Raw genomic sequence first — 72,089 nt, forward strand, 5'->3', positions numbered from 1 at the left:
CTCAGTATCAGATGCTAAAATCTGCGGAACCTCAAGTCTGCATTGTCCCCAATGGTGGCATGTGCATGTGGCCTCACTGCCATTAGGGAAAGACCCCATTGTCTTGTGGCAGCATGTACAAGTGGCCATGATGCCATTGAGGACAACGGAACTTAATGATGGTGTGGCCGCATGCACGCACTGCCATTGGGGATGATGCAGGCTTGCTGTTCCTGGAGGCTTGGAGCCGGGGATGGTGTGCCTATGGATACCAAGAGCCGACTGAACGTTTTAGTTTACAATGCAGTGTGTGTGTGCTGTGTACCTTCAAGTCATTCTGATTTATGGCAACTCTATCACAGGGTTTTCTTGGCAAGATTTGTCCAGAGGGAAGTTGCCTCTGGCTTCCTCTGAAGCTGAGAGTGTGTGACTTACCCAAGATCACCCAGTGGGTTTCCATGCCAAGCAATAACAACAACAACAACAACAACAACAACAACAACAACAACATATTTATATTCTACCTCTCTGTCCATGACAGTCGAGGTGGCTTACAGATTAAAAGATACATACAACCCTCATATCCCAATAATTCCCACCCTCCCCTAAAACACCAAATTAAACAACTGTTAAAAGATACATTAAAATAAACAACACCATCATATTCAAAGGACAAGGATTTGAACCCTTATCTTCAGAATCCTAGTCCAACACTCAAACCACTACCCCACTCTAGCTTTCACAATGTGTTTTACGATGGATTTATTGGAATTTGGTGATAAGAATTAGTGGGTTTTGTTCTTTCTGTGGTCTTCCCCCCCTTCTTCAATACAGTTCATTGTAAGAAGGGTAACTTCAATTAAATTACATAAATTTAAAATTCTGATTTTAAGCAGCCCAAGATTTATAAAGTTTTTTTAGATCATCCTGTTTTACATTAAATAGTAGTGAAGCTCTTTAACCCTCTTCTTTGAAGTACCTAGGACTGTTTTCCAGTAATCAAGTGTGTGGTATTGTCAATTACAATCTAGTTAGTTGATAAAAACACTTACTGGATTATTCTTTTTCTATCCACAGAAGGTCCTACCAGTAGGCACAGAGAGATTTTCAAGAAGGAGAATGTGTGGGTCTTTAAATGGCAGAAGCTAGTTTGTAATGTTTTATTATAGTATTTATTTTTCTGACAGGTAGGTGGAATTACTTGTGGGGTTTTCTGCTTCAAGTACCAAAATAACTTGGTTGGGCATGACCATGAGTTTGGGGGAAAGAGGTATTTCTTGCAACCTTGCTTCAGGCAGCAAAATCTCTTTGTCAGGCCATGCTTCTGATATGCAAAAGTTTAAGCAATTTTAGAATGATATCATGGCCACAATTACACTATGGGGATAACACTGAATAATTTAGATCCATTGGAAAAGGCCGAGAATATATTTGTAGATCCCTTTCTGTGCTATCTCCTACTAAATAGATTATCCATGCTGTTAGTAAAGTCCTAGACCCTTAAATGAGCCTTGCTTTGTTATTGTTTTCAAAGACTGCATCTCAGTTTTCTCGGGCAATAGCTGAGGAGATGGAACAAATTTATTGGCAGCAAAATTTCTTCTTGCTTATTTTGAATATGGGTTTATGTATATCTTTAAAAACTATTTCTATGTTATGTCATAGCTGAGGAATACTGAGATTCTATTTGAGATGGCTGAGACTATACATTGCACAGCCAATAAGCTGTATGTCTAGTCAATTTCTGTTCTAAAGTACTTGCTTGTTTTACCAAATACCACATAGAGAATATTATTTGCATGGCAGACTGGTAAGTATGTCCAATGTGGAAGACTGAGTTTGTTCTGTGAAATCTCTGTGCATAGACACTGTACAGTGCACCCACGCCATACGCAGGCGCACTATATACGGCTTCAAGCTTATGCTGATATCTTCTATTGTGTGACAATTGAACATATGGCAAGCACATGCCCTATTGTTTTCAATGGGGTGCAAGCATTAGTGGAATTTCCCTTATGTGGGCGGATCTAGAACGGATCCCGCGTGTAAGGGATGGGCCCGCTGTTATTCAAGACAAATTGGATGACATCCTCTATATACTATTTTGTTGTTGTTGTTGTTGTTGTTGTTGTAATATTTTGGTGTTTGTAACTATGTAACAATGAGAAAACCTCAATTCCTTCTGCCATACCTGCAGTTGCCTATAAGGGCAAAAGAGACAAATGTGAATCAACGTTTAAAAAACTTCTTAGGGGCTTATCACATAGAGGCTTACCGTGCTCAGTGACGTAGGCAAGAGGCTGCACTGGAATACAATGAATGGAGTGTGCCTGTGGCATGTGCACAGTGCCGTCCCCAAGCCACCCCTTCCCAAAATCCTGGCTATGTCCCTGCCATGCTTAAATCACTGGCAAAAAGCTCCAGAAGTGCGAAGGTGTGATAGCTGGTCACGCTTCTGAAGAGTCACTGAAGTGTCCCCTCACCTTTCCTGTCAGCAAAGCATTTGTGGAGCAACCATTTTGTCATAACGGAAGTTCCCGTTATTGAAGAAATGGCTGTTCTGCAAAAAACAGCAAAAGCTTTGACAATGGGAGAGGTGAGGGGACATTTCAATGATGCTTCAGAAGCATGACTGGCTATCACACCTCCTCACTTCTGGAGCATTTTGCTAGCAGTTTAACCATGATAAGCCTCGGGTGTGATGATCCCTTTAGACTACCTCTCTAGAGACCATTTACGTACTTAAGGAAGATGGATCAAACAGCATTCTCATAGAATCATAGAGTTGGAAGAGACCACAAGGGCCATCCAGTCCAACCTCCTGCCATGCAGGAACACACAATCAAAGCATCCCCAAGAGATGGCCATCCAGCCTCTGTTTGAAGACCTCTAAGGAAGGAGACTCCACTACAATCCAAGGGAGTATGTTCCACTGTCAAACAGCCCTTACTGTCAAGACGTTCCTCCTAATGTTGAGGTGGAATCTCTTTTCCTGTAGCTTGCATCCATTGTTCCGTGTTCTAGTCTCTGGAGTAGCAGAAAACAAGCTTGTTCCATCTTCAATGTGACACACCTTCAAATACTTAAACAGGGCTGTCATATCGCCTCTTAATTGTATCTTCTCCAGGCTAAACATAACCAGCTCACTAAGTCTCCTCATAAGGCATGGTTTCCAGACCCTTCACCATTTTGGTTGTCCTCCTCTTGACACGCTCCAAATTGTCAACATCCTTTTTGAATTGTGGTGCCCAGAACTGGACACAGTATTCCAGGTGAGGCCTGACCAGAGCAGAATAGAGTGGCACTATTAATTCCCTCAATCTAGACACTATACTTCTGTTGACGCAGCCTAAAATTGCATTGGGCTTTTTAGCTACCACATCACACTGTTGACTCATGTTCAACTTATGGTCTACTAGGACTCCAAGACCCCTTTCATGTGTAGTCTCATTAAACCAGGTGTCCCTCATCCTATATCTATGCATTTTGTTTTTTTCCTATTGAAATGCAGTACCTTACATTTCTCACTGCTGAAATTCATTTTGTTAGTTTTGGCCCACCTTTCTAATCTATTAAGGTTATTTTGAATTTTGATCCTGTCTTCTGGCGTATTAGCTACTCCTTCTAATTTATTTATTTATTTTATTTATCAATGGTAATTATGCCCCACCCTTCAGCCCTAAAGGCTATCAGAACAGCTTACAATTATTATTTTTAATTAGACGGTTTTGATGTTATCTGCAAATTTGATAAGCATGCCCTCTTTTATCCAAGTCATTGATAAAGATGTTGAATAGAACTGGGCCCAGGACAGAGCCCTGTGGCATCGCACTTGTCACTTCTTTCCAGTATGAAGAGGAGCTAATGTTGAGCATCCTTTGGGTTCAGCTGGTCAACCAATTACAAATCCGCGTAACAGTTATATAACATTTTACTAGCTTGTTTGCAAGAATATCATGAGGGAACTTGTCAAAGGCCTTACTGAAATAAAGATATGCTATATCTACAGCACTCCCTTCGTCTATCAAAAAAGGGGATTTTTTTTAAAAAAATGAAAAAGGAGATCAGATTAGTCTGGCATGACTTGTTTCTTTGAAACACATGTTGACTTTTTGTGACTATGGCATTCCCTTCTAAATGTTCACAGATTCTGTGTTTACTGATTTGCTCTAGAATCTTTCCTGGTATTGGTGTCAGACTAACTTGGCGATAATTGTTGAGATCCTCTTTTTTCCCTTTTTGAAGATGGGGACGACGTTTGCCCTCCTCCAGTGTGCTGGGACTACTCCTGTCTTCCAGGAATTCTCAAAGATTATACCCAATGGCTGTGACATTACATTTGCCAGTTCTTTTAATACCCTTGGATGTAGTTCATCTGGTCCCAGAGACAGGCCTGTTACAGACTGCCAAAATAAAGCTGCTTCGGGTCTCTTTGGAGGTATGCTATTTAAATGATGCATGAGTCTTAAGAGTCCGGAGGTCGCGCCAAAGCCACACTCCGTTCCTAAGCACTGGAGTGCAGCTTTGGTGCAGCTTCCGGATTCTTAGTACCCATGTATCATTTAAATAGCATACCTCCAAAGAGACCCGAAGCAGCTTTATTTTGGCAGTCTGTAACAGGCCTTAAATTCATTTAGGTTAGCCAGGTATTCCAGTACTTCCTCTTTACTTATTCTGTATTACATTTCTCCTGTTGTGTCCTGTGCTCCATTTTCCTCATTGAAAACCCTTTTCCTTTTGTGAGAAGACTGAGGCAAAGAAGGTGTTGAGTAGTTCTGCCTTTTCTCTGTCCCCAGTTAGCATTTTGCTCTCTTCTCCAAGCAGTGGCCTTACCATTTCCTTCTTCTTCCTTTTGCTACAGACATATCCAAAAAAGCCCTTTTTATTGTTCTTAACCTTAACCTCCTATTATAAAACCTTGAATAATCAGGCTATAAAATAAAAACAATCTGTCCAACCACATGAAATTTTAGTACATACAGTTTATCTGAGTACACTGATGGAAAGTTCTACTGCCAAAAAGGTAAATCAGTGGGTCCAAGAGCAAATTAAGCCTGAACTCTCTCTAGAAGCCAAAATGACTATACTGAGGACTTTGTTACACATAAGAAATTGGGGGTTTAAGTAGTGATTATCCCATGAAAATCACGCAATGATGATTAACATTTTCACACAATGTTGTGATTAAAGTGCCATTATCCCAGGAAAAAAACAGGCAATAGACAGCAACAAATAATTCATGGGGAAATCTCATGAATGATTTATTGCTGTTTCTTGCCTGTTTATTCCTGGGACAATAGCTCTTTAATTGCAATGTGTGTGAAAAGATTAATCACAATTGTACAATTTTCAAGAGATAATCGCTGTTTAAACCCCTGATTCTCCATGTGTGATAAAGTGCTATTGTGTTTTGGACACATCATGAGACAACATGACTTGGAAAAGATGATAACTTCAGTATAGTGGAAGGCAGCAGGAAAGAAGATAATTTTACAGACGGACTGATTCAGCCCTGAGTTTACAAGTACTGAGCAGGGCTGTTGAGGACCAGGGCTCTTAGTGATTTCATTCATAGATTCACCATAAATTGAAGCCAGCTTGATGGCAAATAACAACACTCAAGAAATTAACTGAATTCCTTTTTCAAAAATAAGAAAAATTTGGATTGTTTTAGAAAAACTGATTCTGTTTAAGAGAATGTTGGCAATACTAAGAAAAAAAACAAAAACAAAACCCCAAGGAAATGGTAAATTAAGGATGTAAGTAGTAAACCATTTCTGCAGTATCCTTTACTAACTTTGTTCTCAGTCACAGTGCCTGCCTGTATTTAAGCCATCCTTGGGGATGATAGGAGTTGCATTCAAATACCACCACCTTAGGGAAGACTGCTTTACAATCTCATATGGTGCTCACTTACAACATGACTTTATTTAGCTACATACTTTGGCCTTTCAGCCCCCATTCTCTTTCTCTGTAGATTGGGAAAACTTTTTTTTCTCCATCTTCAGTGCAGAGCATGCAATAACCCCTCCTTGAACCAATATGCAGACTGTTGTTACTTGTACATGCCACTCCCCATAGCCCACATGAAAGCTTTTAGGGAAAGACGTGCAGCTGCATTTGTACTGGCCTGAGAGTGTCCTGAGTTTTAGCGTTCCTTCCAATCCTACAGAGGAAGAATACTGGGACAGAAGACCAAATGGAAAAAAATGGGGAGGATATGAGAAAGTATGCATGCACACAGAAGCTAAACCAGCACAGTATCATGGTGGGATCATGCAGCCATTGTACTCCAACTACAGTCTTCCTTCCCATTGTCTGTGCTGACTCAGGTGCAGGTATTTGCATCTGGGGGAGTAAGTGATTAGCACCTAACTTACAGAGGGAGGCTGTAGAATAGAGGCTTGGCGACTTATTAGGAACTTCCCCCATAACTGTTGGTTTTAGTGATTGTGATATGGCTTAGATTTTATGAAACTGTGAATTTGTAACTAGTGAGGTATTTTACTGTTCTGTACTGTGACATGTGTCACATACCCACTATATTGTAAACCGCTTTGATCTATAGGAAAGGTGGTATATAAATAAAGTTGTTATTTATTTATTTTTATTATGTGCCCTTGCATATGTTGGACTCTGCAGCTCCCCTCCAACTTAAACAGCTCAGTCAAAGTTGAGAGATTGTAGGAAAGGTATAGTCCAGCCTCACTGTACAATCTGTATCTTACTATTTACATGGGACAGAAATTTAGGTTTGGTGTGGATATTTGCTTACAGTTTCCAAGCCTTTTAAGAGACCAAGTGAAATTGTAAGCTCATTAAAGTCTATCTGAAAGATAGTTTAAAAACCAAATTCCCTACAGTGCTATATAGAGAAACCAACTATCTCACAGTGGGTTGGGGGTCAGCAAGGGGGCCTGCCAGGGTTGTGAGGTGAGTCAGCCAGAGGGAGGTTGTGTCAAGGTTCTGGAACAGAATGGTGGCTTGGAACTCTCTTGAATGCTTTTGCACAGACAGCACTGCTGTGTCAAATTCCTCCCAAGAACTTTGAAATTCTTCTCTGGAAGATAGTTTCTCCTTTCTATTAGCTCTATTCATTTGAGCTTTCCGAAAAGAACCCCTCTGCCTCTTTCCCTGCAGCTACAACTAAGCAAAGATTGTTCTTTTTTATAAGAGGCCTAAGCAGGCAGGTTCAGCTCTTGCTATCCTGACCAGGGTTCTGACCCAAGTGAGTCCCTGGACCACTGTGCAATGGACCCACTATTGCTGCACACCCTGTATCTGCCTCTGCTGTAATATCTGCTCAGAATACCCCTGTTGCAGCCTGTAAAGACAGAAATGGGGCACCTGGCTATACCCATGTGGCCAGATGCCCCCATCCGATGTCACAGGCTGTGCCAGGAGTCTACTGTGAAGATGCAACAGCAGAGACAGGTACAGGGCACATGGGGCATACGGTATGTTGGCGGTCACTACAGAGTTTCAAGGAAATGCTATAGCAATCAGTGGGTCTATATGCCCAGACTAATGTCCCTTTGGACCAGGATTGGTCCAGAACTGCCAGATTAGTATCCCGACAAGCCGATCCCAGCCTGGGCTAATGGCCTGGGCCACTAGTACAGGACAACACAAGACTGGGGGGAGCACAGGCCTTTTGGCTCATATGTAGAGGGCCAAAATTAGTTTTTCCCTGGTAAGAAAAAGTAAAGATGAAATAAATGTCTGGAATACTTCTAAAATTTTATGAATTATGCAGCTAAATTGCATATTATAAGCCTTCTCTGAAAGCATGCATCGTTTGAGAGAATTTGATCTTTTACCGAAAGGGAAACTATGCAGAAAGAGAAACTGGGTGATAATCTGTAATTTTATAGGGTTAATGAAACCCCATTGGTCTTTTTCATAGAGAAAGTTTACAACGTAAAAAGTTTAATGGGGGGAAGTATCTAGCAACACCTTTAAGACTAACTGATTTTGCTTCTGTTTTCTCCCCAAAAGAGAACTGTGTGCTTCCACTCAGCAGCAGAGACTTTGGCAAGGGATCTGGATTGCAAATCAAGATTGTTAGTCACAAATCACCTAGGTAACCTAAATGAGTTCAGATCTGCAGAGCCAGATGAACTGTAACCCGGAGTACTGAAAGAACTTGCTGATGTCGAACCATATTGCATGAGAAAAGAAAGCCGAAAAGAAGCAGGAGAGCAGCGGCTTTCTCCATGCCTCTCTGCATGACACTCTGCACTTTCATGCTTTTTCCCAAGGGAGATGGTCTTTTGTTAGATAAATCTGTTGAACAAAAGGCACACTTTCATGACTGTTTCCCTCGCAAAGAAAGCCACAGTGTGGAGAGTCACAGAGAAAGACACTACTCTCCCACTCCATTTCAACTTTCTTTTCCCATGTGTATTTTCTGAACTACTTGCCGTTATTTTCGAGAAATCTCACAGAACAGGTGGGGTGGCAGGGCAGGGACATAGCCAGGATTTTAGGAAGGGGGGGTCCAGACTAAGTGCCACCATTATAATGGGGCTTGGGCGCAGCGGCGCAGCAACACGCACTATTCATTTTTCTAATGGAAGGGGGGGATCCGGACCCCAAGAACCCCTCCCCCTTGGCTACGTCCCTGGGCAGGGGATGGAGGTGGGCCAGCATTGTCCCTCTCTTCAAAAAAAGAAGATCCAGAAATGACAGACTAGTCAGCCTGACTTCAAAACCAATAATATACGTACATACATACATACATACATACATACATTCAGAACCCTATATTAGAACGGATAATATAGAAGTCTCTCTGCATGTATCTTGATGACAATGCAGTGATCAGTAGGAGCTAGCATGGGTTTGTCAAGAAAAAATCCTACCAAATTACTCTTTTATATTTTTTTAAAAATCAAGTCATTAATTTAGTAGATGGTCAGAATCCCATTAATTGAAATGGATAGTAAAATGGTGTCCCTTATATCAAATGGCAAAGTCGAGGTTTGTTTTTTGGAATTTATATATTTTTGGAATATTTCCAAACCATGGATGCTTGAATCTGTGATTATGGAGGGCTGACTATATATTTAGATGTCCCATCAAGTTAAACAAGACTTAACCCCAGGCAAGTACATATAGGATTGCAGTACTGATATATTTTCACAATCACATTTTATGACTTATTTGAGAAGTTTTTTTAATAAATAAAGAACCAGCTATGAGATCAGTGTGCAGCTGTGTGCCTAACACATTTTTTGTCATCGGTCTTAGAGGGAGGAACTGAATATCTGAGGGCATAAGTCATATAATTAGTGTACTTCTGAAATACTAGTTCACTACAGATGTTAGTGTCAGATGAAGTGGACATATCAGTGTCTGGAAAAAAGCAAGATGAATTCACCAACAGGCTAGCCTGAACTACTCATCTTTAATGAAACGGGAAATGCCCAAAATAAGTTCTGTTCTGTTCTATTTGTCTTGTTCAGCTGCAAATCTGCATGCATATGGATTGTTGCCTTCTTGTTCCTCCCAGGATAATTAAACATACCATACTACTGAGCATCGTAAAAGAATATTCCACAAAGGATGTAGTTCCCAAGAACACAGTTTCATAGGGAAAAAAATGTTTTCAAAAATAGTGCCATGGAAGATCTACAAGAATTCACCCTAGACAACAAGAAAATTGAAATATTCAAAGAGTTCCCATACCTTGATCAAATATTGACCAGAATGGAGACTGCAGTCAGGAAATCAGAAGACTGGGACTGGGAAGGACAGCTGTGAAAGAACTAGACAAGATCCTAAAGGGAAAACTCTGAACATTAAAATGAGGATAGTCCAAGTCATTGTATTCCCCATCACTATGTAGGGATGTGAGAACGGGACACGAAGAAAACTGATAGAAAGAAAAACAAATAATTTGAGATGTGGTGTTGGAGAAGAGTGCCGAGGATACCATGGATGGCCAAGAAGAAAAACAAATAGGCTTTAGGATAGATCAAGCCTAGAAATCTAGAACCCAAAGTAAAAAGTTGGCCGATTTTTTCCACTTTCTGTGTGGGGTAATGTCAGATTAATGGTCAATGCCCCCAATATGTCTGAAAACAATCCTACTTTCTTGGGATTTGTCCAGGATTTAAATCCCGTTTCTGTACAGGATTTGGGCACTAAGCCTCCTGTATGATAAACTCCTGCGACTGTTGTACTTTGGCCACATCATGAGAAGGTGTGATTTATTAGAAAAGACAATGATTCTAACAAAGATGAAAGGCAGTAGAAAGAGAGGAAGACCAGACACCAGATGATTAGACTCAAGGCCATGGACCTAAGTCTACAGGATCTGAGCAAGGACAGGGGCTCTTGGAGATGTCTCAGCCACAGGATCACCATACGTCTAGGTTGACTCAAGGATAGTTAACAACAACAAAGTGGTTGCTGCCGCCCTTTTTGAGAAGCTGAGCGGAACTGCTGCCTTCTACTTTTCCCAGCATCATTGCCTTTCCTAGTGAGTCTTTCCTTCTCATGGTGTGTCCAATGTATGACAACCTCAGTTTAGTCAACTTGGCTTCCAGAGAGAGTTCAGGCTTGATCTATTCTAGGACTCATTTGTTGATCTCTTTTGCTGTCCATGGTAACCTCAGCGTCTTCTCCAGCACCGCAACTCATATTAGTTGATTCTCTTTCTGTCTGCCTTCTTCACTGTTCAGCTCTCACATCCATACATGGTGATGAAGAATACAATGGCTTGAACGATCCTAACTTTAGTATTCAGTGTTAAGTCTTTGTGCTTTAGGATCTTGTCTAGTTCTTTCATAGCTGCCCTTCCCAGTCCTAGTCTTCTTCTGATCAATGTTTGATTTCCGGTATGGAAATTTTTTGACTATTTGTATTTTATCATTTTAAATTTTAAATAACTGATTTAATGCAGCCAGTAAGTACCCTATTTTGCAGATAAAAAACACTGTATCTGGGAAATAAGCAATTAGCACAGTATTAGCCATGACAGAAGCTCCTCACTCATGTTTTTGTTAAAGTCATAAGCCCTTCAAAATTGCTGCAAATCTATCATGAATCCCAGTATGAATTGTGATTACCTTTTAATTATACAGCACGCCTCACCATGCACAAACGCATTTTATACGGAAGCCACATGATGATAACAACAATGTTCTGTGCTGCCACATGCAGACACCCCATTATTTCCTATGGGGCCCTTACGCAAGAGGACCTAAAACAAATCCTCCGCGTAAAAAGAGAGCCCACTGTAATGAGTTAGTCTGAGTGGAGGTGAGGAATAAACACAAAAGCAGAAAGAGAAAAGTGAGAGGGTGAGGTGTGTGGATTAAAGGTTTGAGCAGGAAGGAATCGGTTGTAAATAGAATAGCATCCATTTGTGGCTTGATTTATTTCAGTAATAATTCACAAGTTCTCTGACAGCTACTGAACAGTTTGTGTAATTTTAAGGAATGCCTTTATATTCCTATCTGGTGTCCCATCTCACATTAAACTTGTAGGCGGCAAAATGTGGGTGACATCATGAATCTAATGCTTATAGTTTATCCCACCCCAAGGAAGCAATGTTAAAATGATAGATACTTAATAGCCAAGCCAAGCCTAAGTGATTATAGCTGCAAATTTTCACATTTACTCAGGAGTAGGTTCCATGGGACACAGTGAGACTTCCAAGTAAGCATGCCTATGATTTTGCTACACTCCCATGCTGAGAAGGCCCTCCCTTTGCCAGAAGGTGGTGGCTGCTTCAAGTAAAGCTGATTTCACTCATTAATTTATTACTGTATTTTGCTTGCCAGGAAAGTGGGAGAGGTATCACAAGCCAAAATAATGTGGCTGGCTTTCAGTAGCATGGACGTTGAATGGGGTGGGGGCATAATTTTCTGCTCTGCTCCAGGCACCAAAAGGATATGATGAAAATATGAAAACAGTGTAACTATCTGAAGCATAGCCTGAAGGTAGACAGCTTTGCTCATGTCTGCTGAATTGAGCTCCCCAAATTCTTCCTATCCTTCCTTTGTGCTTGTTTGGAGGTTCTAGCAGGGGAGTGCAGCTATCGTATACCCTTGACCGAAGAACAGTATACTCCTTCTATCTGGGATGGTCGTCCTCTTCCACCGAACCCGCAGCTTCGGGAGGGATGCACATGGAGCGGTGAGGAAGGGGACACCCGCCTAGCCAGCCAGATCAGTCGAATCAACCCTGGCGATCAATGGGGTGACAGATGTCACAGCCAGATCGCCCTCACATCCATCCTATCCTTCCTTTGTACCATACCTCTTATCTTCTTATCCAGCTAGCTATTTCCACAGGATATCACAAAGGTCCAAAACACACTGCAGAAATCATCCAGTTTGAGACAGCTTTAACTGCCCTGGGAATTCTGGGAACTGTAGTTTTGTGAGACGTTTAGTCTTCTCTGTCAGAGAGCTCTAATGCCACAATAATCTACAATTCCCAGGACTCCCTAGCACTGAGCCAGGGCAGTTAAAGTGGTCTTAAACTAGATTATTTCTGCAGTGTATTCTGTTTAGTCAAACTGCTTTAAATTGCATTCTGATTGTGCAAACCCAGCACATTAATTACTGCATTCTTTTCCTCTGCTGTGTTTCAGCCAGTTTTTACAATTACAACTGATGTGAGAGAATCAGACAGATTAATGTTTTAAAGTGCTGGATTTGGAGTAGGAGGCCAAAAATTCTGCTCGGTCATGGAAATTACTATGTGCCTTGGGCTTTGTACTGGAATGATTGTGCATAATTCTATTGCATAAATGCTCTGAATCATCTTTCAGCCTCAGTAATCCCCAACTGCAAAATAGAAGACATGTCTCCTAATGGGTATAAATGCTTCACTTCTTAATGGAACAGAGGATGTATTTATCTCTTCTTAAATCTATTTTCAAGGTGCTGGTTTGATTTTAAGTTGTCATCAAAATTTAATGTTCCTTTAAAATATATTTAATCTTCTAAAATAAATGCAAAATAGACTGGGGAGCATTGTAAAATGCTTTTAATATAAACTAGTTGTTCTCTAAAATGTGCTGAAGTCTGGCAAGGAGAAGGCATCTGAATGCTGCTTAAAACAAAGTCATTTCTTAAATGAAATGGTTGTGAAGTCAATCATTTAAACCAATATTGTGTGGTTTAAAGTGAAATATACTGCCTGACTTTTCTTATATTTTAAATGTCTGGTGGTAGTGTGGTAGCTGTGCTCTGATTCAGGTAGTAGCGTCTGGGGTAATAGTTTCTGTATTCCTAATATTTCTGTTTAACAGAATGAACTGGCAAACTTTAGAACAGCCTTGCATACAATGGCCCATCTCAAAGACATACAGCGCCCTCGTGTGGGTGCAAATCTTATGCTACCTCTGATTAGTTAAATGTCGACAATACACATTTTGGGGCCGTTCACACTACGTTATAAACCGGTTTGCAAACCGATTTAAAAGGGTATCATTCACACTTGCACCAGTTTATCCTGGCCCAAATTCAAGGTATAGAACAGTTTGCATATATAAGACAGTTTGCATAGATCAGTATTTTGCAATGTTAAAGGGAAAAACATTGCAGGGAAACAAACTTTGTTCTGTTGGAGTTTGATATGACTTGTAACTTGAAAAGTAGAAGAAACATTGCTCTGTCGTAGAATTTGGTAATTGTGTTGGGAGTGCAACAGGCTAGTACAAATGAGCTTATAACAGAAACAGGCATAATTACTCTGCTCTATTAAAGAAAGAGAAACACACACTTTGTCTTAGATAATCCATCCAAGGATAGGAAAGTAGATAAGCCAATAATTACGTCATGCTCAGAAGAGTTTCCAAATCTGGCTCTTTGTGTATGGAAGTAAGCTACTAAATATAGTTGGGTTTGCGCACTACATGGCTGCCTCCTTTTCAAACAAAGGGAACAGAGAAACAGGCTATTTTTCCTGAAGAAGGAGGGGGGATGACCTCAACAGGTAGGAAGCAGGCAAATGGCTTAAGTAGACAGAAGGAAGAAAAAAGCAGAGGGGAACCAGGGACTAGCTATCTGTCTTTTGCCCCCATCACTGATAATTTCATCACAAGTTGATGTCCTTTTTGTCTTTAACAGTTAGAACAGTGTGTCTCTAACAGGTAGAACTGCAGCATCTATGAATAACAGGGTTGTCTGATGGGGTGGAGGAGGAATCACCCACCATTTTTTCCCCATGGGGTAGAGAATATGGCAACTTGATATCAACCATAACAATATGGTAGCTAGATACTGCTACAATATAATCCATTGTTAATACTGTAGGAAAGAGGTAAATCTGTGTCTGGATTTTGGATGCTCCACCCCCCATGTCCATGTAAGCTGCCATATATTGATCAAGGTGACAGCAAAGGACAGTCTATGAAATAACACTTTCTGACCTCTTTCCAGGCCAAATCCAGTGCACACAGAAGCTTCATGCATCATGGTACTGCCTTCAGATTGGTTGTATTTTCATTTTTTCCTTAAAGGTTAAAAGAGTTAATTACAGAATTAAAGCAGGGCCTCCTGCATGTGGTACTAAATGCTTGTTCAGCCTCACAGGCTCAAATAACCAGGAACACACTGGCCATTTATAAGCAAATATCTCCTAAGCAAGACCTGGACTGTTCCTATTCCTTTGAAACAGAATGAAAGAACATTTTCAGCTTTAATTCATCAGCATATTTATTCAGTCAATTCCTGTTTTTAACTATCTTCAAATTTTTAAACAATTAATTCCATAATCTATTTGAAAGATGAAGCCTGGTGCTCAATCAGTTCTTTCCTATCCTTCTGATCTCATGTCACTGGAACTCATGTGGCTTCCTGTTTGGATATGTGAACAGAATCATGGTTCTTTATTACTGTGAAGCATGAGTAGAACACCTGGGACTTGAATATCACATACACCATGTACCATTTCTTATAATACAGAAAGACTTATTGCAGTTGGTTAAAACAGAAGCAAATCTCCCCAGATCAGATGCCCTGGTGCAATTTTTACACGACCTTTCTTGCAGAGGCCCATGTTGCTTGCATATATTGATCAGGGGATAGATTTATTCTGCGAATATTAAGTTCTGTTGCAAAGGTTCTCGCCTTCTGATAGAAGAAGAGGGACATCTCCCGGTCCACTAGGAAGTTGTGGAAAATTATTGCAAGCCTGGTGTAGATCTTCAGTTGTGCTTTTTTGTTGCCTAAATCCATGGCAGCGGCAAGGGCTAAATTATAGTACCCAGCAGCATCAAATGGGTCCTGAAACAATGAAGAAAGATATAAGTGACCCCAAAAATATTTGTCTATGTATATCTACCTGTATTTTCCGGCATATAAGATGACTGGACATATAAGATGACCCCCCAATTTTTCCAGTTAAAATATAGAGTTTGGGATATACTCTCTGTATAAGACTACCCCTCTTCCAACGCACACCAAATAATTTTTTTTAAAAAAACATCAGATTTGATTTCAATATGGTAATTTTAATTCAAGTGCTTATGACATGCAGGTTCTTAGCAGGAAAACTTGTTGTATACAAAGCCTGCTTGGATTGGTCTGCCTGCCTAGCCCTCCCTGTCTCCAAGACTATCAGAGCGGTAATGCAAATACGGCTTTTTTCCATACCCCAGGTGTCCCAGACGCCTGCAGCTTGCTCTGGCCTTCATTTACACCTTCCCGGTGAGGCACCCCATCACCTCGTCATCAGGACCATGTTAAGTCACTTATTTCCATGAATCCTGGTGAGTGGATTTTCTTCTACCGTACTTATACTGTGCCGCCCTTGCTGCTTTCATACGGTTGTTGCATATGGTGGGGATTCGGCCGCAGCCATTTTTTAGCTCCCCCCACCATATGCGGCGACCACAGATTCTCCAATCCAGCTTGCAAGTTTCAGCCCCTGCCCTATAAGATGACACCCGGCGTATAAGACGACCCCCAACTTTTGAGAAGATTTTCCTGGGTTAAAAAGTAGTCTTATACACCAGAAAATACAGTAAATAGTTAAAGAACAAGACTGTTAAAGGTTAAAAGGTGAGTCAAGAGATCAAATAGATTTCAACATGGAACCTCAAAATAACTAAAATTCTATTTTAGTGACTGTTTTTTATTTATTTCTCCCACATCCTTCTCCCAATATACTGCTTATACTGTAGGTTAAAACAAAATACAGCTATAACAATTTGTTCCACACTAAGTACTACATTTAAACATTAAAGGAAGAATCATATTTAAAAACTTAACTTAAAACAGCTTAAAAACATTTAAAACACAATGATGATGAAAATTCAGCACTCTATTGCAAGACCTTTCTGCAACACCCAATTAACAGCCAAAGCCTTGTTTAAATAAAAAAAAGTTTTAGCTACTGGGGCCAACCCAGTCTCTTGTGGGAGGGAATTTCATATTCTGGGAGCAGCCACTGAAATGGCCATCTATCATTTCCTTACCAAACATATTTGTGAGGGAGGTGAGACTGAGAGCCTTATCACATGAGAAAACAAAGTGGAAATCAAGCCAGAGAGTAGCAGCTTTCTATGTGCTTTACCAATGTCATAGCATTTCTGTTCTCTTCCCGCAGGAGACAGTGGTAAAAGCATGTCTTTTTTTCCTAGCTGGAAAAATCAATTCAACAAAAGGTATGTTTTTACCACTGTTTCCTGTGGGAAGAGAATGAAAGTGCTATGACATCATTTCGTAAAGTACAGAGGAAGCCACTACTCTCCGGTGCTGTTTCTACTTTGTTTTCTCATGCAATATCATTCTGAGACAAAGACTTTCCATGAGGACCTAAAATTCAGACAGACTCATATAACAGTCTTTCATATAATCTCGGGCCAAGCTGTACAGAGTTTTACAGATCATAACCAGTCTTTTGAATTGTGTTTGGGAACGGACCAGTAGCCAATGAAGCTTTTGCTTCATTGTTTCATATGTTGCCTGTAAGCAGCCTTGGTCAGCAGTTTAGTTGCAGCATTTTGGACCCTCTGGTTTCTGAAAAGTTTCCAAAGGTAATCCAACACTGATCGCATTGCAGTGATTTAATCAGGATGCAATAAGGCATGAGTTGCCTTGGCCATATATGACATCTTTAGGAATGGGTGCAGCTGGGGCACTAGTTTTAACTATGAAAATACATTACCAAACATAATCAAAACCTAGGTACCACACTCAGGCCTAAATCTTGGAGTATTTTGATTGGTTAATCATTGTTTAAACTATCGATTTCCTCCTGTGTCATAAACTCCCTAGTGTGTGTGTAAGTTGTAAGCCCATCAAGCACAGGCTGAAATCCCTGGGTGGAATTTCAACTGACCAGGATAATTTCTATCTTGTTGGAATAAACTTGAATTTGTACGCCCTCATCCAGTCTCTTACTGACCACAGGCACTGGTTTAATACCAAAACAGCTTCTTTGGAGTTTGACAGAAAGGAGAGAAAGAGCTAGGTGTCATCAGAATAATGTTAGTATTGGCTTTCATATATACTTGTATATTAGTTGGCCTCATGTATAAGTCAAGGGCACATTCTGGAGCCAAAAGTACAGATTGTTATATAACTTGTGGATAAGTCAAGAGTAAAACTTAGGGGCATATAACAAGGGATATAAAGGATGAAGCAAAGAAAACTATACAAAAGAATGCCACTAGTTTCCTGCCCAGGTATTATAAGGTTAGAGGTGGTGCCACAGCGGAGCAAGTGAGTGCTGCTTTTAGCTCCTCTCAGGATGGACTAAGCTCTTACCATTCATCACTCTACACAGAGATGGGGATGGTTCCTATTTTGATAAGAGTTAAGGTATAGTACTTACACTCACCTGTGGATAAGTCAACTCAGGTTCTTGGGGCTGATTTTTTGTTTAAAATTTCTAGACTTACACATTAGTATATATACTATGTCTTTCTAACCTTCATAACTCCTGTTTGCAAGTTTCTCATTACTGCTACTATATATTCTATTATATATTCTACTATTATATTCTATCCTTGACAGCATAAAACAAGCAGAAAAATAATGTCCAGATAGGAAAAGGCTTTCAGATGCTTTAAATTTTATATGTTTCTAAAAAAGTGAAAACTTATCTGATTTGGATTATTCAGACAAGCAAGCCATTCTTAAGGCAGAGCTTGTAAGACACTTATTTGAGTATCGTGCTTATAAATCTGTATTCCCCTTTTGACATACACACTCCCAATCCAGCTGAAACAAAAAATGATTCCCACATTCAGAAACCAGTTCCAGTTTTACCTTTAGATCACTGAATGTGATATCTCCAAGAACAAGGTACACTTTTACATAGTATATGGCTTCTTCATCAAATTGAAGCGGTGAGGGGCACAGTGACAAGGCTTTTAAAAAGAAGTGTTCAGTAAGTTCACATTGTCCTAGATGATGGTGGATAACAGCCAGCCGATGATATGCTAATCTTTCATTTAAATGATTTCCTAATGAGATAAGCAAAAGAATCACCACAGAAATTCAAGAATGTAAAGCTTAAATCATAGTACTCTTCAATAAGAACTTATATAGACTTAGGCCAGATTCACACTTAGATGTTCATAATTTCAGTGTGTGAATCCCTATCACAGATATATCACAAACAGAACTGTAAGACATTCTTAACACACAATAAACCTATTATTTGCATATTCAGATGATATATGTTTAAATAAAATTTCTCTACTTAAATTAACAAAATAAGGTGAGCACTAAATAGTATTCCAGGGTCCCCCTAAGGATCGCTCAGTTTGTCTGACAAGACATACAGTTCTTTAACTTAAGGCATCCTTCCTCACTCTACAAAAGAATTATTTGAGGAAATTAAGTTTGTGTTTAAATTTTGGAATTATGAGTGGGAAGGGAGGGAAGATGTACACTGACATCCTTCTTCAGTTGTAGAAAAGCATATCCCCTAAGGTCAGAGTTGTTGTCCTGCTTCTGGAGCAAAAACAAGGACACCGTGGATTCACTGGTAAGGTGAACAGGTCTACTGATGGCCAGCCCTAGCCTCTGAATAGGGCAAGGGTTGCTGAATGCTTGAGGCACCACTCATGGATAAGGAGGTGGATTGATGGAGAAAGCCCCTGGTAGGTGGGTGGTTGTTGGCCATATATGCCCCAGGGAATGCAGCAGTCACAGAGCTGGGTGCACAGATAAAATAGCTGGAAGAATTGTAATGGACAGCTGCTGAGTTGTCATGAAACAGTAAGTCTCCAACTGTGGCTCTAAACTCTGAGGTCAGGCCTGAGGAAAGTTGTCAGTGCTAGGAAATTGCTCCTGATATTTTCCACTATCTGCTAGATGTCATATGGTGGTGATCTGTTGGTTGGCCTGGTTGTGGGACTCTACACAGAGTGCAAAAGCTGTCTTTGGTGGTTTACAGGCCACCTCTTTGGGCTGGCCTGTACCCACCCCTTTCCCTGACGGATCGGGGCCTCAGCTGCCACAGCGGGAGCCCTGAGGTCCCGATCCACCACTTTTCCAGGCCGCAGGGAAGCGGCTTCAAGCCCCAAGGACACCCCGACACAGCGGGGAAAGGGAGAAAGGGGCCGCTTGGCCCATTTCTCCTTTGTGTTGCTGGCGCAGCCATGTAAAGGCTGTGCCAGTGACACAAAACCCAGAAGGAGCTCCAAAATGGAGCTCCTTCCAGTGCCGCAGAAAGGGCGCCACAGGCCAGGACATCACGTCCATGCCACTCCGTTTGGAGGCGGCATGGCCGTGATATCCTAATGGTGGCACCCATGTAGAATGGGCATTGCCATTTTGTACGTACCCTGTAGGTACTAGGGTTGGGAGCGTCTGAAAGAGACGCCCCTGGGCAACTCTAGTACGTAAGTACGTACGGAGTACCTGTTTATAAAGGGCCTTTCTCTTTTCTTTGAGTATTTGGCAGAAAGAAAGGAACTATTCTCTCCTACAGTCATTGATATGCAAATATTCATGCATGGCAGTATGCCATCCTGAGGGAAAGGGTGGCTATTGAATAAAACATAAGACCCAGTTCATGCAGATTCCAGCCCTTCTTATCCAAGGAAGTTTCTTGTGGCTTGTCTCTATGCTTGCTTTGGGCCAACTCAACAATGACTGAGGCATGGATAGGAAATTGCATTCTTCATCCTGCACCTTTTATAAATTCTCAATTTGTCGTGATGTAGGTGAAATTGCAGATGGGTTCTCTCAGAATTATCTAGAAACATGGTGTAGGGATGGTAGAATGGGTAGAGCTAATGGTGGAACTGACTGCTTTTCAACATGTTTTTGAAACTGAAGGGAACCACTGCTTTAACCTGAAGGTCTAGCAACATCTAGCAACATCACCATGTGGAGGAGCTGGCCTGCCTAAGAGTGCATGCCCCTGGATGGAGATGGGAGGATCTAGCCACACTGTAATGTCTCTGGAGAGGCCCGAGATGCTTCCAGTAGGGAAGATAATGAATATGAGTTGTATGTTCTGAGTCCAAGGCTTGGACGAACCAATGCAGAGTCAGGGAACAATATTGAGGAGGGTCTTTAGGACCCATGGCTACCATGAGAGCTGGTGTTGTGGTAGGGATCGATGAGAATATGAGGTTTTGTCAGTGAAGAAGCAGAGTTGAAATCAGAGTTTCAAGGTGCTGGTGGAAACAAGAATCAGGGATTTGGGGACACTCACGAATGAGAATTCCAAGCTGCTGCAAGAAGTGGATGTGTTGGGTAGCCATAGAAGGTTGCCCATGGGTTTGATAGTACTGTAGATTGGGGGACCAATGAAATAAAAGGTGGGGAGCATTCTCTGGGGGTGAGATGCCAAAGGAGGAAATAGGCACCCACGAGCTAGTATTCCCATGACTGGCAAAGAAGCTGCTTCAGGCCAATATGTAGGCTAACTACTTAGATAAGGTTTGCATATCCCTCCCCCCTTTGTATTGTGATCCTTGTCCAAAACTGAGTGTAGGTGCTTAGAAATGTGTGAGTGAGTCAAGGGCATCAAATCCGAGCAGGTCTCATTGCCCATTGATGAGTGTAAGGCTGTAACCCAGGCCTGAATTGGCAGTGCCGATATCAATGAAGTCGACTCAGATATACTGTCAAGTATCTGTGCTGTAGCCATTGTAGGAAGAGTAACCAATGTTAGGAAAGAAGATCCTATGGTCTTTTCCAGTACATTGGCTCTACGTTAGGCCACATGATTATAAAGAACCTGTTTAATAAAGGCCTGGCAATTGACAATATGCATGACATGGGCCTCACCCCCACAAAAAAGAGGCAACAAGACATCAGTGACCAGGATTGTAGACCGACCTAGACCCCACTTTTGAAGAGGGCACCAAAGGCTATTAAGTGACCATAGAATCAAGAGATAGAGAGTAGATAACAAAATGACAAAGACAAGTAGAAGGGTCAGAGGGACAGGAATTCTAAAATTACTCTTTCCACCGTCGAAACAATAGAGAGAATTTTAAGTCAATTGCTGAGGGCAGTGAAAAGGAAGAAAAGTTGAAGCACATACATTCCCTAAACTCTTTGAGGACACCTGTTGTTGTGTGCCTTCAAGTCATTTCTGACTTATTGTTACCCTAAGGTCACCCAGAGGGTTTCCATGGCTGAGCAAGAATCAGAACGCTGGTCTCCAAAGTCATAGTCCAATGCTCAAACCACTACCCCCCACTGGCCAGGGACGTAGCCAAGGGAGTGGGGGGGTCTGTGGAGTCATTAGATACAATGAATGAGTGCGGCAGCGTGCCGAAGCCCCATTATAATGGTGGCACTTAGTCTGGATCCCCCTCCCCCTTCCTAAAGTCCTGGCTACATCCCTGCACTGGCTCTGTGATAGTAAGGAAGGTCTAGGTGTGGTGTTGACATACACACTGGGGAAAATAGGGGGAGGGCATTTGCCAAGTAAACTTGAACAGCTATAGTAGGTTTCATTAACTGCTGTGTGCACACACACACATTATCCCCATGGGTTATGAAGCTGGCTATGATTAGTCACAGTCCAGAATTCTAGCATAATGATAAACATCAATTAATCAAAATCTATGTGAAATTTTCTATATCATGTCTATATTCCAGGAGAAGAAACAGGTGCACAGGAAACAAGGCTTCTTTCTGTCACTATAAATTAAGTTTACTGGGATATCAAAATGCAGCAATTCAGCTGACATCAATTTTTAAGACATGAGAAATAAAATGATGTGTGTGTGTGTGTGTGTGTGTGTGTGTGTGTCTGAACAGTTCTCAAGTAATTTTTAGGTTTCTGCTAAACAGCTTTTCTTATATTTTCTTTACCTAAATGGACACTGAGCATTAATGATGCTTGAGCATATTCCAGACATTCCTCATATGCCTGTAGATTTAAGAGCAATTCCACCAATTTGTTGACTAGTCGAAGCTCAGCAGTACTGTTCTTTGTCTTAATAGCCAGTGGTAAAGCCTTGTCCTAAAAGGAGTCCAAGTAAAAAGACCAGTTTAATAGTTATTGCAAAAAGTATTTTTACAATGGAAGATTATATATCATTACCCCACATATTAAATGGAGTTGAATTTCATTCTGTATGGCTAGCAACTCCAGTGTCATTGGAATCAATGTGATTGGAAGATGTTGAGGATGAACAGTTAGGAAAAACAGAAAGAAAATACAAACCCTGTAGAAAGGCACTGCTTTTTCCCTTTCCCAGTCTCCATTAAAAAATATGTCTCCTGAAGCTTCAAATAATTGCATTTCTAAATTAGGATCCTGAGTACATATAGCAGCATTTTGGGCGGCCTAGAAAAAGAGATATATTTTGTAATATTGGTCAAGAAAAATAAAAACAGTGATCCTCTGAAATAGAAACATGACAACAACCATTTTTTATTTTATCTTCCTGTTGGGATATAGACTGCATTTCCATTAATATACCTTATAGACTTAGAGGTGTTCTTAGAAACTATGACCTTTACATTCATCCTGGTTCCCAAAATCACATAGGCACAAATTCTGTTATATTCACCTAACACTTTCTGGCTTATATTCAGCTGCATTCAGAGCTTATTGCTGTTGTGTACCCTCAAGTTGTTTTCAACTTACGGCAGCCCTAAGGCAAATCTATCACAGGTTTTCTTGGTAAGATTTGTTCAGAGGGGATTTACATTTGGCTTCCTCTGAGTCAGAGGGAGTGTGACTTGCCCAAGTTCACCCAGTAGATTTCCATGGCTGAGCAGAGATTTGAACCTTGGTTTCCAGAGTCATAGTGCAACACTCAAATCAATATACCACACTGCATTTGGAGCTACCCCCAATGAATTCAAAACGCCTTCTTGAAAAATTAATACAGGTAGGAGTCTGTGCACAGGTAACAAATACTCTGTATTTGGCAACACTGAATTGTGATCTTATAACCCAATAAAATTCTTTGAGTGCTTCACGGGTGGTAAAGTTTCTAATTCATTTGATCTGTTACAGCAAGAATTAATTTATCTGTTATAGAAGGAAAGGTAACTCCCAGCCAGCAGGAATAATCTGGCCTTTGGACAATCCCAAACTGGCCATAGGAGAAAGTGAGGATATCCTTTCTGCTCCCCAGAGCTTCACCTCCTGGAGTAAGGAATTCTTCATTTGAATAAGGCAGCAAAAGGAATAGCAAGGTACTTTTTCTTTGCAGAGTGTAGCAGAGAACTCTGTGTCTTTCCATGCATGATGAAAGTGAAAATAGTTGGTGAGAATGTGACCAAAGCTTCCTTCAGCTTCCCAATTCTGGTCTACACATAAATGTATTAGGCAAATTGTTGCAGATTTTTGGACATTCATCTCAACACTTGTTTTCACTTTCCAGTGCAAATTTGCATCTATTTGCCCTTCTTCTATCAAAAATGTGCAGCCAAGCAAATCCATTGAAGAGGGTGGACAGCCACATATTTGGTAATGCTCATCCTCATATACTCCAGTAAAAAAGTTTTTGAAGTTTTTCATGCCCCTCTCACAAAATTCCTGCAAATTGTGTGTGGCCAGATTGCAGTCTATTCGATTGGAATGAGGAGTATTTTAATCTTGTAGACATCCCCCCCCCCAACTCATCCCAGGTGGCAGTCTACCTCTCAGGACCAAAACAATACCTCACCAAAGCTAAATGACTTTTCCAAGAGGCACTGTACTACTGACAGTAATACACATCAGTCTGACTGGCTGTGGCAGTCAGTACGTTTTGGTCTGTGTACCTGTAGCAAAGTGAATTTGGCATTAGTGTATGTGATGATCAATGGATAATTTTTATTTTTCCATACAGAGTGCTTTCAATGCAGGACATCTCTAGGAATATCTATGAATTACACTAAATTCCCTTCTGAACAGTAACAGAATTTCTATGGCAAGCATTTTATAAAATTATCTAGTAATAAGTATTATTATCAATTCAGAAAATCCTATGAACCTGTAATGGAATTTGTTATTCTACAAAGTCACATTCTATCTAGAATGCAAAGTTCCTTACTGCCAAGGATGTGGACAGGGGGCAGCTGGCAGATGTTTGGGGTTGAGATCCAAGGGGTAAGCCAGGGTGTTTTGGGTTGAGTTCAAGCCACATTCCTGTATCAGCTGCCTACCAGTCAGTAGAAGTCTCCACATGGCTGAACACAGAGGGAAGAGGTTCATCTATCCACTTGAGCACTGTGGTTATAGCATTTCCTCCTCCTGTGCTTTCTTGCAAATCAAAGTGGGAACAGGTGGGAGCACAAAGCAGTAAATCAACTGCTGCATCCAAAGCTCTGCCAGCTCATTTTGGCCAGAACAGAAGGATGCATGCTTTTTTTCTACCTGGTGTCATTTACCTCTTTCCGTTCTATCTACTATAATGAACATTTCTATGTCAGCTCCACACTGGAGGAGGCCTGGCCCTATGTTCCTTCAGAAGAATGGAAGGGATTCAGATCTGGTAGGGAAGTAATAGTGCCATTCTATTCCGCTTTGGTCAGGCCCTACTTGGAATACTGTGTCCAGTTCTGGGCACCACAGTACAAAAAGGACATTGAGAAACTGGAGCGTGTCCAAAGGAGGATGACTAAAATGGTGAAGGGTCTGAAAAGCATGTCCTATGAGGAACGACTTAGGGAACTTGGGATGTTTAGCCTGGAGAAGAGAAGGTTAAGAGGTGATATGATATCCCTGTTTAAATATTTGAAAGGATGTCATATTGAAGAGGGAGCAAGCTTGTTTTCTGCTGCTCCAGAGACTAGGAACCAGAGCAATGGATGCAAGCTCCAGGAAAAGCGATTCCACCTCAATATTAGGAGGAACTTGACATTAAGGGCTGTTCGACAGTGGAACACACTTCCTCGGAGTGTAGTGTAGTCTCCTTCCTTAGAGGTCTTCAAACAGAGGCTGGATGGCCATCTGTCGGGGATGCTTTGATTGTGATTTCCTGCACGGCAGGGGGTTGGACTGGATGGCCCTTGCGGTCTCTTCCAACTCTACGATTCTATGATTCTAATTGTCTTCTAATTTCTTGACTGCAGTCTCCATTCGGATCAATGTTTGATCCAAGGTATGGGAACGATTTTACTATTTCAATTTTTTCCTTATCTAGGATGAATTCTTTTAGATCTTTTGTAGTAATTTTTTCCCCTTAATGTTCAACATCAACCCTACTTTGTCACTTTCCTTCCTCACTCTCTTCAATAATTGTTGAGAAACACCAACACTAGCACAATAGATTTCAAGATAATTTAACAAAGCACTTTTTTCTTCCTGACACATGAAGCTAAAACTATTTTTTGAAACATCTCTGTAATCCACGCTTGGGCTAAACTCAAGTGCAAAGATTTGCAAAACTGCAAATATCTCAGGGCAAGAAGAAGTTATTTCTTTGTGCCCTTCATACCTCATCTAAATAAAAGTTTAACAGCATAAATTTTTCACCCCATCCAATTTTAACCATAGCAACACGCTTCAGATAAATACCATATGTAAAGGCACAATATCACATCATTGAAATGAAATAGCTGAAGGCAAACATTATGTTAAATAGCATTTCCTAGTCATGTGATCTTTCATTAACCATTCTTTTTTCTGAATTTAATTTTATCCTACTACAGTTTCAGTTCCCAAGCTATGATGACTCTTACCTGGATATAAAGACCTACTAGCTCATTTTGCCTTAGTATATAATATATCTTTCCTGCTTGAAGCCAAGCCTGGGCCTCCCTTTCTTTTGCCTGAAGATCGATAAAGATTCCAAGGCTTCTTTTGGTATAATCCAGGGCAGATCTGTAAGCCCTAAAGAAATTCAAAGACAGAATGTTAAAAAAAGCAAATGGCATACCCCATCTTCAGAGAGTGGTGGCATGGAAGTGTGTGGGATATATATATTTGTGTGACCCTTGGTTGGGAGGAATCGATTTACATGTTAATCAGTGTGTTGATCCATGCCACCACCCTCTGAGGTTGCCAACCACAGATGCGGGTGAAACATTCTTCCAGAACACGGCCAGATAGCCTGGAAAACCCACAGAAAACTCATATCTGCGCTCCCCATTCCTAATTTTCTTCTGATTTCTTGATTGCAGTCTCCATTCTGATCAATGTTTGATCCAAGATATGAGAAATCTTTAACTATTTCGATTTCCTCATTATCTAGGTTTAATTTGACTCATAGTGACCCCATAAATGAAACACTTCCAAGCCACTCGGTCCTCAACTGCACCGCTCAGGTCCTGCAGCTCAGGGCCATGGTTTCCTTGACTTTCCTTCTTTCTACTGCCTTCCACTTTTCCTTTCATTATTGTCTTTTCTAGTGAGTTCTGCCTGCTCATGGGACCAGGGACAGCATTTGTTGTTGTTGTTAAACGCCCTTGAGTTGATCCCACCTCATGGTGGTCCTGTGGATGACACATCTCTAAGACCTGCTTGATCTGTTCTAGAACCCATTTATTTGTCACTTTGGCCATTCATGGTATCCTTAACACTCTTGTCCAGTACCACTTCTCAAATGATTTTTTTTCTATTGATCTTCTTCACTGTCCAGCTCTCACATCTATACATGGTGATGGGAAATACGATGGCTTGGATGAACCTAACTTTGGTGTTCAGTTTTATATCTTTGCACTTCAGTATCTTGGTCTAGTTCTTTCAGAGCTGCCCTTCTCGATCCTAGTCTTTTTCTCATTTCTTTACTGCAATCACTTCTGATCAGTGACTGAGCCAAGGTATGGGAAATTCTTAAATATGTCAATTTCCTTGTTTTCTAGATTAAACCTGTAACTCTTCTGTGGTCATTTTTTTTTTTGGTAGAGCCAGTGTAGTGTAATGGTTTGAGCATTGTTCTATGACTCTGGAGACCAGGGTTCAAATCCCAGTTGGGCCATGTAAACTCACTGGGTCACCTTGGGCAAGTCACACTTTCTCAGGCTCAGAGGATGGCAATAGCAACCCCCCTATGAACAAACTTGCTAAGAAAACCTCATGATAGGTTCACCTTAGGGTTGCCATAAGTCGGAAACAACTTGAAGGCACACAACAACAACAACAACAGCAATGTTCAACAGTAAGCCTGCCTTGGCACTTTCTGACGTTTTTAAACAATTATTTCAAGTCTTTGATGCTTCTGCTAGTAGAATGGTACCATCTGCATATCTTAGATTTCTGATGTTCATTCCTCTGGAACTTCATTCCTCCTTCTATGTCTAAATTTGCTCTGTGTATCATAGTTTCTGGATACAAGTTGAATAGATAGCATGACAGAATACAACCCTGTCTGACCCCTTTCTGATTGAGAACCATTCTGTTTCTCCATATTCTGTTCTGATGGTAGCATTCTGTCTTATGTATAGGTTATAGCATCAGGACAATCAAATGTAATGGTACAACCATTTCTTTAAGAATACTCCTAAGTTTTCTGTGATCCATGCAGTCAAAGGCTTTGCTGTAGTCGATGAAGCAAATGCCGATATATTTTTTTATTTCCCTGGTGTGCTCTATTATCCTTCATATGTTTGCAATGTGGTCCCTAGTGCCTCTTCCTTTCTTGACCCCAGCTTGAATTTCTAGCTCCATATATGGTAGGAGTCTTTATTACAGAATTTTAAGCATGACTTTACTTGCAGGGGAAATTAATGTAATGGCTCTCTAGTTGCTGCACTCTTTTGTGTCTCCTTCTTTGGGGGAAAGGAATGTATATTGAATGTTTCCAGTCTGTGGATCCTGCAAATTAGCTCCATTCAATTCCATATGGACAATAGGAATTATTTTACAGCTCCAAATTCAATCTAAGCTAAAGAATAATTTCTGGGTTTAAAATTATGCATATTCTTTGATAAAGGGTTTAATTGGGCATCAAAGAAGAATTTTTCTGACAGCTCTTGTTGCTGTCTAGAAGCTAACAGAATTAATATGATAAAAATGTTAAGAAATTTGGAGAATAAAAATAACATGTCCTTAAGTAATGTTCCAAATTAATTTTTGCAACTGCTTACACAACAATTTATACCACTCTTATGGGCAAACTCTACAGCAGTTTCTGTGGCTCTGTGGAAAAGGTTGCCTAAACTCTTGTCAAGCAGAACAATGTATCTGCATTTGTTTCATTTTTCTTGCATAAAGTTGTAATGCATGCAGAAAGGCACCTTTGGATCTAATCCAATGAAACAGGAGTAGCAATGTAACTAAATATCATTCAGACTAAGACAAATCACTATCCAGTATTGCCAGTTCTTACCTTTCTGTGCCTAAAGATAGATACAGCTGACTGATGGTTTCCAGTATCTTTCCTTCCATGACTTTGTCAGACATTTTCCTAACCAGGGAGAGTTGGTACTCATTGTAGATGACACACTGAGCTTCATCTGCAAGAACTGTACTGTAGAACTGGCAGAGATGCTGAACAGCTTTGAACTGCCCTAAGAAAAATAAGGAACACGTGTTTTAATAGAGCAAGCTAATTGTATAGGAACATACCACTACTGTAAAGACCTTGTCTTGATAGTTTCTGAAAAACTCAGGGAGATTTATAACAAACTGGAGATCATTTCCTGCTGTATGCCAAAAACATCCTGGCTTACTACCACTAAAGAAATTTTGTTATTGTATGACTTGTGGCAACCCTAAGACAAATCTATCATAGAGTTTTCTTGACAAGTTTGTTCAGAGGGGGGTTGTCATTGCCATCCTTCAAGGCTGAGAGAGTGTGACTTGCCCAAGATCACCCAATGGGTTTTTATGTTCAAGCGGGGATTTGAACCCTGGTCTCCAGAGTCATCCTCTAATGCTCTAACCAAATTCAGTATTAATAAACAAACAAACAAACCCAGCATTACTTCTAAAAGGCTTCAGACCTGCTGCATACATCCAATTTCTGACTCAGCTCTGGAGCTACAGATAGATTTTCTACCTCTTCTTTATATATGATAACATCTGGTGTTTATGATGTATAGAAATGATGCTAGTACTAATTAAAGCATCAGAATCCCAAATATGAACAATAGCCAATGGTGAGAAAGCTAGTACAGGATATAGTCAGGAATCTGCAAACTCTTTCTGGCAACGTAGTCACCTCATGTCTAAAGGAGTGCAGTTCCATTTCTCTAGGATGGGTAGACTTGGAACAGAAGGGAACTTGGGGTTTTTGCTTTGAGAATACACCCTCACTAAAATTCTTGCCATTGGGCCTGCCACCAATATTTTCCTTCTTAAAGAGGCAATTACTTTATTCAGGCATTTGCCTGAACACATATAGGACCTGAACAGATAGGCCAAAATAAAGCTGCTTCAGGTCACTTTGGAGGTATGGTATTTAAATGACACCCACATCTTAAGAGGCCGGAAGCTGTGCCAAAGCTGTGTTCCAGTCCTTAGGACTGGAGCGTGGCTTTGGCACGGTTTCCGGCATCTTAGGAACATGCATCATTTAAACAGCATAGCTCCAAAATGACCCGAAGCAGCTCTATTTAGGCCTGTCTGTTTAGGCCCATAGTGTGTGGAAATATAATCCTTGCTCCCCAAAGACATGAAATACCTGACAGTAAATTAGACCTTTGCACACTGAGCACAAGAGATCTGTGAATGTTCAGTTGAAGATTACAGAGCTTCCAAAACACTGATATGGGTATATGTTTGTTTACAGGAACTTTGTATCCCTGTTCAGCCCATTATAATTACAAAACCCTCTTCAGACTAACTTATTTATAGGTGTTTAGAGATTTTGGGGGCCCTTTCTGACCATGTTCATGTTAACACTTGAGCACATCTTCTATGCATATACTGAGCAGGCCTTCTATGTATATATTCTACCACAGAGCTACTACCCATTATTCCATTGCAAAATGGAAGTTTGGCTGACAACCAATACAATTAAGGTTACATATTGAAAGGGAAGAAGAATTATAATATCTAGGCATATAATAGAAGGAGAGATGGGGGTTTGGAAAACCACAGTTGGAAAATCAGATATTCTAATATTTCTCTGTGCAGGGACAGTTTAGCAGCAGCTACATGAATCATCCTAATTTTGAAGCAATTGAATGTACGTACCTTCCAAAGAGTTTGTCTCTAATGCCACCAAAAATGCCCACTCATAAAAACATCTCCCTTTATTTTTATAAATTTCATTGGAGTAGTAGCATCCCAGCCTTAGGAGGACCTCTATAAAATTTATGCCACACTCAGCACTTGGCAGTTGGGAGAACAGCTTTACTGCTTGAATTAAGAAATGCTCCCCAAGACATTTGGCAGATGAATGCAGGAAGAGAATTCCAAAATTGGCCAAAGCCACAGCCTGGTCATGCAGGATTCCCATTTCTCTTGAAATGCTCAGAGCTTTGTAGTAGTTTTCAGCTGCTAGCTTTGTATTGTTCATGCCTTTCAAACAAATGGCAATCATGTTATAAACAACACCTAACTGTTTGCGGCTACTCTGTGAAGCCTCTGCTATGGCATTTAAAATGTCCACAGCCACATTGTTTTGATGATTGAGAATATATAACCAGCTAAGAAAGACTAAATAGTTAATCATTTCTTCAATGCTCATATGTCCATTTGTTTCCAGAACCTTTTCCACATAGCCAATTGCCTGCCTGTATTGTTTGTGATGGCTGTGGAATAGAGAGAGATTATAGTAAACCATCCTACACAATGTTTGGTGTTCTTTGCTAGCCTCTAGCAAGGGGAGAATTTGAGCAAGATAGTATGCAATTTGGGAAGGATATGTATGTCCCGCAGTTTTTGGACTATGGAGTTCGCGAGCATTTTTAAATACTAAATCAATGCATCTGAATGACTCCAGCAAGGGACTTGTTGAACTGCAAGAAAAGGCAATATTACAACAGCTTAGCACAAGGTGGGGCAAACATTTTTGACTGTAAAGTTGACCTAGTTTAAAGTAGCAGTCAACCGACAATGAGTCCTTTTTCAAACCCAAGTCATTATTCAGAAACTGTAGTCTTTCTAGGAATGGCAGTGCTTCTTCACCTTGCTTAAAGTTCAGGTAGTGCTTTGCTAGCAGGAAGCATGCCCTAGCTTCTACTTTCTTGCTTTGACTCATCAGTGCTCTTTTTAAAGCATACTTCAGAATATCTGACTCCATGCCTATGCTGCTGATGTAGCTGGGAATTCCCATGAGCAAAGAAGCAACCTTGTCTAAAATGCAGGTGCATTTTTCCTTGTTCTTCTGTTTCAGGTAAATGCCTGTTAGATTGGTATAAAGAGTAACTGTAAGATAGAGGTCACTAAAATCTCCTTGCAAAGTTGCCAATGCTTCCTCAAAATACACTCGAGCTTGAGAAAGTTTGAATTTCCGGACACTCATTCTGCCCAGGAGAAAACACAGCCTTGTCAAGGCCCATGGAAGGCTTGCTCTTTTGGCTGCTTCCCTTGCCAGTACAAAATAATCCATCAGTTCTTCCTCACCAGCATAGCCATAGAACAGGGTGTTGAGAAAGGAAAACGACTGATCATATAGGTTTTTGAAGCTGGGATCATAGCCCTTACAGTTCAGAAAGAACAGTAATGGTTCACAGATCTCTGGCCCGCAAGCTCCTTCCTGGTATATGCAGAAATGTGGCTCCTCAGTTTCAGAAGGCATCTCTCCCTTCAATGCAGAGACTTGCCTCTTCTGAACATCTGACTCTTTCTTGTGCAACTGTAATTCTTTCACTTTCATCAGTGATTGAGACACTTTGTGCTTGATTGTTGGAGAATTCGAGTTAAGGAAGCAATATAACTTCTCTGAAATACACAAAAAAGAGGAAGACCTATGCATGAAAAGCATTATGGAAAATTAAAATAACTAAGGTACATTAGGAAAACAATAAAGACTCAATGTTTACTTTTCCATTAGAACAGGAATGGGCAACCTTTTTTTCAGCTGGGAGTAGCATTCCCTCCTCAGAGCCAATGTGGTGTAGTGGTTTGAGTGTTAGACGATTACTCTGGAGACCAGGGTTCAAATCCCCACCATGAAAACCCACTGGGTGAACTTGGGTAAGTCACACACTCTCAGTCTCAGAGGAAGACACTTGCAATACCCCCTCTGAACAAATATTGGCAAGAAAACCCTGTGACAGCCTTGCCTTAAGGTCTCCATAAGTCAGAAACAACATGAAGGCTTACAACAATAATTCCCCTCACACATTATCTGCTGAAGACCACACTTTGCTATTTCTTCAGCATGCAAAGTTTACAAACAAAATCTGATCATATCCTAAGAATGAAAAAAAAAATCAGTATAGATGCAAAGCACCATCTACTCAATGAAGTGCAAAATGCTTTCAAAAGAAAATGCAAATCTTGTGGGGGGGGGTGTGTTGAGAGAATGGGATGGGAGGTTAAAATATCTCCGATAGAGCTGTTAACCCAACCCAGTGCAGCTCTTCTTCTTCTATTTTTACATGTTTAAAAATGGAGAGCTGCTCATAGATCCTAAGCCCTCTTGAAAATAGTTTACCTTGCTGAGTAGATTCTTCAGGTTCTTTCTGTCCATCTAAGGGACGGGAGGAGGGGAGAGAAAAGAGAAAATATTTTATCCATGTTTTTGTCTTATTTATTTAGTCAATTAAATCTCTCCATTTGCCACTTAAAATATATTCAGTGGGAGTTTAACTGCTTAACTGGCATTCTCTATTGGCACTATGGGTTTCCTGAAAAAATCCACTGTGCACATAGGAAGCCATATCCACATATTTCATGTAGTTAAGTGTGTAACACCAGAGTTTCTTACCTATTTGATATACATTGCAGGTGTCATCAGTTGTTATTTGTGTCAAGAGGCTTGACACATTTTCTTCCAGATGGTCTTCTTTTGTAAAAAAAGAATGCTCATCTTTAAAGAGAGCTAGGCATGATGATCTGAAGGAAACATACAATACAGAAGAATGAGGACATTTGTGACCCAGAATGCTCAGGTGGCATGATAGTCAAATAAAGTGGGAAAGTAAGTGGGTGCTAATCTGAAAAGCTGAGCACAAAGAAATAAAAGGATGGGAGTATGGCAGGGCATTCAAAAGAGAAGCTTCTAAATATTTTCCACCTTGCCATATCACACTCAAGCCTATACAGAGGTCTACAGTCAGGATGCACTGGTAGAAAGAAAGGCCCCATTCTCACTAGCGGTTTTGCACTGGAAGGGACTGGGGAGCTTCAGTTTCCCGCTCCCCTGAATCCCACCGGAAGTATTTTGCCCCGAATGCCCTCTTGAGAAATCGGGGTTTAAAATGAAGGCGCCTGCTGTCAATCAAATGTCAGTTCTGCGATCATCATAGGTGACATTTCCAGCACTCCTTGGGGCATCGGCAGTGTGCTTCCCCCCTCCTTTTTTTTAAAGGACCAGGCACCAAAATGCGCACATTTTGTTAAATTTAAAAACCTCCTCTGTGTGTGTGTGTGTTGTGGGCATTTGGGTCAGTGCAGGTTATGATCTGCCCTTGACCCCATTTTCAACCCCAAAATGCAAGTTAATGCCATCTCTGCATCCTGTATCCCCCTCCTTGCCACCCCAGAATGCCACATACATATGTAATAATAATAATAATGATAATAATAATAATAATAATAAATTCCTCACCTCGGAATGCCAGAAAAGTAAGCAATGCCATGCATTCTTTGCATTTCCTAGGCTACCTTTGAGACAGTAGCAAAAGCATTCTGTGTCTCAATTTGCCCGTTTGCCAAATTGGAAAGAGAAACACATTGTAACATTCGCATTATAACATTCATTTGCATGCTTCAAAGCCTCTTGCAAAGGGCTCCTTTCAGCGAGGAAGCCAGGAAATGAAAGGGAAAATGAACAAGCAGCTAGCCACATTCTATCTATCCTGAAGAAAAAAACATGTGCATAGACGGAGAAAAATAATTTTTTAAAAAATGAAAACCAAAGGGAAAAGTTCCCTGCTGGAGAGCAGAGCCTTGGCTTGCTCTGGGCCTCTGACCTGCCCTGAACTGACCCCATCAGTCACCCACTTTTTGCCTACTGTCACCCTTTTGCCTCCTGTCAGATTCCCCTTTTTTGCATCCTTCCTCTGGCTCCTTCCTCCTCCTCCTCCTCCGATGAGAGGAGGGAATGTCCTGCCCTCTGCCCGCCCTCTGACCTTAATCCCTCCCCTGAACTTGACCCGATCATGATCGGGGGCAAGTTCATATTTTGCGGAACACAGGTTTTTCCAAAAAAGACAGATTTTGTCCCGAATCTGGATGACCCGGGCTAAAGGGCATTTGCTTGTGCATGCCTCGAAATGGATTGTGACAGATTCGGGCCCATATGAACTTCACGTGCAAGGATTGATTTCTGATCCGGGGTAAAGTGTAGTCTGAATGGGCCCAAAGAAAACTAACAGATCTAGACCCTGATGGGGAAATTCTGCCCACTCTAGCTTCTACTGTCACAGCAGCACTAAAATCTGACAACTCTAATCTGGTGCATTTTGCATAATGGTTTGAACTCAGCAATTACTTCTTAAGTAGTTGTAGGCTTCCAGTCCCCATCACATTCTCTGGAAATCCTGATTCTAATATTCAACTAGTTTTTCCCACCTGGAAAACATATTTAGTGCACTAACACTAATGGAATAACTAAGCATAAGAGGTAACAGAAGGATCTTATCTCCCCATATGAGCCTGCCCACATTTTAAGATCCTTGGTGGACAGCTTTCTCTTGTTCCCACAACCTTCAAAGGCACATTTGGTGAGAACATGGGAACAAGTGTGTTGTCCGTGGCTGATTCCAGGCTATGGAACTCTTGTCATGAGAGACCAGCCTGGCCCACTCCATGCTCTCCTTGCACCACTAGGTAAAGTATTTCATGGGTAGCTAGCTATGCAGAAATGTCTCTACTGGGGTGCCTAGACTGCATGTTTTTAATTGTCCTTGTCATGATTTTATGTTGTTTAAAAGTATCGATGCTTTAATATAGTATCCAATTTAATTGTATTTTAACTTTTTTACTATTAATTTTTAAGTCATGTACCTTGTTTTAAATCATGTGTGAGCCATCTTGGAGAAAAGCAAGATATTAATTTTAAAAAACAAGCAATATAGCTGACTAGCAGGTTTTGCGTTCATAATCAATTGACACCAATATTAAAATATGATGCACAAACATTGGATGAAAGATTAAGTTTATGACCATCAGTGTGCAGCAGCAGCAATCTTTCTAAAAGCAACAGATCCTGATGCTTAGAACTGACTGCCTTGCTTTGTCATCATCTGTAATACTTACTCTGCTACAGTGGTGCTGAAACCTTCAAGACTGACATGACTGCTTTGTACAAAACCAACCTGGCCAGAAGGGACATGTCTTCCTACAAACCACTGCATGCATTTCATAAAATAGCCAATTATTTCAATTCTGTCTCCTTTCTGGAAACCAATTTCTTCTGGAACAGCACTTACATGGCTTATAATCGCTATAGAAAATCCTGTGGCTGTGTAATAAAGAAATGAAATATATAGTAATGTGATAATGCAATATTGTGAAGAAAAGTAATACACTGTTACAGACATTAATTTTAGTAGATTTAGTAGATTTAGATTTTGAGGCAATCAAGCAATCATTCAATATGGCATAGATAGATTGGGCAGGGCTCAATTTGATGTGACACCTTCCAGTAGGAGCCCACAACACCAACCCAGCCATATTCTTCTACACCAATAGGATATAAAACAGTTTCTAAGACACAAGATGGAGAGTGAGAGGTGCAATAAGTGAGAGGTGCAGCTGTCAACCAAAGTTTGTAAGTTAATTGTGAAGAATCATAAGTTACCTTTGTGGACTGGAGATCTACTGGACCATATAGATTAGTGTATTCTTCTGTTAGGGTTAAGCTTTGCTCTCTCTTGTATTTAATTTTACAGTGCTAGAATATTTATATTGTTCTATTCAATATTATATAAACTGACATTTTATTAAATTTTTGTTCATTGAAACTAGCTATATGTATTTTTTATATATTAAGGGCTGCTTATCTGATATGTTGCAGACTGCTTTGGGCACCTTCATGTGCAAAAGCAACAAGCAGTCATTAGGGACACACAGCTATGACAGTTGCAGCGGGTGCAACAAGACAATTTTGCCACATAGAGGATAATTCCAAAAGAGCATCTCATCAGTCAGTACTACAGGGGCTAATTATAAAGCAACTTTCATTCTTCAGGTGACTTTTTTTATAGTAACCTTACAACTCAAATGTTATGCCAGTTTACACTTTGGCTTACAGCAAACATCCTCTCCTGGTATGCTGATGAATGTTAAAAAGCTCTGTAAATCTGACATACTGCACAAGGCTCTGACACTTGGCAATTTCTAATTAACTTCACAAGTACCTGAGCAAGGCTGGCTTACTGATAGGTCCCTCGTCCACTGTTTAATTCTTATGACTGCTTTAACACTATCATGTTTCTGTAAGTACCTTTGAATTATATATTTTACTTCTTCTAACTAACTCACAATACCATAGATGAGATTAGACCATATTAGCAATAAAATGTATTACTTATTCATCCAATACAATTGATGTAAAAATACACCTTTGCTATTAAGTGGTGTACTAGTCTGAGCATTGGACTATGACTCTGGAGACCAGAGTTTGAATCCCCACTCAGCCATGGAAACCCACTAGGTGATCCTGGGCAAATCACACTTTCTCAGCCTCAGAAGAAGGCAAGAAACCCCCACTGAACAAATTTTGCCACGAAAACCCCATGATATGTTTGCCTTAGAGTCACAGTGAGTTGGAAATTATTTGAATGCACAGCAACAAGCAAAATACATGCATCTATTAAAGGTAAAGGTATTCCCCTTTGACAAGGTTCTCAAGTTGTGTCCTGTAGGGGACAGTGCTTATCTTTGTTAATAAGCCAAAGAGCCAGCGTTGTCAAAGACAACTCTGTGATCATTTGGTCAGCATGATTGCACAGAATGCTGTTACCATCTATTAGACCTAATAAATTCAACTGAAGACAATGAGGAAATTGAAACAGTTAAAGTATTCTCATACTTCAGATCAAACACTGATCAGAATGTAGACAACAGTCAGGAAATCAGAAGAAGAAGATCAGGAATGGGAAGGGCAGCAATGAAGGAACTAGCAATAGCAATAGCAAGTACATTTCTATACCATTTATCAGTGCACTTAAGCACTCCCTAAGCGGTTTACAAATTGTAAGCTAATTGCCCCCAACAATCTGGGTACTCATTTTAGCGACCTCGGAAGGATGCAAGCCAGAGTCGAGCTTCAGCCCTTTTGCTAGTATTGAACTCGCAACCTTATGGTTTGTGAGGGAGTGGCTGCAGTACAGGCATTTAACCACTGCGCCACCAGGGCTGGTAAAATTAAAGCGTGAACGCATTCCCCATTACCATAAATTATGCAGTCGAGTTTCCCGCATTTGGGGAAATTGCAGGGGTCAGCAGACCCGGAGTGCAATGGATGAGCCTCACCCTGGGAAAACCACCTTTGTGATCATGGTGTCTCCCCTGCCAGACAAGATCATAAAGAGTAAAGACATACAACTGGACACTAGGGTTAGAATAGTTCAAGCCATTGTATTCCCCATCACCATGTATGGATGTGAGACCTGAACGGTGAAGAATGTGGATATGAAGAAAATCAATTCATTTGAGTGGAGGATGAGGATACTGTGGAAAGCCAAAAAGACAAACAAATGGGTCCTTGACCAGATAATGCTAGAAATCTCCCTGGAAGCTAAGATGATCAAATCGAGGCTGTCATACTTTGACCACATCATGAGAACTTAAGACTCATTAGAAAATACATTGATGTTATGAAAGATGGAGGGCAATAGAAAGAGAGGAAGCCCACAAGCTAGATGGATGGTCTCACTCAAGGAGTTCATGGGCCTGAACTTGCAGTACCTAAGAAGAGTAGAAGAGGACAGGGGGTCTTAGTGATGTCTCATCCACAGGGTTGCCATGAGTAGGGAACAATCCAAGAGCAGTTAACAACAACAAGCTAGCTTTGGAGATCCTGGTGGCTAGAGTGCAGGGGTGGGTAACTGTGGGAGACTGCATTAGCCCCCATCTCTCAGTGAATGTGGAAGGCTGCACCCCACCCCCCAAAAATTAATTTTGCTCAAAATGCCCCCAAGTACCCTATAAGGAATTTAGGAGCATTTTCACTACGTTTTTGGGGCTCTCCAGGCCGTTTTAAGCTTTTTTGCAACAGGAAATGAATATGGGGGAATATGGTGAAAATGTCCCCCATGCCCCATAGAGATCATTGGGGTACATTTGGGGGCAAAATGGTATTTTTTTTTAAAAAAAATGATCCAGGTGGGCCATATGTGGCCCAAAGTCCACATTTTGTCCACCCCTCCTATAGTGGCTAGACTATAGACCTGAACTTGTATGACCTAAGCAGAGCACTAGGTTCAAATCCCCATTCAGGAGGGAACCTCACCAGGTGACTTTAAGCACATCAGTTTTGCTGTGAAAGAAAGAGGAGTCTGAAATGAACAACAATTTCTGGTGAGCTTTGGGTTTCTTGAAGGAAAGCCAAGACATATTTAGTGAAATAGTAATACCATAGAAAAATGAAACACATTAAAACCATGTGCAAAAATATATACTGTACAAGCAAAGCTTTAACCCATCAGTGAAGAAGGGCCATTGCTCACTGATAAATACAATATGATAAATAATAACGCAGAAGGCTGGTTTTGGAACATGGAGGTCACTGCAAGAAGATATTTCCATAAGATGAACATCTTTATAAAAAGCTTTATAAAAAGGGTTCTGCTTTTTCCCCCCAGGTACGGTACTCTAACCTCCAAAGAGGAGTGAACATATATAGCACAGAGTCAGGTTGCTGGAGCAAAGAGGGGTCTTTAACAGGATGTCTATTCTCCTGGACTGAGACCAATAACAATTAAAGTCTCACAACATTTGTGGAAAGCAGAGTATAGTATGAAATAACGTATAATGTTCTGAAACAGAATACAAGCAGAAGCTTCTATATTTGTTGTCCTTATTAATAATAAGGACAAAGAGAAAGTGGAGTTGTTCTTTCTTAACAATTTGCACATTATAATTCCTCAGCTTCACACATATTAGACAGGATGTTGTTGTATTCCTTCAAGTCATTTCCAACTTATGGTGACCCTGTCATAGGGTTTTCTTGGCAGGTTTCTTCAAGGTTTGCCATTGCCATCCTGATGCTGAGAGACAGAGTGACTCACCCATGGTCACCCAGTGAGTTGACATGACCAAGCCAGGATTTGAACCTTGGTCTTCAGAGTCATAGTTCAACACTCAAACCACTATACCATGCTGGCTCCCAATATTAGACATATATATTCACATATGAAACTTATAGTGTGGTAGCAGGACACTTTTAGCATCTGCATGCTATCTGTGAAGGCATTTCTTCAATTCAGTGAAGCTGAGATTGATTAATAAAATTATTAGCACCTCTATTTCAACAGCAGCTACTTACCTATTTCATCAATGACATCAGGTTCATTTATGCTGGCAAAATCAATAGGGTCTGCATTTGTTTTAAGAAACCATCTAAAAAGAAAAATTCAAGGAATTTGCTTAATACAACTGATGTCAACAACATTACCTCATATCACTCCAAGACTTATTTCTGTAAATGGTTATATTTGTTTTAACAGAAGCATAAATGACTGGAAAGCAGAGAACTACAGAGTACATTAATTCATTTTCCTGATGATGTAACACACCATTGTTCAGTGCAAGCTGTAAATACAATGAAAAATGGAAAGGAAAGAGGGAGGGTGTTTTAAACTCACAAAAATATTTTCCATCTTTTCTTTTTTGTAACTAAATGCAGTCACTTGGGCCACCTTCCTAAACAGAGTTAAAGCACTTTTAATAGCATCAATAGATTGTTTTTGAGGGTTAAAAAAACCCCTCCACATATCACATCTCAGGGCCCATTCACATTACAAAAAACATCGGTTCTGAAACCGATTCAATCACTTGAAGTTCCTACTCACCCCGAATCTCACACAAGCGAATCCGGAGCTTGCACACCCGTTCCGTGTTAAATGGCCCCTAGCGCGGGTCTTTTGAAATCGGCGCAAATGCCGTTTCTTTTTAAAAACCCCGGGTCCTGGGAATGAGAACTTTGCCTCGATCACGATCGAGGCAAATTGAGGGAGGGATTTAGGTCAGAGGGTGGGCAAAGGGCAAGGCATTTCCTCCCCTCATCGGAGGGGAGGGGGAGGAGGAAAGAGCCCTGAGAAGAAGGGCTGCTGCTGGGCAAGGGGATGCTCTCCTCCTCCTCCTCCTCCTCCTCCTCCTCTTCCTCCTCCTCCTGCTCTCCTGCTGGCCCCTGCTCCCTCCGGGGCCATTCAAGGCCGCCTCTCTTGCTGGGGGACTTGGCCAACCCCAGGAGGGCACATTGTATGCCCACGGAGGCAGCCGCTTCCAGCCTGGAGCCTGGCACCCAGAGAGGGGCTCCCCTGAGAGCCAGCCTGGCAGCCAGGGGATGGTGGGAGGAGGAGGAGGAGGGTCGCTGGCCAGGCAGCAGCAGACCTCCAGCAGCTGAAGCAGGGAGAGAGATTCCTCTCTCTCTCTCTCTGTGTGTGTGTGTGTGTGTGTGTGTGTGTGTGTGTGTGTGTGTCAGAGGGAAAAGGGGGTGGTGGTCTACTTCCCGCTCCCGCAGCCTCCCCATTGCTCTTCTCCCTCATGATCCCAAGGCTGGAAGGGATCCCCAAGGGACATCCAGTCCAACCCCCAATCAAAGCAACACCCCCCCCCTTTTCAAGCAGCCTCTTTTGACCATTTATGCGCATTTTTGACCATTTATGCGCATTTTTTGGGGGGTGACATGTCTGTGTGCTTGCTTGTGCTTTATTTCCTCTTGCTCCTGGATTATTTATTATTATTATTATTATTATTATTATTATTGTTATTGTTATTATTACTGTTATATGCGGATGCTACAGTCAGAATGCCTGCACTGCATTTCCCCTTTATTCCCAATTGATTCCATGGGTTAGAGCATTCCCGCCCCTCATCGGAGGGGAGAGAGAGGAGGAAAGAGCCCAAAGGGTGGATGCTAAGGGTGACAGGTGGCAAAAGGGGAGGCTGGGCTGCATAGGGCTGGGGGTGGGGGGGGGAGATGGAGAAAGTGATGGAGGAGGAGGAAGGAGGAAGAGGAAGAGGAGGATTGCCAAGGCTGGGGGATGTAGGGAAATGGATGCAGCAGAAGCATTTATGCGCATTTTTTGACCATTTATGCGCATTTTTTGGGGGGTGACATGTCTGTGTGCTTGCTATTTCCTCTTGCTCCTGGATTATTATTATTATTATTATTATTATTATTATTATTATTATTATTATTGCGCTGCATTTCCCATTTATTCCCAATTGATTCCATGAGGTCACTCTCTCTCAGCCTCAGTGGAAGGCAATGGCAAAGTGTAAGCAGGAGGAAAGGGGTCAGTTCAGCAGAGGGGGAAGCTACAATGTTGCAAAAGACCTCACTTACAATCAGTGTTACATTTTTAAACAATTTTTTGGAGCAAAGGGAAAGCTACAAATGTTGCTTTTAAAAGCATAAAAAAATGCATGACAATTCCAGTGGAGTCTGTGCATTTGTTGTGAGTGTGAATTTAGGCCCCTTTTATATTGCCACTGAATATGTTGCAACATGCATTATATGGCCAATGCCAATGCACAGAATATGATGACACAGCTAGTGCGCATGATCCAACTATTCCCTTGCCACATTCATTCAAGATGGGAGGAGTCACGTGCCTTCTGAACAACCTCATTGCTGCACACAAATTAATTTTTTTCCTACAATAAATTTGCTTTAAATTGAAGGGTGGAAAATCCATTTACTTTCTTTTCAATTGCAGCTCTGTTTACCATACATCCTGGGACACTGCATTGTCTTCTTATTTACAGCAAGAATTATTCTCACCTTTAAAAAAAAATCTAAATAATAACCATTCACCATCCAGTGCAGAGCTAGAAGAAGTTTAGTTTGTTATGGAAAAGTCATTCAATGTTATGAATGAAAAAAAAATTATATGCATGGACAGAGCAAAGGAGAGAACAACAATTAAACCCAGGTACCTACTGATGAAAAGCAACCAGGGGCTCTGGAAAACTTTCAGCAGGATCATTCCAAGTGACTGATTCTGGGCTTCTTTCAATAGTAGATGACTTAAGCTGGTGAATTCTGATTGCTCTTCTGTCAACAGCAATTCCTCCTTCATTTACAACATGTTCAGGATGAAATACAAAGAATGTACCTTAAGGGGGTGGAAAACCCACATATTAAATAGGTCTAGTATTCTGAAGCTAATAGAAAGAGAGTCAATTTATTTGAAATGTAGTGCTCAAGCAGTTCTGCAAGTACCATGCACTGCCAAAATGACACCTTCCAGTTAACTGAGATAATTTTAAATTCATTTAAAAATACCCAGATATCTAATGGATAGGAAAATGCATACCAAGAATGTAAAAATTATACAACAAAAACCGAGAACACCTGTTCCACCAAGTGATGAAACCATAATAGTTATTTGAATAGTTGCAGTCATTTCTATAAACTAGAGAAGCAGCCTACCTAAAGATCAACATTCCAAGCCTCTTCCCAAAAGTATTCTCTGCCTGTTCATATTATCAATTTCTGCTTCTACAATTCCACAAGGCTTGTTTCTGAACATTTTGTGTTGCCTTTTACATTTTATGCTGATGTGTTCTTACTTGTTTGTCTTTAAGTGGAAAAATGTAACACTATTTTTTTCATATTTTTTGTGGGGTTTTCAGTCTATGAAGCCATGTTCTAGAAGAGTTTATTCCTGATGTTTCGCCAGCAGCTGTGGCTGGCATCTTCAGAAAATGGCCTCATGGCCTGAAAAACCCACAAAAAACTATGGATGCCAGCCATGAAAGCCTTCAACATCACTATTTTTTCATGTTAGCCACCCTGACAGGAAACAATCTTATTTTAAGAGTCAAATATAAATGACTAAGACATGCTAAACAAAATGAGACTTTAGTCTCTTCCCTATTAGTTAATTTACAATACATTAAATCTCATTTCCTCTCCTTATACATGTTTATTAACAGCTGTTCATTTCCACAGTACATTCTCCTAATCTCTCCACCATTTCATTTTAGAGGTACCTTCTGTCCAAAATATGTCAATACATTTTTGATGAATAACCATTATTTTTTAAAAATGTAATTAGGCATTATCTGTTTTTTTTTTAAGCAATTCAAAACACTTGTTGTTTAAAATACCTGCCCATTGGTAAGATTCCATTTTTTAGTTATTTTGTTATTATCTTTACAAAACTACAACTAAAAATAAAAATTCCAAGAATTCCAAATTTCAATCCAGATCTTGCATTTGAAAAGATGCAAACATTACTCATTAAACTAAAGCAATAATCCCATGCCATGAGTCATTATATTATTTCAAAAAAGGAGGGTTTTTATGTCTTTCTTATAGGTAATGTTACAATAGATAAGAGATTACTTTCAAACTCTGGAAATAACAATAAATAACCCTGGATTTTTCTTGATAATTTTAAATTGGGCCATTCACATGTATAAACTGTACATTCATTAAAACTTTGATTTTTCTTCACATAGCTTTACTAATAATGTTAACCACCCTCTTAATACTGACATATTGTGGCCTGGATAAAGGAAAGAAATCCATTAAAAGAATTTTTTTCATCCCCTCACCCTTTTTTAAATAGTTGGATCTGAAGAATAAGATTTAGGGAGTAGCATAAGGAAATGAAAAATGCTGAAAATCAGGCAGAGGTACTTTGTGCAACTTGAGGAAGCAGAATCAAACCTAGACATTGAAGGTGGGGTGAGTACAGAATGTAGGGGGTATATAATACTACAATATTTTATGTCCCACTTCCAATACATAAACATGCCAAAACATTTGTTTCAGAAGAACTCTGTAGAATCCAGTTGATATTCAAATTTTCAGGCAACTGTATGTATAAACCCAGTTACCTTCTTGAACTAAGAGATCTCGATATATCCTATCAAGACAGTCTTCATTTAGATGTACATCAATTCCAACTGCTTCCTCTGATGAAGAAAGCCAAAAATGGTCATCCAGTAGTAGATTCTCCAGACAATGATTTAAAAAACCTGTCAAAGAGATTTTTTTCATCAAAACCCAATTATTTAACCTATTACAGTATTTTAGAAAGTTTGTAAGTCAACAGATATCCTATTAGTAATACACATTAGTGAGTACACATTAGTGGTGCAGTTGTTTGAGTCCTGGACTATGACTCCGGAGATCAGGATTGAATTCTCCACTCAGCCATGGAAACCCACTGGTGACCTTGGGCGAGTCACATACTCTTAGCTCCAGAAAACCTTGTGATAGGGTCACCATAGATTGTAAATTGCTTGAAGGCATACAACAACAGCATCAACCATAAGATTTGGTTTAGATTCTGATTTGAGATTTGGAAATTAGCCTAATTCATTTTGGACTATTTCAGAGACAGTTCAAGATGACTTGCACTGAATTTAAATCATGATCTGATTTTGAAACTGAAACCTTCATGTATCCTCTTGTCTATCATCAGAAATCAATCAACAAATAATAACTCTATTATACTAGAATTGGATGAAATTTTCACAGGCAGTAATTCCATGAAAAGTCTGCATTATGTAGTGGTTTCAATGTTGGACTGTGACTGAGACCAGGGTTTGAATTCCCAGTCGGTCATGGAAACCCATGTGGTGACCTTGTGCAAGTCACACTATCCCAGCCTCAGAGGAAGGCAAAGGCAAACCCCCTCTGAACAAATCTTGCCAAGAAAACTCCATGATAGTTTCACCTCGGGGTCACCTCAAGTCAGAAACAATTTGAAGGCACACAACAACAACAACAACAAAGTCACTCCGTATGAGGAGGCTGCAACTGGCAAATATCTGACAAATTGATGCAAGTTTTTTAAGTGTGCTATGTGCCTTTAAATTCTGAACTTTTAAAAATAAGAATAGTCACTAACTTTAAAAAAATTGCTGGCAGAATTTGATGGACTGTGCAGAGATAGCTGTTCTTTCTGGGAGGAATCAAACTTCAGATTAACACAGGGATCTTTGTACAGGAATAGCCCTTATCTGGTAATCTAGCACGACCAGCATCTCAGTTTCCATGGGGAACTATGGTGGGAGAGGGATCTCTCTCATAGCAACTTGAAGACCAACACATTTCTTAAGGTAAAAGCCAGATGTCCACAATCTTTCTGCACCCATGGGGCACATTTAGAACTGTGATAATGTAGCCTCTCAAAGGAGTGCACCTGCTACCAATGCACTGTTGTTGTCTATTACAGGGGGAAAAGTTGTTGACTATTGCCCAATAAAACTGGTGAGCAGTGAATAGGGTCACAGAGGTGGAATCAAGGGATATCAGGTAAAAAACTATCTTGGACATCTATGAAAAAGCTATAAAAGAGTTTATATATATATATTTTAAAAAGCATGGTTTAATGGGAGGAAGAAAATAGCAAGATTTGATGGGGGTTCTTGGAACTCTCCTTACAATGTAGTGTCTAAGCTTTAAGATTTGCTCCTTAAATAATCCCGCAGGCCATGTTACTGGTAGAAGTAACATTATTAAAAGGGCAAAACTGTTTCCAATTTACCATTTTTCCCTGGTTTTGGGGAAGTGGAAGAATCACTGCAGGTGTGTGGCCTGCAAAGACTTAATTAAGGCATAGCAAAAATGGCTCATGGATGTTCATATGTTCTGCCCTGCATAAACCCATAGTCACTCCTGGGTGACTGGGATGTCACATTTAAGTCAAAGGGAAGGAAACCTTGGGCAAAATGGAGACAAACAGAAGTGCTTGACATCTTCAGTGTTTGAAAGGAGGTAGGGAGTTAAAGTTTACAGTGCTCTTGAAGAACAGTAAGAATAGACACACTGGATTCTGGGGCTCTATTGTCAAGTCATCATTGCCTCCTCCACTCCACAAGCCTTCTGCTCTCTGCTGCTGCCATACTCCCTCAATCTCACCCACACATTCAGCTTTCAAGATGTATGATTTAAGAATAAAAAGAAAGGAAAAGCTTTGATTGCACTGAGTTTTCCTGACTGTTTTTTAAGAGGGCTTCCTCAGAGCTGTAAAATGCAACCAGTCTAGTGCAGCCTGACATTCTGAACCCTGACTAGTCCTTTCACACTACAAAGTTACAGCACTGTGGTTCTACATTAACTGCCAGGGTTCCATGCTATGAAATCCTGAGATTTGCAGTTTGGGGAGAGGTATTTAAAATTCTCAAAGAGGTCTGCAGCTTTGCCAAACTACAGATCTCAGGATTCCATAGGATTTAATCACATAAGTTACAGTGGAAGCACAACACTGTAATTGTGCAGTGTGAAAGGTCCTGAAATAGCTGGGAGCATGAATGCTGCGCAGAATTGGCTGGTTTGTGGCATCCTTAAGCGAAGAGAAAAGGAACTGTGTGTGGAAGTGATGGTACATTTTAAAAGTATCAGTGTGAAGGGGGTTAATTAGAATGCATGCAGTCCCAATGCCCTATCTGAAGCTATGCATACAGAAAGAAAGCATGTTTCCATGGTGCCCCTTTCCTCTAATTTTGGAAAAGCACTCAACTACTTTGATAAATTACTGTGTATTACAAAAATATACACATTAAAACCATGATTATTAAAGCTCAGACATATTTTGCTCTAGGTAACTCAAAAAATGTATTATCCTATTGAATATTTACACAATAATCTCTGATAGCCACCACAGTAAGAATTCAGATCCAAGACAGTACTATGTCATTCAGCACCACAGCATAAAAGGATGACAACGAACATAGGAAACACAGTTCCTAGAATCCCTAGAGCTCATGCAATACAACAACAGTTAGGGACTCAGGACAGTATAGAAGTTATAGTTTCCTGTTTCCACAAAACAGAATCAAAGGCAGTTCCTAGAAGTCATCCTGCTCTATTCAGTAATTTTGAGAAAAGTGTGTGAGAGAGGGTCAGGATTTCTTAAGAAACTTCAGTGGGCCTTATGTATTTGAATCCGGCATAGATCTTGGAAGGTACTTCAGATTATTCTTACATTGTTCCAAGAGATGGACTGTAAAAAATCTGGGGCATAAATCTTCAATTCTGGATTTATTCTATCATATGCAACATTTGAAATCAGTTTTTAAAACATATGCTTGTGAAGCAAATGTGTATTTCTTACTGTTTAGAATCTTATATACAAACGTTCCTATAGAAAGGCATACTTTACCAAGGGAATAATAAGTTATAAACTTCCAGATTTCTTCAAAAGTCCAAAATGTTACCACTATTAGGTGGTCTTCACTGTGAATAGAAAGCAGTCTGGCAGAGAGCTCCTAGGAAAGGCAAAAAAAATTACCCATTTGGTATTTGATTTATGGAAAGAGCTAGTAACCCACACCTGGGTTTAGAGAAAAGAAAACATGGAACATGGTAAAAGGAAGCAATGCTTCTGAGGAGATTAGCTTTGCTGCCATTTTAAGTATACTCCCAGTACACTGACTTTAGAAACTTCCACAATGATTAGGTAAGATGTCAAGTGAAACATATATGACATTACAAAGTAGATGCACTCTTTTGGTGTATACTACAAATGGAATTTCCACTCTTGTCCAAAATGTATGTGTATTTTTCTATTGCCTTGCTGAAACCCACCAAGGGTGTGTGGATTTGCGTGTGTATACTGATATATACTGATATATAGTGTCCTAATGTGAACAGATCTATTGAACAACTGGAATTTACAAATTATAACTTACTATTCAATAGCTAATCAGTTGGTCTAATCTAGCTGGGATGAGCAATTATATTTAGCCCATAGTGGAATTATGCAACTCTCCAAAGTTGCTGCATAGCAGTTCCCAGCATCTCTTATAATTTGTCATGCTGGCTAGTGTTGTTCAGAACAATATTTGGTGGACCACACAGGTCTCATCCCTGACATAGCCCTTTGTGATCCAGCACCTGAGAATTGTATCAGGTTAAAACAAGCCTATTTTGGATCTTCACTAGCAGTCTAAGAGCAAGAGCACAATCTGAAACCAAACGTATGTCCAAGATAGATGCATATGTGTGCAAGTAAAGCTCCAAATAATTTTTTTTATTTTCAGAGTTGGGACTCTGAAACATTAAAGGATTATCTGCTTGTAAAATGTGATAGATGTTGCTATTTCAGTCTTACTTTAAGGTAAGTGTTGTCAGGTTGACAGGCCTTTCTTCATGCATCCATAATTAAGGATTACTGCTATTTCAACTATAGGACTAATTTGCCACTTACATCGTGACAGTTTTGTGCTTTTCAGGAAGCAGAGCTAAGGAGATATGATCATGTTTCCAAGAAAAAGGTTGCATTTTTTACAAAGGTAAATAATTTATGTCTCTGCTTTCCATGGCTGATTGATTTGAACCCTGTGTATTCATTCCCCCGCCTGTTCCTGAATCATACAAGGAGCTTAACAAATTTAGCAGGCTCCCCATTTCAGACATTTCATCATGACAATGTGGAAAGTTGCAAAAGACAGTGTTGTCAGGAACCATGCAGAATAGATGGGGTCAAAACATGCCCCTTCTCTCCTCCCTCAAACAACTGGAATCAAGTGAGAAGGAATAAGTTATATGGCTACTGGCTTCCTAAGAAAAAATGGGAGCTGAATTGTAATAAAAATACAATTACATTTAACAGTGGTGTCTGATTTTGAAAGCTAAGAATGATCAGCCCTGGTCAGTACTTGGGTGGGAGATCACCAATAAATACTAGGTTCTGTAGGCTATATTTCTTAGTGAGGAACTGGTAAAACCACTTCTGAGTGTTCCCTGCCAAAGAAAACCCTATGAAATTCATTTTTTGACAGGTAATATGAAAGCACATATACAACACACACACACACACACACACACACACTACTTACACTAAAAACTACCCTGGCCTTTTGGTTGTCATTCTCCAGAAGACGAAGCTGTCTTCTCAGATATCTCTGCAGTTCAGAGGTAGAAAGCCCAGTTTTACGTTTCACCATGATTATCTTCAGTGATATATCTGAAAATGTGAGTTTTATGAACTATGAATATGAACATGTGAAACTACTTTACATCAGTACTTGGAAAAGGTACTTTGGGGGCTATAGCATCTAGAACATCCAGCCAATGCCAGCTTGCCAAGGTTTCTGGAAGTTGTAGGCCAAAATGTAACGTTTACAGGCTCTTTATACTGGTTAAACATGGTTTAATTTTCCTTTCTAGATTGCTATGTTGCTCACACTCATCTGCAATACACAAATATTGGGAGTGAGTGAGGAAAGAACCAAAATATAATTATGAACATTTGTAATTGGGGGAGGAAATTAATACAAAAATGAAACAGAAATAGGAAAAAGGGACTGGAAGATGCCAATAGACCTCACCCTTTTGCTGCTGCTGTTGCTGCTGCTGTGCAATTACTCTGTTCACATATGGCAATGTAGGCACATCCAAGCTGCCTGGCAAACATGTACAATAAGAGGCATTATCTCCTGGTAGCTCTGTATTTTCTTCCCAATAGGTTCCCTGTTTCCGATTCAAGACGGGGGATGATATAGAGGAATCCTTTCCCTCTGTTACAGCATCACATTCAGAAATACATGTGCTGAAAGGGTCTTTTCTTGTTGCTACTATGGACTCCATGTGTAGCTAGTGCTAAAGAAAGTGAATGATTACACAAACCATATATTAAAATTCTTCTAGGTTAATAATAATAATAATAATAATAATACTGTTTATTTCTAGCCCGCTTTTCCAAAGATCAAAGCGGGTTACAACATAGTTAGAACTAGTGTAACCTAATATCAAGGTCCTATCTTAATCTTACCTTTGCTATGAATTGTTCTGGGTAAGCCCTTCTCTCTCAGCGTCACTCTACTGCATCAACTGCTATTTGTTAATAATACTGGCATTTTATATAATAGATTTGGTGTAAGGAATACAACTAGATACTGCATGTAAAATGCTCTGAGCAACTGAAAATGCTACACAAATGTTATTTGAAGGAGGGAAGGGGTTGAAGAGAAAATGCATCCACTAATTTACCCCTTTCTCCAAGCACTTCTCCCATAAAAAATGGTCTCTTGCCAACTCTGTGCAAAGTAGAGCAGATACCACTTTGAGAGCTCACATTTGTAGTCAGATACATAATTCAGCTTCACTCTGTTCACCATCACACTACAACAGCTCTCAGTTTGACCTAGTTAAAGAGGAGAGCATAAAAAAGAGTGTGTATAAGGAGAAAGGATTTACTAAACATTTCTTAGTTTTAATAGTCTATGCAGAAATTATTCAACATACATTTACAATCTTTCTCCAAAACAACTATTCTTCAACAGAAAAAAGACCTTGATTTGCTCTCATTTTATGTGTTCAATATTCCTATTGAAAGGCTTGCTAGTTGTTCAGTCCATACAATGTCACAAGCTACACAAACAGTAAAATGCAGAAACAAATGTATGGAGGAAACACCTACCTTTTCCACTCTTGCAGGTTTATAATTTCCACTCCAGCCACATATGGCATACTTTTCTGCTCCTGTCCTAAATGACTGCTGATATGTCCCTTCCTGTTTGAAAGCCTTTCCTGTTGGCTCACATCTAATCTAGACTTTTTAGCTAACACAGCAAGTTGACCATTAACAGACACTGTTAAACTCAGAGCCTTTTTAAAATGTGTCTCCTCACTATTAACATGCTGAAATTCCCTGAACTGCATCTTGTCTGATTGTTATCCTCCTTAATGCTTTTAATTGCAAGAAACACAACATCTCAGAAGCTCCTGTCTGATGTGCATAACTCAGGACTAAATTTTAACAAAACAATTGTTGGGTGCTCAGCTTAAGCCTTCCTGACAATACCGAAGGCTGTTCTAGTAGGCTTTCCTACAACCCCCAGTTGAGTGTGGTGATCTTGTATTTACTCAGCAGTGAGTTCAAAATCTCCCTCTGTTGTTGCATGTATCTTTTTACTCCCTGAGATTTATGGTTTAAACCCTGCAATTGAAAAAAGCATGTTGAAACTGAATAGTAAAACAGTGGTGCTTGAAGCTTTAACCATGCTAAAGACATTTAAATAGAGAATCAAGCAACTAATATAGCACATGTAATAATATAAATGTGTAATCCAGAGGCATGCAAGCAACACATCAAGGGGCTTTCTTCATCGGGTGGTCTTTCTAGCTCCCAGCTCTCAAACTATATTATATACTGAGTTTTCTATCCAGAAACTGGAATAAAACCTAGGGTGGATTCACTGTACCACTGATACAGAAGCCACCTAACCACTCCTGTTTCTTTCCTTCACATGCAACACACACTCACACATACCATATTGGGAACACACAAGCTAAGAACCATGACACTGGAACACAGCGAGTCAGAACAGTGAAGTCTGATAAGTTAATGATATATATGCAATCAGAGAAAGAAAATTGATGACGAACCCATGAAAGGTTTGCCTTAGAATTGCTGTAAGTCAGTAACAACTTGAAGACACACAACAACAAACAACAACAAGGAGTACATTTGAACACTTAAAGCTAGTATACCACTGTGTTTGTTCCCGGAGGTGTCTGGTTTGGCCAAAATGATGCTTGCATCCCTGTTGGAATTACTGTAACTCATACTACATGGGACTGCCTTCAAAATGTTCTAAAACCTCAACTGATCCAAAGAACTGGAGCCAATGATGAGAAATGCAAAAGGGTTAACACATGTAATAATGAGGACTGCATGACACTTCATTTCAGAATCCCTTAAAACCACCACACAGACTCGCTGACCACTTTGTGTGATGGTGTGTCCTGCTCTTCGCCTGCCTGCACAAGCTCATTCCCTTAACCATGGCTTTTGCAAGTAGTGGCAATTGAAAAACTCTCACGATACTTCTACACAGGGTATCACTTCTGCATCTTGAAGCAGCACCATTTTGGGACAGACTGACTAACTGGAGCAAGGGGTTACAGCACGCAGTAGTGCGGGAGAAGTTGAGGCAAAAATTAGTTTTCAAATTTGGGACCTTGCTTAAGCTTTTGCTGGCAGGTTGGAGCTGTGCTGCAGCTCCTGCTTTCTTTCATCCGACAGGCTTCTTGGAAAGAGTCCTTTACGTTGGAGTAGCTCCTGGAGTTAAAATATCTCCCTTTTCCCATCCACCACACCAGTCTCCAGTCCAGAACATATGGCTTCTATAACCCCCCTTCACATATACCAGATACACCCCTCTTCATTCCAACAAAGAAGAGTTGAGAACCTTCCTCATTGAGAAGCTTCTTCCTTTGCACCTGGTCACCTTGGGAGTAGCAACTGAGCAGCTGGCTGAACAGCAACTGAGAGGCCTCTTGCCTGCACTGGCCTTTGCCACAATGTGGAGGTTTCTTGGATGCTGCTCAACCAGCTGTTCAGGTGTTGCTCCCAGGGTGATTGGGTGCAAAGGGACCAGTAATAAAGATTGGCCATTTTGAATTTGCAATAGAACAGTAGACTTAATACAGCGCACCTTCCAACATATGCTGGAAGCCACGCCAGAAAAACTCTTATGGCACCCCGGAAGATGTAATGGGGCGTGTGCTGTGGGCACAAGCCCCATCAATTCTAATGGGGTTTGAGCATTCACATTTTTTTCTTTATGCAGGGAGGTTCGGAACAGATCCCTGCATAAGGGAAGGATGCTCTTTATCAAGAAATATATACCATGCCGGGGGGGGGGGGGGTCTAGAGTGGTTGCCCAAGAGGAAAGGGGGCACTAGACCAATAAGGTTTGGGGATTAAAATTACTGTGGTACGCAGAACTGAACAGAGCCCTTCACCTGATTAAAGTGGAATGGTGTTATTAATTCCCTTGATCTAGGCACTTCACTGTTGATGCATCATACTGTGACTGATGTTCGCAGCATGTGTGTGTGTGTGTGTGTGTGTGTGTGTGTGTGTTCTGCTAAAATCACCAGATCCTTTTCACACATATTGTTCTTGAGCCAGGTGTCACTCATCCTATCTTTGTACAGATCACTTTCCCTGCCTAAACATGATACCTTACAGTATGCAAAGAAATCTTCATCCCGCTGAACATTAGGAGATAATTTTAACAATAATAATCATTCCACAATAAAACCAATTACTGTATTTTCTGGCGTATAAGACTACTTTTTAACCCAGGAAAATTTTCTCAAAAGTCGGGGGTTGTCTTATACGTTAGGTGTCATCTTATAGGGCTGAAACTTCCGAGCCGGACTGGAGAATCTGCGGTCGCCGCATATGGTTGGGGGAGCTCAAAAACGGCTGTGGCCACATACTCTCTGTATGTGGTGACCGTATGAAAGCAGCAAGGGCGGCGCTGTACAAGTACAGCAGAAGAAAATCTTGGAGACAGAGAGGGCTGGGCAGGTAAGGAGAGCTGACCAATCCAAGCAGGCTTTGTATACAACAAAGTTTCCTGCTAAATACCTGCATATCATAAGCATTTGAATTAAAATTATCATATTGAAATCAAATCTGATGTTTTTTTAATTTTTATTTGGGTGCGTTGGAAGAGGGGTAGTCTTATACGGCAAGTATATCCCAAACTCTATATTTTAACTGGAAAAGTTGGGGGTCATCTAATACGCCCAGTCGTCTTATATGCTGGAAAATACGGTAACTAGTTGTGGAGGAACAGAAGGTCAGGCACTATTTCATCAGCTAACCTGTATCTGTATCTGTTTCATCTGTTTAGCACTGCTCTAGGTTTCCTGATTGGGAGGATTTACTAGATGGTCTAAAAACATCCCCACAAACCTATGAAGGTATAGGGTAATAGAAATGAATTAACTACTTGACCACACAGATATTGATCAGCCCACACTGTTGATCTTGATGTGGGCCAGTGAGTCAAAGTTTTGCCAAAAGAAAAGAATTGTTCCATAGTGATTGGGGAGATAGTCTTGATAGCCTGAAAATCCCCTTCATTCTAAAAGAGGAGAGAAGCAGGGTTTAAGGAAAAGACAATATGAGGAGAGAAGTGGGGAGCTTGACGGTGAGGCATCTTCCCAAGAATACAGGTCTATTTAATAGACTGTGGCGCTTTCAATAGAATCTGCTTTATATTTGTGCATAGCATTAGAACCGCTAAACTCATAGGCATTACACATTAGAACTGAATTCATAGGTAGGGTTGTTCAACTGAGAACACCTTTTATTGAACTCATTGGAGTTGCATGCAAAGGTAATGAATTTATTTAGACATACTGGTATATTGTTTTTGTATTTTATCATCTCTTAGCTTATTATAAAACAAAAATTTACTACTATTAATTTAAACTAATGTATATGTTATCTGATTTTAGTCTAATTTATCTTATCCCATTGTATTTCATGCACTGTATTTTCTCATATTTTACCATGTTTGATGTTAACTGTTTTGATCGCCCCGGCCTCGCCTCCTTCTTGGCCCCCGGCTGGGACCAGGAAGGAGGGGAGGAGGCCGGCGGCGATCGCCGCGGCCTCGGCTCCTTCTTGGCCCCGGCTGGGACCAGGAAGGAGGGGAGGAGGCCGGCGGCGATCGCCGCGGCCTCGCCTCCTTCTTGGCCCCCGGCTGGGACCAGGAAGGAGGGGAGGAGGCCGGCGGCGATCGCCCCGGCCTCGGCTCCTTCTTGGCCCCGGCTGGGACCAGGAAGGAGGGGAGGAGGCCGGCGGCGATCGCCGCGGCCTCGGCTCCTTCTTGGCCCCCGGCTGGGACCAGGAAGGAGGGGAGGAGGCCGGCGGCGATCGCCGCGGCCTCGGCTCCTTCTTGGCCCCCGGCTGGGACCAGGAAGGAGGGGAGGAGGCCGGCGGCGATCGCCCCGGCCTCGGCTCCTTCTTGGCCCCGGCTGGGACCAGGAAGGAGGGGAGGAGGCCGGCGGCGATCGCCGCGGCCTCGGCTCCTTCTTGGCCCCGGCTGGGACCAGGAAGGAGGGGAGGAGGCCGGCGGCGATCGCCCCGGCCTCGGCTCCTTCTTGGCCCCGGCTGGGACCAGGAAGGAGGGGAGGAGGCTGGCGGCGATCGCCCCGGCCTCGCCTCCTTGTTGGCCCCCGCGGAGGCCAGGAAGGAGGGAGGAGGCCGGCGGCGATCGCCCCGGCCTCGCCTCCTTGTTGGCCCCCGCGGAGGCCAGGAAGGAGGGGAGGAGGCCGGCGGCGATCGCCCCGGCCTCGCCCCAGGCCTCAGAAAGTCCTTGGAGCCGCGGCGGCGGAGGTGGCCGCGGTGGGCGGGGCCGTCCCGGTTTGGGCGCCAAACCGGACGGGGACCGGGATGGCACCGCCCAAACCGGGATTGTCCCGCCGGGGGGCGGGATATGGCAACCCTAGCTTAAAACAATATAAAATTACAAACACTAAAACCACAATAAAACCACAACACCCATCCCCATATAATAAATACCCCACATAAAAGCCATCCCGTGATTACACATTAAAAGCCTGACTGAGCCTGTTACAGACTGCCAGAATAAAGCTGCTTCAGGTCTCTTTGGAGGTATGCTGTTTAAATGATGCATGCACCCTAAGAATCCGGAAGCTGCACCAAAGCTGCACTCCAGTGCTTAGGAATGGATTGTGGCTTTGGCACGACCTCCGGACTCTTAGGACCCATGCATCATTTAAATAGCATACTTCCAAAGAGACCCGAAGCAGCTTTATTTTGGCAGTCTGTAACAGGCCTGAGTAAAACCATTTTAGCTTGCTGTCAAAAGGCAAGCAGGGAGGGGACCAGCCTAGCCTCTCATGGAAGAGCACTCCAGAGGGCTGCAGCAGCCACTGAGAAGGCTCTCTCTTGTGTCCTCACCAGGAGAGCTTGTGATAGTGGCAGGACTGAGAGAAAGCACAGGTGAAAATATTCCTGCAGGCCTCCTTTTGGGATATAATTTCCCCAACTTTCAAGGAGACACTGGCATTGCTAGTCGGGACTCCCGCCACCCACTTGTTAAGATAGCATCATAATCTACATTCAAATAAACACATGTAGCAAGAATGAACTATTAGACCTTATCTCCCACTCTTTGCAGATATTGCTTTGATATTACTCACTGTTTCATTTGAACTTTGGACTAGTGGTTATCAAACCAAGTTATTTTGGTCTTGAAGGCTAAAGATTGTCATGAAATTTAAATTCTACCAAACAGAACTTTAGCACAGTGGTTTCAAAACTTTGATCCTAGAGGTGTTTTGTTTCTTCAGTTTCCAGAAGGCCCAGCCAGCTTGGTTGATGTTTAGGGATTCTGGGAGCTGAAGCCCAAAACAAAGGACCAAACTTTGGAAATTACTTCTTAGCACATGTAATACTGATCATAAATGTCCCTGCTAGAGTATTATATTCGGCTCTTATTAGAGGATTGTGGGTTGGCTCCAGCCTCATAAGACTATCCTCCTCCCCTGGGCCCACCAGGCTATCTCACTGTATTCTATGGGATTTACTAGTTCAGGATTGTTTCCTACATTAGGTCTATGTGGAAAATTAGACTTGACTGAAGTCTTTTCTTAATTTGAACACAACTACAAATGTTCATGTCTGTCTACTCAGGTGTCTATATCCGGCTCTCTTCATATGAAAACAGATACACAAGAGTTTCCTCTACACTGAAATCCCATATGGATATGTGTGATGTTTTCAGGATTCTGTTTTAAAGGAAGCTGAGACATGCATTGCATGAGAGAGGGAAACTACCACATTTCCTTTTATTGTTTTCCTTTTAATGTTTTCTTCAGGGCCAGCACAGCTTCCTGTTTTAGTGTTGCTGCATGTTCATCTGAGAGCTTTGGAGATTTTATAAAGCCATTTTTAAATACACTAGTAGAGTGCAAAACATGAGTAGGGATGATTCAGGTTTAAACCCCCAATCACAGTCTTAAAGCTGGAATGACCCAGGAGAAGTCATTCCCACGAGGCTGTTCTGATGACAAAATGTGAGACAGATCATTTCTCTGAGCAAACTGCAACTTTAAAAATGTTGCCATTTTCAAAATATTGAGAATCACTAGAAACCTGAAATTCACGTTATGGTCAAATCTGGAAATAGAAACCAGAATGCCCATGAGATGTTTGTGATTTAAAGCAATCCTCCATACATTGTATTTATTGTAATCACAAGGGCCTGATACAGACAGCCAAAATAAAGCTGCTTTGAGTCACTTTGGAGATATGCTGTTTAAATGATACATGTGTCCTAAGAGTCCAGAAGCCACACCAAAGCCACGCTCCAGTCCTAAGGACTAGAGTGCAGCTTTGGTGCAGCTTCCAGACTCTTAGGACACATTCATCATTGAAACACCATACATCCAAAGTGACCTGAAGCAGCTTTATTTTGGCTGTCTGTATAGGGCCAGAGTTCTGTTTTAAAAACCTGTCTGCATAAAAAGGTTTTAACCTGCCGGTGGAAGGACAAAAATAAGGGGACCATTCTGGTCTCCCTGGGGAGGGAGTTCCAGAGTCTAGGGGCAGCCACGGAAAAGGCCTTTTCTTGTGTCCCTTCTGCACACTGCATTTTTCTAAATAAAACCTTAATTTTCCCAAACCTGGAGTCCACAGTTATTGCCAGCAAACACAGGTGCCAATAGTTCCAAAGTTTACCCAGCCTCCTGCAAAGCTAATTTCCCCAACTTGATGGGGACCCTCCAGCCCTCCACCTCTCTTTGGGTAACATTGCACTACTGAATCATATTAAATTTATCATCAGCAATAATCCTTTTCCAAATGTCCTTTTCATATAGAGTACTGCTGAGCCTTGCATTCCCCCATTCCATACCTGTACATTTGGTTTTGTGGCCTAAATGTAGAAATTTGCAATTTATCACTAGCATCAAGCCAGGGTAGTTAAAGCAGACTCAAACTGGATTATTTCTGCAGTCTGTTTTGGACCTAAGTCATTGATTAAAATGTTGAAGTGCAGTGGTCCTAGAATAGGACCCTGAGGCACTTCACTTGAGATCTCCTGAAGCACAGCACCAAAGCCATAGCCTTTTTTGATGAGAGGGACAATGTTTGCGCTTCTTCAGTCCTATAGCACCTCGCCTGTTCTGCAAGTTCAAGTGGTTCCACAAATATGTCAGCAGGTTCCTACTGTACTCTGGGCTGCTGTTTGCCTGGCCCTGCAAATCTGAACTCATTTAGGTTAGCTAGATGATTCCTGACTATCAACCTATCAATCTTGATTTGCAATCCAGATCCCTTGCCAAGGTGTCTGCTGCTGAATGGAAGCACAAGGTTTCCTTTTGGGGAGAAAACTGAAGCAAAATAGGTATTGAGTATTTTTGCCTTCTCATAAGCATAGCACGCCCGGGTCTTACGTGGGCTTATGTTGAAAGCCGTACAACGGTAGAGGCAATGGCGTGCGAGCCATGTGCATGAGCCCCATTGTTTTCAGTGGGACTCAAGCATATGTGGTATTTGCTTTACATGGGGGGGGGGTCTGGAATGGATCCCCCATGTAAGGAAAGGGTGCACTGTATTTTTCTCTCTTTCCATGCTAGATATACCCAACTCTTTCAACCATTACTCAGGGCATGTTTATCCTACCCTTTGACATCTTGGTAATTCTCCTATGGACACAGTCAAGCTTATCAATATTCTTCTTAAACTATGGCACCCAGAACTGGGCTTCCTGGGACCACTGGTGTCACTAGGGGGTGCGGGGAGTTCAGAGCACACCAGGTGACACCCTAAGAGGGGGGTGACACCACTGATCCCCAAACATCTGCATTTTGACAAAAATGGGCTGTGGCATTTGCTTGTGTCCCATTAAAATGCTGAAGAGATAGTGTGAGTGGGATGAGGCTCAGTGAGAGGAGAAAGGAGAGGTCCCAGGGTTTTTTAAAAAAAGAAAATTAAAATTTCAAATGAAAAAAATAATTTTAATTTAAATCACATTTTACCAAAAGTAAAAATAACATGAAACTATGTATATATAAATGCATTTAGGCTGTATGTATGATACTGTAATTTAAAAGTATAATTTTAATTGTGCTAGTTATGTCACAGACAGTATTACCATTATAGTGATATATGGGAATTACAATTTATGAGTAACATTAGTCCAAAAAACATTACTAAGGATTCTGTATGCTGTGGTACAGGAGGAGGTCACTGGGGCGTGACACCATGAATTATCACACTGGGTAACAGGAACCCTAGCAACGCCACTGCCTGGGACCCTTTCATATTACTTTACTAACGTGTTAATGGTGCAGTGTTTTGAGTGTTGAACTACAACTCTGGAGACCAGGATTGAAATCCTGTGCAGCTATGGAAACCTACTAGATAACCTTGGGCAGGTCACATTCTCTCAGCCTCAGAGGAAGGCAAAGGCAAACTCCTTCTGAACAAATATTGCCAAGAAGACCTTGGAATATGGTTGGCTTAGGGTTTCCATACATTGGAAATGACTTGAAGGCCACACAACAACAAGAAATGCGAAGAATTCCATTTTAATTGCCATTTTACATCACATGGAATCCAGGAATTTGCAGTTTAGGGAAGGAGTATTTAAAATTCTCAGCCAGAGAGCTCCAGTGCCTAAAAAATTTGCAAGTTCCAGGATTCCATAGGATGCAGCCATGCAAGTAAGGTGGAGTCATGCTGCAGTTTTGTAGCATGAAAAGGTTCTGAATTGTTTGATTAGGTTGGTTAATTAGATCAGTTTATTCCCATGTTTTATTGTAAGCATTTAACAGTGTATAGAATCATAGATACGTAGAGTTGGAAGAGACCACTAGGGCCATCCAGTCCAACCCCCTGCCATGCAGGAAATCCAAATCAAAGCATCCCTGACAGATGGCCATCCAGCCTCTGTTTAAAGACCTCCAAGGAAGGAGACTCTATCACCTTCCGAGGAAGTGCATTCCACTGCCGAACAGCCCTTACTGTCAGGAAGTTCCTCCTAATGTTCAGGTGGAATCTCTTTTCCTGTAGCTTGCATCCATTGTTCTGGGTCCTGTTCTCTGGAGCAGCAGAAAACAAGCTTGCTCCCTCCTCAATATGACATCCTTTCAAATATTTAAACAGGGCTATCATATCACCTCTTAACCTTCTTTTCTCCAGGCTAAACATCCCCAGCTCCCTAAGTCGTTCCTCATAGGGCATGGTCTCCAGACCCTTCACCATTTTTGTCGCCCTCCTTTGGACACGCTCCAGTTTCTCAATGTCCTTTTTGAATTGTGGCGCCCAGAACTGGACACAATATTCTAGGTGAGGCCTGACCAAAGCAGAATACAGTGGCACTATTACTTCTCTTGATCTAGACACTATACTTCTATTGATGCAGCCTAAAATAGCATTGGCCTTTTTAGCTGCCGCATCACACTGTTGACTCATGTTCAACTTGTGGTCTACTTGGACTCCTAGATCCCTTTCACACGTAGTTTCATTCAGCCAGGTGTCACCCATCCTATATCTGTGCATTTTATTTTTCCGCCCTAAGTGCAATACCTTACATTTCTCTGTGTTGAATTTCATTTTGTTAGCTTTGGCCCAGCTTTCTAGTCTATTCAGGTCATTTTGAATCTTGATCCTGTCCTCTGGGGTATTAGCTATTCCCCCTAATTTGGTGTCATCTGCAAATTTGATAAGTATGTTTGCCCCCACCTATTGAAAATTGCTTCCTTTGTGTTTTGTGTTGTGATATGTTATGAGCCACTGTAACCACACCTTTGTGGGGAAATTGCATACAAATACAGACATTATGATAATGTTTAGAATAGTCTATGAGGCTTGCACCCAGGTGCATAGCTCCTGGATTACAATATCTAAGCTACAGCTGAAAGAATTCATTTACTGCAGCCATGTGGAAGCCTAAGCAAAGATATTCCATTTGCAAATGCACACACCCACAAAAAGAAGCATTACACAATTACTCAGAAGGATACCTATTCGGTGCCAATTAACTAAAGTAGCATAGTCCCAGTGCCTCTTGTAAAATAGTATGAGAGTAAGTAGGTGGTTTCTTTTCTACATTTAATAATACACATTTATCTATTAAATGTATTGAAAGATCCTTTCCTGCATACTTATTCAAGGCATCATTTTAGTTCTCCTCACACAGCACTACCAGTAGAACAAAAGAAAAGAAAACACCACAGTACAGTTCTTATGTTTTTCTAAATTGCTCTGGAAGCGAGTGTTGAATAAATCCTACAAAGAAACAGTGCAGCAGGAGCTAGTAAAACAAAAATCTTTGATAAATGGTAAATGTTGAAAAACAGTTTTCTCAATAGTTTGCAAAGAAACAATGATGATAAAAGCCCATGCTGCTAAAATGTATTTAAATCAATAAAGACTTTTATAGTGGTAACAAAGGTAAACATGACTGGTGATAAATCAAGAGCCAAAACTATTACATTAAAAGCTATTGGAAGTAGATTAGTTTCATCACAAAAATTAAGGATTTGGTTCCCAAAGTGGTAAAGACCTTTATTATCAATGTGAAGTCGAAGGCTTTCATGGCCAGCATCCATGTTTTTTGTGGGTTTTATGGGCTATGTGGCCATGTTCTAGAAAATTTTCTTCCTGATGTTTCGCCAGCATCTGTGTTTGACACAGGAAGAAAATGCTCTAGAACATGGCCACATAGCCCAAAAAACCCACAAAAAACCTCTATTATAATTGAACAATTTCTCTTCTCCAATACTATTGAAAAATATCAGCGTTATTCCATTTCCATTAATTTTTTCTTTCCATTCTAAAGAGAAAACAAGACTACTAATACCTAATAATAATAATAATAATAATAATAATAATGAACTCTTGGTTCAGATATTTAGCAGTATACTAATGTTTAACAAAATACTAGTTTCAAGGCTTATCATAGCAGGCAGTTGCTAAACCCCATAGGGGTTCACTTCTTCGTTTCTTCTTTTTTGTGTGGCCTTAATTATGAAGTAATATAGTGATTTAATATTTTATAGTTATAGCATTGGAGTCCTGTACTATATAGAACCAAATGCACATTTCATGAAAGATAGAGAAACTTACCTAGGAAGAAAATCAAATGAAGTTAGCAGCCAGAAAGTGCATAATACAAAGCTGTAGCAAATAAGCTAGGCAAGAGGTTAAAATTTAAAGGGCCATGCCCATACAGGATCTGTAATGCTCTCTGTTAGATGATATTTTCCCCTTTGGGGAGGCACTAAATGAAAGAGTTCATCCCACTTTGTATGTCTTCTCTGACCATCATATGGCACACCATCACTCAAGTTCTTTTTTGCATTACTTTTCACAGGTTGACTAGGGTCCTAACATTCTAACAGTTTATAAGCATTCATACTTCAAGGTAAACTGCCACTGATTCCAGCTAAACAGGACTGAGAAATTGATCATCCATTTAAAGGAGACAAGAGAATGGTTTTTTGCAACTATCATGGAAGGAGTGTGAAAGGAGCAAGATGCAGAAGCTTTTCACATAATGAACAATTCCAGGAGGGACCTGATCCCCTTCCCCACCACCATTCCCTTCTCTTTTTCTCTCATGTCTTTTTAGATTGTAAGCCTGGGGGCAGGGAACCATCTAATTAAAAATAATAATAATTGTAAGCCACTCTGAGAGCGTTTAAGGCTGAAGGATGGGGTATAAATACCATAAATAATAATAATAAGGCAGCGGTGGCCAGTCAAAGGAAGTGTGGGGGAGGCCGACACGCCACTGTTGCAATGTTAACTGTTGGTTGAACTCATCAGCCCAGTCTTTCAGCTACAAATTTTGGGTAAAACATTGTTTGGCAGTTGTGGCTTTGACTAAACAAACTCCCTTTCAAGTTGGTGTTCTTGATTTTAAGACAGCAGGTGGGCCTGAAATCTGCCAGCTGGTTTGACCCAACCTCAATTATATCATTAGACTGGGCATGTTTTATTTTAAGTAAGTGCATTGCCCAGGACCCACCTGTTATTAACGAGATTAATTTTAACAAAGGTCAAAGAAATAGCCAGACACTCCTTGTAAAGGGGTACGTATCTTTCTTCTTCCACTTTCTCCCCCCATCCTCTTGTCTGCAGAAGACATGATCTTGCTCTTTCAGAGACAAGACTATGCAGCATATTGTCGAAGACTGAAAACGACAAAGGGCTCTGGAAGGTTTGAGGGATGTTGAACTTTGACCCTCTGTCTGTGTACATTACCTGTATAGTTGTTAACAAGTGCAAAAATTACATTTACAGATATCCTCCAGTGACCTCAATGTAAGAAGAAACGAACTTGAGAAGTGGTATGTCTCTGATGTTTTCTTCACTTTGAAAATTTGATGGGCACTTAATATTATTCTTAGGTGTAACAAATCAGTACCAAAGTTGTTCTGTTTTAAGCTAAAGAGGAGGAGATCAGCAGATTCACTGCATATTTGGGATATAGGAAAGCATCCAAAATGAATCTATTTATAGCAAATAGATTAATATATGATGTGCTGAACACATTGTAAGGAAAGTAGGCTTGAACACAGAAGGGGAGGGGTGAAAATAGGAGGAAGGAATATCAACAATCTAAGACGCACAGGCGACATCATAATACAGTCTCCCCGCCATTCTTGCGGTCTTCGGACTCGCATTCCTCGCTTATGCACAAGGAACAAATGGAGGGGGGAAATGGGGCACGCACCCATGGCGTGCCTCTCTGTCAATGGGGATTGAATATAAGCAAAACTCTAGTTCTCGCAAGGAGGTCCAGAACGGATCCCCCCGTGAAAAAGGAGTGGCGACTACTAGCAGAAAACCTCCCAGACCTGGATCAACTACTAAGGGAGATCAAGGAAGAAAGTGCAACAGCAGGACTACTGTTGAAGATACAACAAAAATAATGGCAACAGAGATTCTAGACAAATTCAACATAGACAGTGAAGAAATAGAAGTAGCAAAAGAGTTCTCACACCTGAGATCAAACATTGATAGAAATGGGGACAGCAGTCAGGAAATCAGAAGATTAAGAATGGGGTGGGTCGGCTATGAAAGAACTAGAAAAGATGCTAAAATGCAAAGATATACAATTGAAACCATCATACAGTAGCCTGCTTTTATGTCGCTTGCTGTAATGAATTTTCACTTGAAGTTTTTTGTGGGTTTTGCGGGCTATGTAGCAATGTTCCAGAAATGTTTCTTCCTGACATTTCACCAGCATCTGTGGCTGGCATCTTCAGAGAATGCTTTCTCTGAAGATGCCAGCCACAGATGCTGGCGAAACGTCAGGAAGAAACTTTTCTGGAACATGGCCACATAGCCCAAAAAACCCACAAAAAACTATGGATGCCGGCCATGAAAGCCTTTGACTTTCACTTTAATATTGTTTAATTACGCAAAACATTATACAAAAAAAGCCACCATACCACCCCTAAATATATATTGTATATATCTGTGATTCAGAGAGGGAGGCGCAGGGCCGGCTCATCCATATCGGCGAACTAGGCATCCACCTAGGGCCCAAAATTTAGGGGCAGTATGGCAGCTTTTTTGTATATTTTTTGCATAATTAAACAATATTTCAGTGAAAATTCATTACAGCAAGCGATGTAAATGCAGGCAAACCTATGATGGTTTCTTTGTACAATGGCCAAAACATACATGTGCACCCTCCAGTGTCCTTGGTACTTTTTTAATTGGCTTTTTGACTAATTCTCAATACTATGACGAGAGATTGGAACCTAAGTTTTATGTCATGTTTAGCTTTAACAAACGCAACATCAGAAATCAAGGGGTAAAAGTAATTATGAGGGGTGACAGGAGGTGTCAAAATATATGTCCCATAGGGTGGCCAAATACATAGAGCCGGTCCTGGGGAGGAGACCACTATTTTGGGAGGGAGGGAATACTGCAGAGAGCCCTCCATCAGCTACCTACATAGAATATCCCAACCATCTTTTAAACATGTGCAATTTATTTTAAAAGTATGTGTATTCAGAACTCCAAGAGCTGCCTGAAGGGAAACATAAGAGAAAAGTAATGTCTGCTAGATGCAGTTTTCTTGCAAGCAGCTACTACTTTGGACAGCTTGAAAGCTCAAGAACTATTTTCATTTGAGTATCTCTAGGGCACGCATTAGGGCAAAAGAACCTTCAAAGTATTTTTATGTGAGCCCAGCCCAGGCCTCCTTCTCTTGTCTGCAAAAAGCTTTTTTTTTTTATTAAAAAGAACTGGGATGGATGGCTAGAGAAAGACAGACATTCAGTGTTGGGTCTCAGCGGCATGTCTGCAGTAAACAATGCAATACAACTTGACAGAAAGAATGGGATTCCACTTTGGATGATTCTACTGTAGCTATGTGTGCTCACACACAACAAATGTGGTAGATAGCTGCCTCTAGAATCACCAACTGAGCATGTGTCAAGATCAAATAAAGAAAGGGGGGAAGCAGATTAGTCTGCCTGACCAGCTACCCTGGCATGTTAAAAAAAACCAACATAGATCTGTATGTTTTGCCACCAAAATGAAAATCATTAAAGTGGAAGTTGCTGATGGGGGGGGGGGGGGGGGAACCATTCCAGGATGAATTTTGAAAGAAGTGGTTTCTAGAAGATTCAAAATGTTCTTGTTTACTTGTGCAAGGCTTACGTGACCTGGTTGTTTAATTTCACATGTGGATAAAATGTTGGCTGCAGTAAGTTGAATTGTTCTTTTTTGTGGTGTAGGAATCAATCCCTACTCTTTCTGTATGCATAGGAATATTGTACCACCTTTGAGACTAACTGAGAGAAAGAAGATGATAGCATAAGCTTTTGTAGACTCAAGTCTACTTTATCAGGTGCATGAAGTGAAGTGTTTAGGAACAAACTTTCATAATTATGAATGTGCTGCTTGCATGTGTAAATAGCAATAGACTTGCAATACTTGTGGGTGTCAATGGACTGGAGTTTGTCAACGTATTCCAGTTCTGCTGTTTCTCTTTCCAATCTTCCTCTGTAGGTGTTTTGTTTTGTTGTTGTTCAAGGACTACTGTTCTGAGGTCTGATAGGGAATGTCCAGGAAGACTGAAGAATTCTGCAATTGATTTTTGTGTATTCCCATTCCTAATGTCTGATTTATGTCCATGACTCATATCACATTAGAAGAGGAGCAAGTATGCCAACTCTGCCCACAAAATCATGTCACAAACCCAGATGCCAACTCTACCCACAAATCTACTTGGGAAATGTCATCATAATATTAGAGGTATTTTCACTGCTCATCATCTAATGCAATGATGTCCAAACTCTGGCCCTCCAGGTGTTTTGGACTTCAGCTCCCAGCTTCCCAGACCATTGGCCAAGGTGCCTGGGGCTTCTGGGAGCTGAAGTCCAAAACAACTGGAGGCCAGAGTTTGGACATCACTGGTCTAATGTGATATATACCATCCTATGTCAACAGTATCCTCCAGCACTCTACATTGGGCAAACAGGCCAGTCTCTGCACCAGAGGATATAAACCAGACATTAGGAATGGAAATACATAAAAACCAGTTGCAGAGCACTTCAATCTTCCTGGGCATTCCAGGAACAGCAGCAGCAGCAGCAACAAAATCCTACCAAAAAAACTACAAAGACATACTGGAAAGGGAAACAACAGAATTGGAATATACTGTATTCATAAACACCAGTCTATTAGCAGTGTGTTGAACAGAGACAATGGTTTTGTGCTCACTACATAACATTATAACATTAGTTAACACCCCAGCCTCATGGGGGCTCTCTTGGCCAGTTTATCACATTTCCTTTCTGGTTCAAAGCCAGCATCACACTACATTCCAATAACTCCCTCTAAAATTCATATGGTTATCTACTCACTTTGGCTTTAGGTAACATCTTTATTCCTTGACAAACCTAAAACTGAACTTGTCACCTCATCACAAATTTTGCATTTCTATTGCTATTTACAGATGCAACCAGCACATTCATAGCTATAGATGTCTGTTACTAGGCACTTCACTCCATGCATCTGATGAAGTAGACTAAGGTTCAAAATACACTGCAGAAATTATCCAATTTGAAGCCACTTTAACTGCCCTGGCTCAGTGCTGTGGAACACCCTAAAAACATGGGAGTGCCAACACACCTGATAGTCCTGGTGTGAAATCTGTACTTAGGACAAGAGGCCACTGTTAGAATATGGGGAAACAGAATGGCTCCCAATTGATATGAGGATTGGGCAGGTCTGTGGAGATTATCACACTGCATTCTGAGAACGTTCTCATCTCATCTCATCTGAGAACGGAACGCATTTGAGTATACCGCACGTATGTGTTCCAATTGGGTTCTCAGAACGTTTAAATGTGTTCCAAATGTGTTCCAGGAGGGTACAGATATGATTGTGCTCCCAGAGAGCTGAAACGTGATGAGAACGTTCCAACAGAAGTGTGTACGATATTCTTATCCGTTCTCAAATCCGTTCTCTCATTCCTCCGTCTCCTGATTGGCTGAAAGAATGACAGGCAGGGAGGAAGGCAGGCAGGCGAGCGACTGCAGTGAGGGAAGGTGTGTGTGTGTGAGGGGGGAAAGAAGGAGGGAGGGAAGGGAGGAAAGTTGGGACAAGTGAGAGAAGAGGAAAGAGAGAGAAAGAGAGAGAAAGAGAGAGGGAAACAGGGGGGCCAGAGCAGAGAGCAAGAGGGAGAGGGTCTGGCTGCTTCTGCGGGGGCCTCTAGTGTCATGTCCAGCGGGGCTCCTGTGCTGGCAGCCTGCAGGAGGCAAGGATGGCAGGGATGCCCAGGACCTTCTCCTCCTTCCCTCCAGGAAGGAACCCACAAAAGCTCCTCTGTTTGGAGCAACACACAAAAGCAAGCAAACAACTCCCAGAATTCCATAGCAAAGAGCCAGACAGGAATTAAAGCGGGGAGGGAAGCTCACAGGCCCCACCTGGAATATTGTGTCCAGTTCTGGGCACCACAATTCAAAAAGGAGCGTGTCTAAAGGAGGGCGACTAAAATGGTGAAAGGTCTGGAAACCATGCCCTACAAGGAACGACTTAGGGAGCTGGGGATGTTTAGCCTGGAGAAGAGAAGATTAAGAGGTGATATGATAGCCCTGTTTAAATATTTGAAGGGATGTCACATTGATGAGGGAGCAAGCTTGTTTTCTGCTGCTCCAGAGACTAGGACCCGGAGCAATGGATGCAAGCTCCAGGAAAAGAGATCCCACTTCAATATTAGGAGGAACTTCCTGAGAGTAAGGGCTGTTCGACAGTGGAACACACTCTTTCCTCAGAGTGTAGTGGAGTCTCCTTCCTTGGAGGTCTTTAAGCAGAGGCTGGATGGCCATCTGTTGGGGATGCTTTGATTGTGATTTCCTGCATGGCAGAATGGGGTTGGACTGGATGGCCCTTGTGGTCTCTTCCAACTCTATGATTCTATGATTCTATGAAGGCACACATTACATGCGCACACACACAGGAGGCAAAAGGCTGACAAGCAGCCAAAATGGGGAATTGGGATGACAGCAGAGGACTCTTCTTTTCTAACCGGTTTAAAGAGCTGCTATGGCTGCCGGGGCTCTGCCCTTGGCCCAGTCCCCTTCCTGGCAACTTGCTTTTCTTCGGCTTGAAGAGACCTGCATGGAGCTCCTCCTTCTTCCCAACCTTGCAAAGGAGGTTTGGGATGTAACTTGCAAGGCTCATCTCTCCCCATTTCTCTTTCTCCCTGCCTTCCTCCCGATCGCTCCTTCTTCCCTCCCTTCCCTCCCTCCTCCTTTCCCCCCTCTCTCTCACACACACACCCCTTCCCTCACTGCAGTCGCTCGCCTGCCTGCTTCCCTGCCTCCCTGCCTGTCATTCTTTCAGCCAATCAGGAGACGGAGGCGGCCTTGGTGGAATATGTTCTCGGAACGGTTTCAGGAATCGCTGTGCGGTAAAATGCAGTTCTGATCACGTTCTGATCACGTTCTAGTTTACTAATGCAGTAATATCTGTTCCAGGAACGTTCTCATCACGTGATGATAGGAACGTTCTCAGAACGCAGTGCGATAATCTCCTGTATATTATCACCCTATGTGTTCAGCTTGTATGCAGAAAACATTATACAATGAGCAAGATTAGACTTAGAAAAAGGTGGAGTGAAGATAGGAGGAAGGAATATCAACACTCTAAGATATGCAGATATCACAGCATTATTAGCAGGAAACATCAAAGACTTGGAACAATTACTAAGGAAAGTCAAGGAAGAAAACACAATGGCAGATTTACTGCCGAACATAAAGAAAACAAAAATAATTATTATAGATTATTTACTACATAAATTTACTATATAAATTCATCCTAGACAATGAGGAAATCGGAATAAAGATTTCTCATACCTTGGATCAAACAATGAACTGAACAGAGGGGCCATTCACACTATGTTATAAACTAGTTATCATGAGTTATTCATGATGATCCCAGAAGGGACTACTTATTTAATAATGGGTTTTTTCCCCCTGAAAAATATCAAGAGTGATCCTGTGAAAACTTTCAGACAGTCAGTGACAATAATAAAAAGAAGAAGATTCTCTACATTATTGTCACTGAGTGCCTGAAAGTTGTCACAGGATCTCTCTTGATATTTTTCAGGACAAATAAACAATTAAGTAAGTTGTTCCTTGAGAGATCATCATGAATAACCAATGACAGTCACTTTCCAAGGAGGAATAAAACAAGATTTTTCTCCCTTTGTCTTCAGAGAAAACACTGCTCCAGCTGTTTATTTATAGCATACAATAAATCAAGGTTGTGCCACTCCTGTTCATATACATCCCTGTTCACTAAAGCAATTTAAAGTAATGAAATTACATATGCTGGTTGACAAGCAGTCTTTCTAGAGATCCCCTAAACACTTTTTTCCTGATGTGGGATGCTGTAACTGCAGCTGCTCTAAACTATAATCCTTTGTAGATTACTCAGAAATAAGATGACAAGTTCCTTAGAAGTAAGCTGACATGTTCCATCACTCTCTCACAGTTATGAATCCTGCCTTCTGGCTGCAGCTATTTGAGTACAAAGCACTACCCATGAGTGTATGGATGAAATTTACAGAATTATCTTGCAAAATAAAATCAGATTTTGAATTTTCTAAAAGTCTGTGCTTTAGAAAATAAGCATATTTGTAGAAAAATTGGAGAGCTAATTTTTCCAACTGTTAGGAATGAATAGGTTTTCATTCTTAAATCAAGTGATGCATCAAGTTATTTAATATTTTCACAGCATATATTTACAATAGAGTTATATTATCTATAGGCAGCCTAAATACCCTAAAGGCACCAAATCCTATCTGATTTTGGAAATTAAGCAGAGTCAGTGCTGGTTCGTATGTGTAGGCTATATTTCAGAAGAAGGAACTAGTAAAACCGTCTCTGAGTATTCTTTGTGTAAGAAAACCCTATGAAATTCATGGGCCCACCATAGGTTGACAGATTTGGAGGCACATATAGACACACAATATTATCTGTATATTTAAAGAATTATATCATTCTGTTCAGCTGAAAGGTTCTGAACCCAATTTACATACAGACAATAGAATAAGACAGACTCCTGGTTTACTGAGAGTTTTGGTTTATTTTCCAAAGCAGACAATTGATGGACACTGTAGATTGCCAGGATAGGAAAGAAAGAGGAATAAAGTAAATTCAGGAGTCAGTTGTTAAAGTTAAATAATACATCTTATAATGACCAGTTTGAATGGTTATAGTATGGGGAAGAGAGGAGCTTGTTGGACCTGGAAATTCTGCAGAATGGATAGAATAGCCTTGTATCCTATCGCCTGCTGTTGCTGCCTGAAGGAATAGCTGCTGCCAGGTGATTGTTCACAGAAAAGCACCAACAGATGTAAGATATCATTAGAGCATTTCTAGCTGTTCTTCCTTGCAGGCTTTATGGAGATAAGGTATCCCTTGAGATCGGCTACTGGACTCAGTAGAGCATTGTTCTGATCTCTAGGCACTGAAAAGGTGATCCAGCATTCCAGAACATGGCTCACCCTAAAAGTGTTGGATGACAACTCTCACTTAGACTGTTAGGCCAAAAGTCCTGTTGGGTTGTTGGTTTTATGGATAAATAGATCTACCATCTAGCATTTCTGAAAGGTGCCTGTGGAGAGGGGTGGTTGGGAAGACCTCCTATAGTTTAGCATTCCAGACTGCTGTGCTTGTTTCAGAATGTTTACATTTTATTCATATATGGATTCTTATTTCACTTAATTCAGTGCAAATATGATATATATCTGATTTATTCCCCTAATTTTTGAAGATTTATTGATGGGAAGTCATTTGTGTTTCACTGCAGATTGATCATATCTCTGCAATATTATTTTATTTGTATGTTGTGATGGGATCCAAAATCTTAACTGTTGTAAAAAAATTTTCCATGGGTGATATTATGTTTCTGTGTTAATAACAATAGTTGTGGTAGACCTAGGGATATGATGAAGTGACATTATTTTTACATAATAATAACATTTGTAACCTTAAAACATTTGATTCATGATATTTTGGGATTTATTTGAGCTTTTTGTCTTTTGTCAAGTTGTCCTCCCCCCACAAAAAAAAAACCCCTGCATACGGTATATGGGCACACATATTTCTGATAATAGGGCTCAGTATTCAAATATAGACATTTTGATAGGAGGGTAGTGGTGGAAGAGGATGAATTGTAAGGATATTTGAGGAAAAGGGGAGAGAATGATTTGGAATCTAATGCAAAGATTTTGTTGACTCGTCTGATTTCTAAACTGCATCATAC

General features: G+C 41.0%; 1 protein-coding gene and 1 non-coding gene across 2 annotated transcripts; both read right to left on the reverse strand.

Moving 5' to 3' along the window:
• Positions 1-14,655: 14,655 nt before the first annotated feature.
• LOC149280669 (SH3 domain and tetratricopeptide repeat-containing protein 1-like) lies at positions 14,656-50,092 on the reverse strand. Its single transcript, XM_089500229.1, has 16 exons — positions 49,834-50,092; positions 49,342-49,469; positions 47,664-47,769; positions 44,389-44,529; positions 42,482-42,656; positions 39,860-39,933; positions 35,626-35,830; positions 33,131-33,258; positions 32,858-32,893; positions 30,448-32,139; positions 28,637-28,817; positions 26,049-26,199; positions 22,594-22,716; positions 22,239-22,389; positions 18,219-18,415; positions 14,656-15,227 (listed from the first exon to the last, which is right to left on the reverse strand). Exons 1-16 carry the CDS (start codon positions 50,090-50,092, stop codon positions 14,973-14,975), a joined length of 4,002 nt encoding a protein of 1,333 aa, XP_089356355.1. The 3' UTR covers positions 14,656-14,972.
• LOC149280670 (U1 spliceosomal RNA) lies at positions 37,734-37,896 on the reverse strand. The gene has a single exon (XR_016278140.1). It is a non-coding gene; the product is annotated as a U1 spliceosomal RNA (small nuclear RNA).
• Positions 50,093-72,089: the final 21,997 nt, after the last annotated feature.

This window comes from Sceloporus occidentalis, unplaced genomic scaffold (genome assembly GCF_023333645.1).
Source record: "Sceloporus occidentalis isolate IW3139 unplaced genomic scaffold, rSceOcc1.0.p SCAF_150, whole genome shotgun sequence".
NCBI classification, from domain to species: Eukaryota; Metazoa; Chordata; class Lepidosauria; order Squamata; family Phrynosomatidae; genus Sceloporus; species Sceloporus occidentalis.

Coding starts and splice junctions, on each gene's coding strand:
- LOC149280669 (XM_089500229.1), bottom strand. CDS start 50,092: ATGGAGTCCATAGTAGCAACAAGAAAAGACCCTTTCAGCACATGTATT. Junction 47,770..49,341: donor AGGCCAGGGTAGTTTTTAGT/GTAAGTAGTGTG, acceptor TGCCTTTCCTAG/GAGCTCTCTGCCAGACTGCT. Junction 44,530..47,663: donor TATAACTTATTATTCCCTTG/GTAAAGTATGCC, acceptor TCTCTTTGACAG/GTTTTTTAAATCATTGTCTG.